The sequence below is a fragment of the Pseudochaenichthys georgianus genome, chromosome 24 (genome assembly GCF_902827115.2).
Source record: "Pseudochaenichthys georgianus chromosome 24, fPseGeo1.2, whole genome shotgun sequence".
Taxonomy (NCBI): Eukaryota; Metazoa; Chordata; class Actinopteri; order Perciformes; family Channichthyidae; genus Pseudochaenichthys; species Pseudochaenichthys georgianus.
In genome coordinates, this window is record NC_047526.1 from 1,989,962 (window position 1) to 2,062,050 (window position 72,089).

Here is a 72,089-nt window from a genome sequence, read left to right on the forward strand (position 1 = left end):
CCGCCAATATGTCATATTTGTCTAACATGTTGGGGAGGGTAGGTCCTTAATCAGAATCAGAAACAGGTTTATTGCCAAGTAGGTTTGCACATAGGCTACAAGGAAATTGCCTTGGTGTATATTGTGCATACATAAACACAGGTCAAAGAAGATAAAAAGTAAGAAAAACAACAACATTTTTTATATATGTTAAGATATAGAACATTATTAACATGAAATCTGGATATACCAAAAAACGTAGAGTTTACTATGACAAATTACTCAAAATAATCAAATAAAAATATTTGCGGTATTGTTATGGAGGGGGAAACTGTGTAGATACAAATGTGCAAACATATCCAGAGGGTTGTGCAGAACTGACAATACTTAAATAAAACAAATACAAAATAGATATTATTTGCAATGGACTAACTGTGTAAGATTGTAGGTGGTGTTCCTTTAGAAGAAACTCTAATGTGTTGTGTATTTCTCACAGACTTTTGGATGAATGGAAGATTGGATTGAGTTATATTGTAAATCTGTGTCCTTCTATTTAGGATTAAGTGACAGTAGTATCCGTCATACCACAGGAATCATTGTAGATATATGACAGAATTCCACGAAGGATCTGCAGTAAAATGAATGATGGATATTTATATTAGACGTACTACAGAACTGAAACATTGATGAGATGTGGGATGTATGTCTTTGCCTCTGTGTGTCTGATACAAACTGAGAGACTTGTGATTTTATGATTTGCATGCACTTTTGTTTCCCTGTCCAGCAGGTGGCAGCATCTCCTGCAGTGGTGTCATCTTAAAACTCACTGAGGGCCGGGTTGCGTTCCGATAATCCAAAAATCAGCTCCTAAATTCTAACCCTATCTCCTATTCTTTGACCTCTTAGTGAAACGGCACGGGGTTAAGGGATAGTGCATAGGAGAATTCAAAAGGACTTAGTAGAACAGACTGCGGTACTTTAGAGAATCCGAATGCACTTTCACTATCCGACGTGTTTATGATGCGACAGAGAACGTCATGAATGTGCGTCTGCTGCTGTGGGGAAACTACAGTTTTCTATACAGCGGACTACAACATGGATGTTTAATAAGAACGAGGGACTACTGTGAACTCATCTAGAGACTCTGCCCCGTGCTCTGATGCTGCTGCTTTGCTTTATGAACGTGGACAACAGAGAAACATATTCTTCAGGACCAAAGTTGGAATTGAAATAAAAAAGGAAAGTTAAACTTATGCTCATCGTCACCCTCTCCCTCCGGTCCACATTAATACAAATGATCCCAATACGTATGATTGTATGAACTATGAAAATATCTTAAAATCAATACAAATGTATTCATTATAAACGTTAGTCCTTAACACCTATCACTGTGTATATCACCATTCAAACATCTTTTAAAAGTTGAACACACTCCACACAGCTCAGTGAAGACCGTGAAATGTTGACTTTATTTGATCATTTCAGTAAAAACTAACGTTCATATTTCTCTTTTTGATTATAATACTGATGAACGTTCAAAACAAAACACTTTCGCAACTTACCACATACGTTTTAAAATGCTTAATAAGCACCGTAACTTTCATGATATAATTTCTCGGTCATAATCGGTTGTTTCCGTGAACGGCCGACTGTTGAGTGACGGCAAATGCTGCGGCTGCAATGCATTGTGGGGCAGCATTTTCTCCTCTCCTTTCGGGAAGGGAGGTCCAGTGGTTCCTAAGCTAAAGGAGGTGATAAAGGAAGTTTGAAACCTCCTTTCCTTTCATTTAGAGAATTGGAACGGCACTTATCATGGCTGCCACTGAGGGACTTCCGGGTCATTTCACTCCGTTAGGAAGGTTCCTAAGCTAAATGGACTATTGGAACGCAACCCCAGTGTTGTTAAGATGGGGTGAGGGCAGAAGCACAGCGGTTTGACCCCACCTGAAGATGACCTCACGGAACCGTTGGTCGGCCATTGCTTCACTTTGTTTTGATGGTTACTGTGCCTGTGGCAGCTCAGCCGGCTGGAGCCAGCTGCACATGCTGGTGAATGTCGTCCGCCTGTTCCGCGGCCGTCTTCATGGACTCCACCATGGCGTGGAACTGGGGTCCGAGCAGCCCGTCCGGGCTGATTGGAGCGTCCAGTAGCACTTTTCTGGCCGTCTCCGTAATAGACGCCTACTTCAGCCCGAGGTGGAGCTGGATCTGTTGATTGCTGATTTCCTCTGCCTCGGTGGTGGACCGCTCTACCAGTGTCCCCACCGAGTTTGAGAGCCGCGCGATGTTATTCGCCGCCGCGCTGTGGTGACGGAGAGGGGGAAAGCGTGTTCGGCCACCAAGCTGGCACCCTGCTCCGACTCTGTCTCCCCCGTCCGGGGGAGAGGAGGGAGGGGAGAACCGAACGGTGAACTGTGGAGGGAGGTGGAGCAGGAGTTGCCTTTTTCCTCGGACTCCTGCCCGGCACTCGGCCCCAGGGACACGTGGCCCCGTCCAAGGGCTCGTAAGCCTGGACGGGCCAATCGTCCTCGTCGGTCACAGCAGCAAGAGCGTCCGCTCTCCGCTTCCCGTCGCCCGAGGGGAGACGAGCGCAGTGTGTGCATACCTGCTGGTTTAGAGCCGCGTACGCGTGCTCTGACCCCAGGCAGGATTCGTATACTGCTTTTATCTCTGCTGCTCATAACTCATTATGAACCCAGAGCCACATGAGGGACAATCACGGACGCAGTTGTCCTGATGATTCTCAATTGCTGTGCTTCAGTAACTGTGCTGGTTTGCTGAAGAAAAGAGGGAGCAGATTGCCGGGCCCCCTTCCTACTTATACCGGAAGGAGGCCCGAGGGTGGGACTGACCTAGCGGGTGGGCGTGGACTCAGGGTCGGCTCTAGAACAAATCGAATGGGGGGGAAATCATTTACCAAGGGGGGGCACACACTGCTATCAACAACCAACACACAAACACCAACGCAACTTCAATTTAAAAAAACATGCTGTAAAGTCTATTGTCTTTCACACACATTGCAGGGGTGTAGTGCTATTGTATAGCGCACCTATGACCATGCACAGTGTTAAAACGGGGTACAAAAATACTGGACTCAAATGCGACGGCTCAGATTTTAATGAAAAAATAAAACAAAGTTTTAACAAAAAATCACTCAAGCGAGGACAAAACAAAACTTCTCGATTTCAAACAAACAAAACTCTTCTCTCTGGTTTTAACGCTGGGTCTCTGGACATGGAAGCACACTGAAACAAGACGAACTGGCACAAGACAAAGGGAGACAAGGACTATTTATACATGAGGGAATAGGGACCAGGTTGAAACAATCAGGGGCGGGGCAGACGCTGACGATGACGGAAAATCACCCAAAGTGAGGAATTAACAGGACCTGAAAGGAAAGACAAGAGGTAAGTACAAAATAAGAGCTAACGGCTGTGTTGTTTTTCTGGGGCTCTCATTGAAGATGATGTCACGGCTCCGCCTACACTGCGTTACTATAGTAACTACCCCAGTTCCTAAACTGTAATGGAAGCGCAGCATTAAAGTGAGCCGGGCCTAATAAGGCCTAATCAAACCGAGCGAGGCCGAGCGAGGCCTGCAGTGGAAACTTGCCATAAATGCGCTATTGCCACACACACACACAGAGCCGAGCTTGAATGACACAAGCACACGTGTATTTCCATGCAACTCTCTGATTGGTCTGGTGACTTGCCTCTGTTGCATTCACCGAACACGGGAAATTGCAGTCCTGCTGTCCTCTCTTGTGTCATGATGAGGTTCACGTAAAGCACGGTTAATGTATTATATTATTGAGGTGTCTCAAATATACGTCAATCAAGTGGCACCTGCTAACGGGGTGGTGGATGATAGGTTTACATCTAAAAACGTATTTTTCAAACATTATTATATTTATTGTATTTTTCTTTCTTTTGTTGCTTTTTTTTTTAACGGTCCGCGATCTTCAAAGAAGAGGAAAGTAAGTTATCAGCTGGTAGCAGTTAATCAGTTAACAGTGATGGCAGCGGCGTCTCACTTCTGGAGAGGAGTTTCGTCTTTATGTCATGATAGAGATACAAATACTGAATAGTTTAGATGAGAAAAGGCATCGAAATGCCAGGTTACTAGTATTTATCATGTAAACAGGGAACATGAATAACCCCATCTCTCTGTGCTCATGTAAACACCATATCCCAATATGATCATAACTGGGATAATACTATAAACGGCTTACTGATGTCCATGTAGAGCAGTGGCGCCAGCAGGGTGGGCCATGGCTACCCTGATATATTTGTTGGCCCCCCCACTATACACACCGCCTCGCCAGTCACGTATGCGTAGTAGTTTATCTGATATTTAACAACAAATACACAGCCATCAAGTCGCTTGATTTGAGCTTCCAACGCTCATACTGCAGCCCCTCCCTCTCCCACTGCTACCATGGTAACACTCTGATACTCAACGCACCACTCTGATACTCTCGTGCACCACTCTGATACTCGCACGCACCACTCTGAGATTCGCACAGACAGCAGCAGGTTGCAGCAAAACGTTTCTTTCTACTGACTTTTCTACTGACTTGACAAAAATCCACCAGACTTCTAGAAGGTAAGCTGTATACGTTCGTTGCCTGTTAAGCCCCACAACACTTTAGACTTTAGTGTGTTAGCTTTAGGTAGCAGAACACGGAGATATGCTTACCTTTAGCTGTTATTCTGATCAAAATGTGAGTTCAATGACATTAAAACGAGAAAACCGCTGGAAGACCTGGAAAACAGGCTCGGGGCTCAGTAAAGGCTTCAGGTATAATTCGTCTGTAAACACACTTTGGCGGCTATCCTAGTTAGCGTTAGTTAAGCTTGCTAAGCTAACGTTAGCTGATATCGGTATGCTGGGCTGGTGTAATGTGTAGGCTACTATTAATCACTGCTGTGTGTAATGTCAATCTGCAGAAAATGAAGAGAACGTCAACAGACATCTCTTCTTATTGTAAGAAGAAGATTAGTAAAGGAGAGACAGAGCTGGCAGGGGAGCAGCAGCATAGGGCTAGTGAGGAGATGGCCATACATGCTAGAAAGTACATGTGGAACTCTGTTTTGTAAAAGTGAAACTAAAACCTAAGTACAGTTTTATTAATGTGATTGTGACCTTTTTAATAATTTAAGTCTTCTACACACTTTAGGTCTGCAGATCCTTAAAAATGAAACGAGAATCTATGCAGTTTTTCCTCTTCTGTGTTCTGAGGTTATGAGCCGACCATTAGTCAAGTTTGTTTTCATAATGTTCTGTATGCTAATCAAAAAAAGGGTAACCAGTTTGTTTATAAAGTATACATTTTCAAAACAAATGGAATACAAGCTATATGTATTACTCTCACCACAGTGGCCTCATCTAAAAAAATAGAAATATGTATCGTCACCTATTTTCTGTCTAATACTAAAAGGTGGTGTTTTGTATCATTTATAATGTTTTTAATTTGCTATAAAGGTCAATAATAGATGGTGTTTTTGTGTTCAATCACAGTATTTATTTACCATTTTATACCGCTTGTGTTTTCGGGTCAAATAGTCATGTTTTAAAACTTGATTTAATAAAGTCATGTCAATCATCTTTGATCCCAGTGGGACACAAACAGCTTTGTTCAGTCTAAAACTATTTATAACCTAGAGACAGAATGTAACTGAAGAACATGTTGTGTTGCTTTGTGTATTGTATGTGTTGAGAATGCTGAACATGTTGTGCCTTACAATAAAGGAACTTGTTTAAATTAAGCTGTATTTGTCTCTTTAAAAGGAAAGAACAACTAGCATATATAAAGAACAAAACAATAAATCACCAACACATGTATACATAACACAAAACAAGGTTCTTTTAAATGTTGTTTGAAGTCAAATGTTAACTATCCGTATTATATTCACTTCAGATGAATAGTATCAGAAAATGTAAAATAAGAAACCAAAGTATATCAGTAGGTGATTCTCTTTGCCATTGTTTTCATCTAGTCTATACTTTTACAACAATTACATTATTGGTTTTGGTGGGCCACCCCAAGATTTTCAGTGGCCCCATTTGGCCACCCCTATGAACAATTTCTGGAGGCGCCACTGATGTAGAGACGCAGTCAGTGTTTTTTACTGGAGCCTCAGTTCGATAAGAGTTATTTAAGAGTTATTTAACTTCGGTACTCTCTCTCAAAATGGTAATGTGCATTATGTTTTAATTATACTTCTTATCATTCAGAAGCTTTTGGTGTGTGTTTATGTTTTACTGAGTGCTTATAGGCCATTTCCATCCCAGTGTTCAGTTAACTGTTTATTTTCTGTGCACATTATATAGACTAGCGAATATTCTACCTACCTAATGTCACAGACTGGGACGTACTTTAGAGTCAGTTGTATTTACATTCAGTATGACCTGTTATGATTCAATGTGAAAGAGTATACTGCTCAATACATAATGATCACTTCACCACCTCTCTTGACATCTAGGCGCTTGAGAGTGAGTCAGAGGCAGAACACAGGGACAGTGGAGAGAGGTCCGGTGCTGAGGTGAGTGATGAAAGGGAAATGACAGTTGAGAGTCAATTGTGATCCCAGAATGTTAAGGAAATCAGTGGGGATATTGAACAGGAAGCATTTCAGTCAAGGGGCGTCATGTGACCAATATAGACAGAAGAGCAACATTTAAGTCAATGATACCATTTCTAGGTGAACTTAACATCTGTATGGAGTCAGATCAGTCTCAATATTAATAAATGCTCACAGAAGGATTCACAAATGTATTTTGCGATTTATATATAAATTAGGGCTGTCAGTCGATTAAAATAGTTAATCGCACATTTTTGATCTGTTCTAAATGTACCTTAGAGGAATATTTTTTTAATACTCTTATCAACATATGAGTGGACAATATGCTTTATGCTAATGTTTATTATCATTTGAACAATGACAAATATTCTCATGAATATTAAACACAACAACCTCTGAACATTACAAATATTCGCCTCAATTCAACCTGGATAATAATATAATACAAATGGTGTGTGTGTGTGTGTGTGTGTGTGTGTGTGTGTGTGTGTGTGTGTGTGTGTGTGTGTGTGTGTGTGTGTGTGCGTGCGTGCGCGTGCGTTGGAGCTATGTGCAACTCAAGGCATATGCTCGAACGGGAGCTGCCTGGACGCTGCAATCATGTTGCACACTATCCGTGCTGAGTGTGCTGACTTCTCCTACAATGTCCCGCTGTTTGCTTCTTGCATAAAGTCAAGTGCTCGGCGCAGTTGTGGCGAAATGTCGCTCCTCTGTTTTCATTTAAACAGCTCCTTATATCGGTTAGCGCAGCTAGCTAGCACCAGATGCTAACAACAACAATGCACGTAAGGTCTCTCTCGCTCGCTCGGGCCACACACACACACACACACCCTTCCGGTCCTCCCGATGGCCAGTCGGTGCCTGCCGGTGAGCGTGGAAGTGTGGTCTGCTGCAAGCAGGCGGCAGGAGCGGGGCTGTCAGCATCAGCTTGTAGATGGTATTTTAAACTCGATGCGCTCTGAAACTACGGGGCGGCCGAGGATAAAAAATACACATGCGTTAATCGCGTTAAAATAATTAGTGGCGTTAATTTTTTTTTGCGTTAACGCATTATTAACAACTTGACAGCCCTAATATAAATGACTCTCCACAACAATATCTCTCAATGCACTCACACATATTTATTGTTGTATATAAATGTACAAAAAATGGGCATCTCAACTGCTTTTATATTAATTCAAAGACGGCTCTGAATTAATAATCAAATATGTTTCCTTTCTTCACTACTGGATGAAATTACAAAATGTACCCATCATTTTCCTCATGCTAGTATAGCCACATGAAAGTATCAAACCACCTGTTAAAATGCACCAGAATACAGGAAATCTATTTTTTTTTCGTGGTGGGGAACCCCCACACCCCCCGTTAAAAATGTCCCCCCCACATTCAGGATGCTTCCTACGCCCATGCACCTAAGTATTTATATGAAAGCACCTGCTTAATTGTTTCAGTATAGATCACAACCGGGACTTTATGAGTCCGATGGTAAGCCAAACACTATTTCTGTATTTTCTTTGTGGTAATCTCAAGAGCATGATTAGCAATCCACTCAACCACTTGGTTAGCAGCCTCTTCCAACCACACAGCATGTCTGAACAGTTTCGGGGCACAAGTCCATGGAGTTATTTGAACTATGGTAATGTATTCAAAAATGAACTATAGGGCAATTGAGATGTGATGTGCAAGAGTTAAAGCATCTAAAATGTATAGGGAAAGACTGGAAATACTTTCAGTAGGTTCATGCTTCTAAACATTGCAGGACTAACTTGGGAGTGCATCCATTTGAGTTTGAATCAAAGGCCTGCCATGAGATGAATCCCAAATGTTAAATCAGAAACAGCACCAAGCTGCATGGATGCTTCTTTGGTTATCATGCTTTTTGCATGTACAGGGATGCAAACTCATCAGGTAAGAAAAAGGTGACAAGGATCCGAGCCCCCCGACCCCACGGAATATCGGCTTTAAAATGAGGAATAACAGATGATTTTAGCAGTCAGAACAACTAAAGCAGCAGTGTTACTAAGAACAGAAATGCCAAAGAGTCACATCTAATAGAAATATAAATAAAAGCATTTATTTTAATTGTGTAGCAGTGAGTTTAACATTTTGGCAGCACTGTTGAGCATTTTGAAAATGTATTTGCATGCCTCTGTGCAAGGCTTAGTCTTTCTATCTTTATAGCCACTGGTGTAAAGTAACTAAATTCATAAACTCAAGTACTACTTGGGTACAATTTTCAGATACTTGTACTTTATTTATTTCAATGTTTCTTTTGCTACTTTGAACTTCTAATCCACGACAGTGCAGAGGTACATGGTGTACTTTTCCTCCACTACATGTATTAATCCCTTTAGTTACTTCACAGATCTGGATGAATGATGTGAAATCTAATCAAGTGTTGAATCAGACTTTAGTTCCACCTGGAGTAAATCCTCAAGCTACCCTGCAGTCTACAACGTCATTCAGACTAGCTGCACCTTCACCAGCTTTGAGAACACTTTCATGATCAATCATTATAAAACACATCATATATATTATTCTGAAATGGACCAATCTGCACAATCACTACTTTTACTTGAGGAACATTTTGAATGCAGTACTTTTACTGTAACAGAGTATTCCTACACTCTGGTGCTTCTAGTACAAGACCTGAGTACTTCTACTTTTACTGTCGCTACTTTAACTATATTTTGATGATAATACTTTTGTACTTTTATTTGAGGAACATTTTGATTGCAGGATTGTTCCTACATTTTGGTACTTCTACTTTTACTCAAGTAAAAGATATATACTTATACGGTTTGATATCATGGATTTAATTACACATATGCGCTAGGGCTGCACGATTTTGGGAAAAAATCTAATTGCGATTTTTCTGACAAATATTGCGATTGCGATTCGAATTGCGATATTTGTTTTTAAGCGACCCAATGGAAGTTTATTGTAAAATGCGGCCATAACTCCGGCTAGGAAGGTCGTATCAACATACTCCTGTCTCTAGCACCCCCGCAGCCCGAGCTACGAGTGAAATAACTAAACTTACATGAAACTTCCGTTGGGTTGCTTTAAAGTCAAGCTTCAGTTAAAGATTCACCCTTTTAGATGGAGAATATGTGATGGAGCATTACTAACCTGACTCAGATGGTTTGTTTCACCAAACTATCTAGGACAGCTCCATTGGAAGCCATTTGGAAAGGGCAGGCACTTTCAAAAGCACTTGGCAGGTGATTGGATCAATCTGTCTATCACCTTCTATCATGGGCCACTTCTGATTGATTAACAATGGCTGGTACATGTGGAGCACAGCACTTCTGATTGGTGTGGATGACTGACACACTAGAAGAAAAAAAAAAAATCGCAGGCTTTGCGATTTGATAATCGCATCATCTCGAATCGCGATTTCGATTTAAAATCGATTAATCGTTCAGCCCTAATATGCGCACAAAATGACTGCTATCGTGTCAGCAGCGGGACCTTAGCATATATATAGGATATATATACAATATATACAAATACACAATATTGGACATAGACTATAAAGGGCACAAAGTTTCATTCACCAATGAAAGTCAAACACATGTTTGTTTCCACTATTTTATTGTGTGCCTGACAAGCAATTAATTGACTTATCGTACGATAAATAAAAATGTACTCGATAAATTGCCATTTACATGAGGATGTGACTAGCAGTTTGAAATGATGTACTTGAATTATTATTATATATTATCATTATGTCAGGGGTCTAAAATGGTCATACAACGGTGCCGACAATATTATCCTTTATCGCAATAATTTCCGGGAAAATGTATCCAACAAAATTAATTATCGTGAGAGGCAGTGGCGGCGCTAAGGGGTGGCTACTTGGGCTCAAGCCCCGGATGTTTTCTGAAAAGCCCCGGATGTTTCACTTAAAAAAAAAAAATACATTTATTTTTTATTTTTAAAACGTCTCGGGAGTAATGTGCAGTACCGGAGTCCACCAGAGAGGCAGCCACTGTGGGACATTAGCCTGCGTACTGCGTAGCATGCCCTGAAGAAGAAGTGATCCTTCCTAGTGCCTGACGAGTTTTAAGCTAATAGACCAGTGGTTCCCAAACTTTTTGTGCCCAAGGCACACCAAAGGACAAGTAAAAATCTCAAGGCACACCTATAGTGCAAAATAGCCCTTATAACACGTGTTATCACTCATATCATGTAAAATATCTGTACATGTGCATAATTATTTACTAATGCCAAATAAAATGTGACAAAGACAACTATATTACTCATGAAATATTTATTAACGAAATATTTCAGAAATGAATTTGAAACGTTATCAAATTAGGCTTCATCAAAGCAGCAACACACTCATTTAAACCAGACAGGTCACAACATTAAAAATGAGACAAAGGAAATTCAGCACAGAGAACTGTCAATGCAAGGAAGCTGCATTGTCCATGGTCCTGAACTACAAATTATAAATGTAACATTTCAGCAGAGATGGGGTCGTTACTAAAAAAAAGTAATATATTACATATTACTTTAAAAAAAAAAAAAGTAATATATTACACTACTTCGTTACTCTCTACAACTACATAAAGTAACTCGTTACTTTACTCGCAGGGCCGGCCCGCCCCTCCCTGCAGGCAGATCACGCAGACTGCTAAAGTTTCAAATGTTCTCTTTAGTTCAGTTTCCATTGTCGCATAAGACGACTGATCCAGATCCTGAATGTTTTCCTATCTGACCATGGCTGTCCTCTGTCTCCTGCTATCTGACCGTGGCTGTCCTCTGTCTCCTGCTATCTGTATCTTTTGCGCAGTCTATCTCTGCTCACTCTGTTGCGTCGGCGTGTTCTCCTGCGTGTGGGCCATGTGTTGCACTGGAACCAGACACCGCAAAGACTTCAGCCGAGCACGTACGAACTGCGCATGCGTGAGTGGCAATAACTCTCCTTACCAGCAGGCGGCGGTAGTGTGTATTCGTCATTCAAAACAGGCAAAAACCGGAAGACAGAGAAGAAGAACAGACTGTGATATAAACAAACAACAAATAGCGTGTGCGGTAGCTCCACCTTAGCATGTGTTCTTTGCAGGTGCTTGTTGAGGTTTGACGTGGTGTTCACAGCAGTGGATAACAGCTTCTGGCCTGGACACAGTTTGCACCTCACCGTCACATTCCTGTCTATTCTTCGGATGAACTCAAAATAATGGGCATACCTCCACCCCTCGAGAGTTATCGCTGACTCAGCCATGTTTATGCAGCACTGCACGTGGAGATGTGGACGCGCAAATCGCGCAGATTACGTACATATAAACCTACAAAGTACTGATATAGTAAATTAAAAAATAATTATTTTTGTGTAGTTGTATATTGCAATAATAACGTATGGTTGTCACAAAATCCCACGGCACACTCGGACACCGTTTGGGAACCACTGTAATAGCCTATACAGTTATGGATATTAGAAAGTTATTGTCATGAAGCAGGCGCCACAAGCTGCAGCAGCAGCAGCAGTATCAGCAGCTGACAACAATGTCATCACCAGCAGTGAAGAAATGGATGATGTTTCAGGTTTGTTAATCTAATGGTGATATCTGCGCTCTGGCTGACTAAGAAGTGAAAAAGAGTGATGTAACGTTTATGTTATAGCTAGTAAACATGGAGTAACTACACTAAGTCAATACCCTTATGTTAGTATGTATACAGAACATGACTAAAAATTATCCTAAGATGTAACGTTAACCCTTCATACCTCAATCTACTTTTAAGACACTAAAATAACGTATTCCAATTTGTATTTTGTTTTCGCGCGTGGAATTATACCGGCTCTCGTTTCAGTACACATAACGGAACTGACAGGCAACCCTCTGAATCAGACTCCGATTGGCTGTGACTGCATCCACTCAGAGTCCGATACAGAAACGTGACTCTTACACTCTTTACGTCACAAACAAAGATGGTGGATGAGAATAGATCTATAAAACGATAAGCAATGCGCCAGAATCAAGGTGAGACTATCCGCATCCTTTAAAACTCTACGCACATTCGTTTCACCTTAATAAGTAAACGACTATTTGAGTGAGTTAAGGCATTAGTTTGCTTCATTAAACGGTGTTAATGAGTGTTCTCCAGTGCCTTTTGTCCGCTTTAAGGTGTTATTAAGGTAGGGTTAATGTTTCTCTCAAAGTGCACCAGATTGATGCTTTCAACTTCAATATTTAAAAAAAAAAAAATCTTCCCGGGGGAGCATGCCCCCGGACCCACCGAGAGGAGGCGACGACCCCCCTAAAGGATGTTAGGTCCAGATTACTCCGGGTCCCAGACCCCAAAAATATTTTTATTGCAGATCTACATGAATCACACAAACGACCTATTTTGGATTCAAAACTGCGAATTTCGCCGAAAGGTGACAAGTTTGCATCCCTGATGTATATTTAAACAATGAAGCTCCAACCCACTCCACTTTATGGAAGTGCAAAACTGAATCTGTGGAAACATTTCTGAACTGACCCTGATGCAGGACGTTAAAGTAGAAAAGTTTGTATTATATACATTTCATAATACAAGTAGTTTGTATCAACATGCTATTTGGCATATTTCAGTGTGTCTATTGTTTGTGACTATGCACTGCAAAATGAGATGGTGCAGACATCTTTGATGCTGTATTGTTAGCTTCCTCTATCCTTTCTCTAATAATGCTTTAACAGCTCAGGATAAAAATGCTTCAAATAAGGAACACAGCAAGTGCACAGATAGGTTTCTTTTTTATTGAAGCATCAAGCTCATAGCACAGATATATTTAGCACATCTTGACCATCCAAAGAAAAGCAAAAGAAAGAATTAGAACAGCCAAGTTTCTCCTTCAGTACATCCTGCAACTGCACCCTCTCTGACCCTGTGGAGGACCCCCCCCTCCCCTCTACAGAGAGATTCAGAGGAAGGGGGAAATTACAGATCATGGTTTATTCCTCCATAACTTCAGAAAAAACTGCTTTCACGACAAAAACAAACATTTGGACAAAAGGGGAAGAGAAAAAAAAAAGATTGGTCCGCATCAAAAATACAAAATATTTTTTGTAGAAAATTCTATAACCATTCAACTGCAAAAATGCATTTTGAGTTCACTGTATAAAAAAATAAAACAATAGCATACTGATCCACACCAACAAGGCTAAAATGTACTTAATCCAAGAACAGTTAGCATTAAACCGCTTCAGTACTTATGAACAGTCTAAATCCCTAAATATGTGACTTCATAAAAGGACCCGGAACATCATAGCAGATCACCTCAGTCATTAGACAGCAGAGATTGGTCCTCATCAAAACAATGAAACCAATTCAAAAGCCATGATGGACAACTCCGAGGGAAACTATTCCAGGAGACGACCCCTCTGCTCGCCCTCACATTAACTGGTCCAACTGGCAGAGGGTCCACGAGATGACTGCTGTTGTCTGCTGATGCAATCACCAGACAACCCCCAAAGATCAGATGGATTGCAGCTGAAAGCAGGTTAGGATCTGGGCTCGTCTTCTCCAGCTCAAATTGCATTCTCTGGCAGGAGAAGCATTGTGAACACCACTGAAGAGAACGGCAGGGGGAGAAGACCAGTCATAATTAAGAACACTAACCTAACCTGCATTCAGCACTTAACATAAGAACAATACAAGTTGACCTGACACCACCTATCCTAACACACGAGGAAATGCTTTCAGCTGGTAAAATAAGAAAAGGTGAAGCCCACACCTACTGACAAAGAGGAGGAAGAGGTGGCGCTGTGCTACACTGTCAAGCAACACGCCACTATAGTCACATGCACCATAGTATCACAGGATTTCCCCCCTCAACAAACAAAGGGCATTGATCAAAAACAAAAAAAAAAAACTGCTGGGGAGACACGTTTTCGACCAATTCACTGCAAAAAATGTCTGGGCACAATTAATAAAAAGGCAGTTTATGCAGCGGTTAAATGTGGAATGATCCGGGAACACCCTGGCATGCTCAGACTGGTGGGCCTCTATTGTGCGCTTACAGATTTCTGTATGGGGCGGAAAGAGACAGAGAGGGTGGATATTATGTGGGAAAAAGAAAAATGCTTTGCTGGGCAACTAAGCAAAAAGTATCCAATTCATTATTTCCCTTTGAGAGCTGTCAGGGCTCCGGGGCCAGCTGACCTAACCTGCAGCACGGCATTATGATCCGTGTGTGTGTGTGTGTGTGTGTGTACTTTCACTCAAACCCGGTCCGGGCTTTTCTCTAGATGTGTACATTCAAAAAGACCTGTCAAACCTGTTTTACACAGCTGTGCTACATTCAGTTTCAACATGTCATGTGAATGTGCTGAATATGAGGAGGGGGGGAGGGGCAGGTTTAAGACCCAAAGGCTACCTCTAGATACAGTATTCTGTAAATAAAGAACCCTGGATGAAACAAAGTGTGTATGTGATGTCTAAATTATTCATAACGTTCCCAGTCTTCTTTGGGAAACACTGACTACGTGATTGTCAGGGTGGGGGAAGCACAATTTACTGAATGCTTCAAATTCCAGCAAAGCAGGAAGTCTTTAGCTTCGGTGAAGTACGTTGACCAATCGCAAACCCTTGGACGTATATTGCAACATTAAAACAGCAAATATGGCATTTGTTTTGAAAGACTTCTTATATGTCCTGACTATCAGACAGCCATTAAATGGCCAAAAGCTCACTATGACTTATACATTCAGACTAAAGGTTGGCCTTCTTTTTTGTACCACAAGCAAACGGCTTTTTAAAGTGCACTCAAAGTTAAAAAATACCTATAGGTGAAGTGGAGAGCTATGGTCGTGTTGGAGGGACAGGCGGAGGGTGCTTAGAGGCAGACAGGTCTGAGCATGTCAGGGCTCCGGCCTAGTGTGGGCGGAAGCCTTGTCTGTGGGGTATGAGGGGGGAGACCTTCAGGAAGGGTCTGTTGGACAGGGCACAGGTGGACGGCCCCAAACAGAGCGTGTTTAATTCCTCTACATGCACTTCAAGATCACAGCAAGAGTGAGCTAGAATATCGAAACAGAGAAAAGAGCTTTCATGCAAGAGATCTAAGTCACAGGTACAACAATGCAAACAACTCAAATTGGAGGTTAAATTGGAGGTTAAACTAGGGCCTGCCACCGCGTCAGCACCCAGAGATCCTGAACCACGACAGCAGCAGAAGGGGGGGGAGCGGAAAAGGGGGGAGGAGGAGGACAAGCTCTCTACTGGGGGATGAAGACAGCCGCAGGGGGGGCGCCCCACGCAACCGCCTTTTTTTTTACGCTTCTTCATCCTCAACCCTCAGCTCTGCTGGCTCTGCCCGCGGCTCTTGGCGTAGCTGGTGAAAACAAAATTGTAATCGTTGAATTGAGCCAGCTGGCGGTCGAGGCGCTTGTAGCCCTCCACCTTCTGCGCCGGAGAAAAGACACTGCGACATTTGGAGCTCTGCGGGGAAACCAGGAGAAACAAACTCAGTGACAAGTCCATTTCAGATGCCTCTGAATGAAGCGCGCTCTTATTTATACCTACCTGATTGACAAAAAGCGTGGTCACGAACTTCCCTGGCTTGAACACATCCAGCACCTTACTGATTAGATCATCGTACGATGTCTGGGAGAGATTGGTTTCAAAGCTGACGTAGGAGAACTCTGGCTCCGGGGTGATGTGGATGGTCCAGTATGCTCCCTAGAGAGGACAAGAATAGAGCCATATTACTCCCATGTTGAGCACCAGAGAGTAGGCCAATCAGAAAGAGACACTCACATCAGTCTTCATTCCATTCATTGAGTATCCACAAGGGTTGAACATTGTGGCGTCAATCACAGAACCTGGTATCAGGTCACGAATTCCACTCATCTGCAACAAAGCACAGAACTACGTCAACACCAGGTAAAGCATCACTGACCCAGCTCAGCTCAGCCGCTCTGAACCACCCAGACACTGGTGGCTCAAATCAACACGTGGGATATCAAGAGGGCACTTACACGAGTGACATCACTTGCAGAAACATCATCTTTCATATAGAACTGGTCCATAATGGCTGGATCGAGGTCACTCATCAGAACTTCCAGCGTCTGATCAGCAAGCTTGTTCTCCCAGTACTCTGGTAAGTCCAGGGTAAACAGGTACCTGTGTCACGGGCAGGGAGAGCTCATTACATGTGTCAACGAAGCAGCCATTTTATACTTCTACGAGATGCCACCATCATCCGTGCTAACATCCAATTGTCATCAAGTAATACCTTGCTGTGGCTGAAACACCATTTTAATCTCTAGTAGTTCCTATAAGATCTTTCAGGGATCGTCAGTGGAGCGCACATTCAGTACCAATCTCAAGCTAAACAGGCACCGATGTGCAACAATGGACAATAGATGAGTTCCAAGCAGAAATGCTCACCAGCAGTCAGAGTTCAAACGTCCCATGCAGTAGGCTGCACCGTCTGGAAGAGGCAGAGAGCACAAGGCAACTTCTTCACATTTCCTTTGCACAGATCAAGGTGTCGTATCATTTGGTTTCAGAGGATATTTAAAAGGGGAAAATGGGACACAAAAAAAGAGGCCAGTGCTAAGATCCTTAAATGTTACCTACTTGGGAAAATCTGGCTAAGAAAGTCCACTTCCTCCTGGAAGTTCCGATGAGGGAACTCTTGATGGGTTGGCTTCATAAAGTTCTTACGGGAGTAGAAGAAGTTCTGCAAAAAGTATAGAACAATATGAAAATACAAAAAGGCTCCAGGCATTAGGGAAGAGCTTCAGGAGTTACATCCTTTGTTGTGTCTGAGAAAGCTGCGCGTCCTACCTCGATGGCATCAAACCCGCAGTACTCCCTGGCGAGTTCCAGCAGAGGCACCAGTGCTTGCAGTAAGAGGGTGGTTCCGCACGTTTTCAAAATGAAACGTCTCTTGGAGACAAACATGCTACTCTCACTGTGGAGGAAAAGCAGAGCATTGTTTTGTTTATTACACAAGTGATCCGTGGGGTTCTGGTTTCACTCACACTGTGGTGGACCAGCGTACTGGTCCACCAGCCTGCAGAACAGTCTAATCCAAGACTGCTAAATCTGCAACTTAAATTATCAGACACAGTGCTTACTTCACAAGATTACATTCGCTTTCATTTTTTTATCGACATTACAATATCAACTACATGATAAACACATGTCACTAATACAATACTTTACTCTGACTATATTGGGTCAGTTGACAGAGTAAACTAGTTCAACTCCCCCAGACATGGCAGCAGTAATTATAGGGCAGGTACACAGGAGCAACTTCTCAAACCGTTTGGAGATATCAAAGTAGGTTAAAAGAAATGATAAAATAATTTATATTTGCAAATACTTGGTTATGCGCCATCTGCCTGCAGTCTGTATTAGAATGTCATACTGCAGTTATTAAATCACTTCCTGGGTGCCATGACAATTGCTTTTACCTGCCAGATTAATTGGGTATTTTAGAAAGTATAGTCCATTTTATTCTGTATAATTTATAAAGTTTAGATACACCTCCGAAAATAGGATTTGTTGTTACTGAGAATATGTATATTTTTTTAAATGTACATTTATCTTTATTTCATTCTATGTTTTATGTAAATCTTGTAGATTGACTGTAAAATGCTGCTGTGACAAAATCATGTACCAACTTGGGATACATAACATATCAGATTTGTTTGATTCTTGGAAAGTCTGCAGAACCCTGCGGTGCCGCTGATAACTGAGGGCAGCATCTTTACACGGGCTACAGCAGGGTTTCCTTCATGATCTACACCGCTCACACCTCTAGGACTCGAAGCCGCGTGTGAAGCTCGGACTGCAGCGTCAGTGGAAAGCGCTTTACAGATGACCGCTGTCTAATCCGGCCTGCCTCCTGACGGGAGCAGGACCGGGTCAAGAGCTGCACTCACCTGAGTATATAAGCTTCCTGCTTGTCAGACTTTGTCACACTTATGATCAAACAATGCACAGTCTCCAAAAGTTTGTCCCACTCAAACCTAGAAAACAGAAAGCAGAAAAGCAACAGTTAGCAGTTATTGCCATACATTTATCAGATTGTATCAACTGGAGTCCAATGTAGAAGTGAACCCCACTACGGTCCCCCTCACTCAACAGTTACCAGGCTAGTGCTGACCCTATGTTTTAATAAGGAAAGCACCCCCTCCTCTACAGCCATGGCCTGCTACAGGAAGAGGGAGGAGGGAGGGTCTGTTCCTGGTATTATGTATAAGACAACACAGCCAAAGGCACCAGAATGTACCAACCTAGCATAGCCCCCCCCCCCCCCCCCGAGACAGACAGCCTCTCTGGGAACCTGTTAGACGGGTGTGCTTCAAGAACAGGCAGACTCATGTCATCGCTTACTGGGTAACTCTTCATCTACCCGGGGAAGAGAAGACGCGCAGGGAGGCCTTAGGGTTCGTTCAAGGGCTGCTCGCTCCATCGCGTTATAACGATATAGGAAAACCAATGACTGAGAGGAAATTGCAAAAATCTCGGGTGAGGGAGCTAAATATCACATATTTGTTTTACACTTGGCTACTAGAGGACATCTTTGCATGTAGCTAAATCAATTATTATTGCCAGATCTGACCACCTCCAACCCAGTATTGGAGTATTCACTCCATCAGATATCAAAATACAATAAATAAAACAAATTAACTTTGGCAGGTAACCAGGTGATCTAGGACCTGACACAACTAACATATCTTATTAACATCCTCACTTCAAGTCCTGCTTCATTGCCATAACTCGTATAGCCTCTTAAAAGATGGGAAGCACCAGTGAAATTATCGAAGTAACAATAATTGATTTTCACTTCAACTTATGTTTATATAAATATTTATTTATTTGTATTCTATATGTTGAAACGGTCACAAAACCTAATTCCCCCCTGGGATTTATAAAGTATTTTGAGTCATTCAATTTGAAAACTCTTGAGACATTATTTGAATACATTTGCATAAGACTCAATGACAGCGTGCCGTGCTCCAGCAGGTAGGGCTGTGCGATTATGGCAAAAATCATAATCACGATTATTTGGGTCAATAATTGATATAACGATTATTTTGACGATTATTCATTGACCATTTATTTAACTTTAAAACAAATAATATTTTACCAATAAACAAGATCAACAAATATGTTGGAGCGCACTTCCAAAACCATACTAAACATATATTATTAATATGATAAATACAAATAAATTAGACCAAAATAAATTAAATCAAATATGTTGCAGTGCACTGTCACAACATACTGAACACTCCTTAACATATAGCCAACATGCTGGTAAAACATATTCAACATATTCCACTCAGTTAAACGTTGAAGGCTGGCCAACCGTCATGGTCCAGAAGTAACAGGAAATACATGTTGAACTACAATTTAAGACCAAATAAAAATGTTTAGGCCACCATGGCAAATGCTGCTCATGCCATCTCTTAAAGATGTTTTGCAAGAAACACCAGCCTGTTGACATGGTCTGGTTTCACAAAGCTGTGATGCGTTCAAGTGCATTATTCTGGCACAGGAAGATTATGTTTCAGGACATTAACCATAAAACAGAATATTGTTATTCTATTTTTAGACACATCTCGCGATCGACTGGTTGGGCACCCCTGGGCTAGACCATAGGTCTGTTGTGGTCGCAAAGTAGTCAGCTGAAGCCACATCTCTCTCAACTTCCCCACGGCATGTGTCACATAGTGCAGGCAGCGCAGACCTGCTGAAATAATACCGAGACGGCATCGCGTAACGCTTGTCCAACGTGTTGACACGTTATTAAAGCCCTGGTTGCTAACAGTGCTAACTGGGCACATATCTTTAGCGATGTGAAATGTAATGGCAAAGTACTTGCAAATAGTGGAAATAGTTGTACCTTTCTTTTTAACGAGTTGCTGCTCTTGTTCTGACGTCTTCGCTCGCGCTGAACACTCACAACACATGTCACTCGTGGCCGAGTGGGCTTTTAGGGCGGGGCGAAAGCGCACCCAGCAAAATAATCGTATTTTGTCAATTATGCTGTTTTCATAATCTTCGCAAGCCATAATCGTAATTAAAATACGATTAATTGCACAGCCCTACCAGCAGGTTCATACTCGTTTAGCCTCAGCCTGGAACCTCATGATGAGGTAAAGCACACAATTAGCAACCATTTACCTAAATATCAGAATGTGGCATTAGCATGATATTAGGGCTGCAACAAACGACTCATTTGATAATCGATTAATCGACTATTCGGACTATTCTGCCTTGAACCATTTTTTCAAACGCTCTTATTTAGCAACTTTTAGATTTAGCTTGAGGTTGTTTTAGGCATGTGGAAACTAACAATGAAGACAATAAAGATGAATACTTGATTCAAAAATACATATATTATTGAATTAACTTAACAAATTGTTTACAAAATTAACATTGCTTTTTATTTAAATTAAATAAATAATATTTCACATCAAAAGAAACAACAATGTTTTAACAAATCGTATTAAATAATCTGATGACATAATTGTAAACAGAATAGCTGAAACTTTAACAAAATAAATAACTCCGTTACATCCAATCATTAATAGCCCATGTTTGTATCATTTTGTTATCTCTGTGTTGCTGCTAGCATACACAATACCCATAGACGATAACACCTGACGTGTGACGCAAATAAAACATTACAGAACCATGGGGGTATCTGGTAACATGTTTACCAGCCACTCACAAAGTTACACCAACTTCAGTACAATGAAACCGAGTCGGAATGATCAAAATTCAAACCAATCAAGCATTTGACCTCTACTAGTCAGAACGTGTTTACAAGCCTAAACCCTAGGGTCGTGAGTTCTTTGTAAATGACTTTGTTTAGCCCTGATCATCCATGGCAACTGGTGAGAATAACAAAACACGAGGCCTTTTATTCAGTGCAAAACCAGCGCTGTTGCAACATGTCATCTTCCCGGGTTCATACCAGAGGGACAGCGTTACTGGAGATCTGGGTCAGCTCCCGTTTTAGTGTGAAATGTACACCACGTGCTATTTCTGGTCTCTCAGCACCAACACAGTTCCTCCAGGAAAGGACTACATTAAAACACTGGAAGAGTTTCTGCAAACCAAAGATCGTGACACAATAGAGGCTTCTCAATACTCAAATTTCCCCTCCTCAACTCCTCGGTCCTCCAGTAGTGACCCGGAAATGAATTTCAGCGCGCCATTTTGAAGGACGTCTCATTTCTCTAAATGCACACCGAGGACCGAGGATCGAGCGTCGAGGAGGCTCTCTGGAGGAGCTATAACCGAGGATACACTGATGGTTCCTCCACGGCTCCTCCGCGGATGCATTTCCGGGAACGGTGGAGGAGTGACGCACGGCCGGACTTATCTCAGCCAATGACAGCTCTGCATGCATCCCCTGGATATTATTTTAGAAACTGCTCTCATCGCAACGCGATGTTTACAGTGAGAACAGCTGTGAGGCCCTGCAGAAAGCAGAGCAGTGTGTAAAATATATATCACTCAGTATAACAGACCTACTCTCTTTATTTGATTTAGTTTAGTAGATATCTACAAAGAGTCGATATTTTTCTAAGACCATTTAGTGCTTCACAATAAAATACACAACGGCTGTAGCCTGATTATGCGTTAGGAGCTGTAGGTGTGTGTGGTACAGTGTCGGTGCGTGTTGTACAGTGTGTAGGTGTGTGTTGTACAGTGCGCAGATGCGGTGGACAGACAGGTCTCAGTTGGTTTGGTGTCCTCTGCTTACTTTTAATGCTTGCAAATACAACTTTTGGCCCGTAATTTCAATTCCCCATTTCAGCGACAAGAGAGAGGGGGGGGGGGATATATCCAGTCTCTGATTGTGTTACGTTATTATGAGAGTGCTCTCATACTTTAAATTGCATATATTTATATAAATATATTTGTGTGTGTGTCCGCATCTGTAGCCTGGTATTGTCTCATTATACCGCACTCAATGAATTAAAAGTACATATGTGGGGGAACAATGTTCAGCTGATCTAACAGAGATTATAAAATATGACAAAACACTCGACAGCTGATGCAGCTGTTGCCACGTAATAATGAACGGACGTCGCTTTAATATGACCGCTCAGAGGAGAGGAGTTCTCATTTCTTTAAACGTCTGCTGCTTCCCCTCCTCTCTCCTCGGTTCCCCTCCTCGGTCCTCCGCTCGCATCTCCTGTGGGCGGGTCTAAGTATGGAGGAGGGGAGTCGAGGAGGGGAGTCGAGGAGGGGAAATTTGAGTATTGAGAAGCCTCTAATGTTACCAAGTGGACAGATTCATGAAAGCTACTTTAGTTGAAAAATCCCCAAAAATTCAAAAAACTGAGACAGTAACATCGAAAATGCTCTATCACTAAAAACGCATTACAGGCGTGACAAGAGTATAAAATAGAATTCACCTCTAAGTTGGAGAAGTATTATTATCTTATTTAGGCACATTTAGTGCTGCGTACCTGGACTCACATTCAGGTTCAGGTCCGGACTTATAAGTCCGGACCTGAACCCATGGCTTGTGTCAAGTTGTGTGAGTAACTAAAGTGAACTTATTGTGAGCTAATTATAAATTGAAAATTAACTCATAATCAACTCAAATTCAAACTCGTCAGGTTTGTTGTGCTCCCATCTAACTTGTGTCTACATTTCTCTACAAAGTACAAATGTGCCACTTAGTCTACAAATTAGTAATTACTTATGACAGCAACTACAGTGAACTACTACAAAGTTAAAACATTCATTTCATTGCCCAAACTAAAGTAACCAAACAGTCCCTGAGCTGACTGAGCCTAAATCCCTAAAACGTTGCTGAAAGGTAGAGTGTAGAGTAGACTATACGCATTACACTGTTACACACCTACTATACAGTATAGGCTACACTGTAGTGACTGAACAGTCAGAGTGTACTGTACTGTCTGTACACCATGTCTTTTCTACAACTCTACATGTGTACATTATACAGTACATACATAGTGATGTACATACTGTTAGAAATTAAAATCAATGTTGATATGGCATAATTTTGAATTAAATACAGTTTTATTCTGAAAAAACCAGAAGTTCACACTATTAACTTAATACTTTTATTCTGAAAATTCGTCACTTCCAGTTAGCATGTGGTGAAATGCTACGTTTTCAAACCGTGAATCGAAGGTGAAAGGACATGTGATGTTGTACACTGAGCACACTGGGATGAGCACTCATTTATTGACGCTGAATAACGTTTATCAGGGAATGTTTAAATAACCACAGACACCAGAATATAGTGCTAGTTTTTTTGCGAGTCCAAGTACCGGTTCCCGACGTTCCGGTTTTAACCGGACTTGAACCGAAACTTTTTACAAGTCCAGTACCGGTTCGGCGTACCGGTACGCAGCACTAGGCACATTACATATTTACACAGCTAAACATATTAAGCAAAATGAATATCAGTTAGTTGAGATGGACAAATAAATGTATTTTCTCAAATGCATTTTAGTGTCGGAAATGTGGCTCGTGAGGAATGGGCCCGATGTTTACTTTAGTGAATATAGTGTGAAGAATCATAATCCGTGTTCACTCTTCTCCCGTGATGGATTTAACCTGCCACTACCCCAGGGCTGCCAACCCTCATGCATTGAGCGTGAGTGTCACGCAACTAACACATATCTTACGCACTCACATGCCTTTCCTCACGCCAAGTTTTCGTCCAAAATAAATGTATATGAATATAAAAATAAAGTGAAGGAACAGCAAACCGAGCGGGCTACGAAATGAAACTTCCAGTTTGCGTCACCTGACACCCGCGGTCTGTAGCACTGGACAGCGACACCCTGTTGTTCATGTTTTACAGGTGACAGGTGTGGGCCGGTTTGATCGACTCTCCACCAGGGTTCGAGACGTTATGACAATATGCCTGCACTGCGCCGGATTGCACCTTAACGCCGCTCCGAGCGAGAGAGCGCAGCGGTACCTGGCATTGTTGTTGTTAGCATCTGGTTAGCTAGCTGCGCTAACGGATATAAGAAGCTGTTTCAGTGCATGACATTATGGATTTTGGGAGATGGCCCTGTGGGCCGTCTAAGCTAATCTACAGATGGCCCTGAGCCCAATGGAGATTGCCCTGAAAAATGCACGCTGACGAAATGACGCACGAAGGGTTTGGGGAGCTCCCCCTAGAACATTTAGATTTGTGACATTGTGCAGGTCTTAGATGCTGTCTGGTGCATTCTCTAGACTGAATTATAAGATGAACCACCACAATATTATATTGTACAATTTCAAGTTTATTCTTCATTTCACTTGTTTGTTTGTTCTTGTTTGTGTTTGCTCGCTTGCATAGCTATAAGAAACAATTAAGATGTTGGTCAAGACTAGGGATGCACGATATTGGTTTTTTGAAACCGATACCGATAACTTCCTGCTTCTCAAGACTGATACCAATATAATATATATATATATTAAAAAAAAAAGACTAGTAGTGAGCAAATGACATGAGCATTACTACTATGAACAAAACAAAGCCAAGAACAGTTTTGACTCTTCAAAGTGATCATATTTATTTTCCCAAACAAATCTGGCAAACTTCTTGCCTTTTTCAAAAGCCTAGTCGATAGGTAAAAGCCCCGGTGCCTTTGCAGCTGGCTTTGGATTAGCTGCTAGTTTAGCCGCGCAGGCGTCTTCGTACGCTTTTAACACACCATCGTAGCCATGGCGATGTTTCAGGTGACTGATCAGGTTGGAAGTATTATAGCTCGTTGCCTTTTTCCCTCCTCGTGGAACTTCTGCATTGCATTTGTTAATACAAATAGCAAGCGAACTATCTAACTTTGAAACTTTGAAATAGTCCCATACCACCGACGACATGTTTGTTTACTGTCCTGGCTTCACGGATTTGGATTTGTGAAAAACTCCCCTCTTCCTAAACCACTAATACCACAGTACTGGCAAAACGGGAGGAGCCGAGGGAAAAACAAGCGCCCCTCATCCCAATCCACCCAACCCGCAGGATTTTTTTTGACCCAAAAAATATATTTTATATTATCGGGGCTATTAATACTCTTATCGGGTTTATCGGGATGATGTCATAATTCCTAATATCGGACCGATAATAAATCGGGCCGATAATTATCGTGCACCACTAGTCAAGACACTTTCCATCTGATGAAGGCAAATGCCTTCCCAGATGGAAACAGTAGAAAACATTACATTCAGTTATAACTGCCAAAACAAACATTTACACTATTATGGCCCCTGTTAAAAATGTTTGTAATGTTATCTACTGTAAGTTGGTCGAACGAATGCCTCCTCATCTGGAAGCTGACCGAGCAGCAGTCGAGACGAGCCGCGCGCATCCGCGAAGCACACAAAATGGCGACGTCAGAGTTCCCGTTAGCCGGAAAATCTAAATGTCCGTCAAAAATAATACCGCTTCAGTTGCGCCACTTATGTGACAGACAAGAAGAGTGTGTGACAGACAAGAATAGTCAATTCTAATGTCTAACACTTCATGTGGAGAAAGAGATGTCCTGTGTGGGTTGATTGTGCGTTGATCTGTTGGTAATGCCTCGGGGTTCCGGTGGGCATGTAAACAAATGCATAATGCTGCGCTATACTTTGTGGCCTCATCCAGTTGCATAGCGACAGATTGTTTAGGTGTCTTTTAATAAGCAGGTAGTCCTATCATTAGCTAGAACTAGCTGGATCTGATCGATATGGACAAACGCGAGTAAAGTCTAATCTGACGAGAGAGAGATCAGCTGCTGCTGACGAGTCGAGACTCGACACGCAGCTCTGCATCACATGCAGCGGTGAGCGGAACAAAAACACACACTTCAGGTTAGAATATCACACGTAGCTATTTTAATTACCTCTCAAACTACCTAAACTAGTTATAGATATGTTTAGTTTCACTGTCGGGTCACTCATTACTGGATCCGCGAGCTGCATGATACTGGCATAATAGATTGCCCGATCGGGCAACCAGCAGGTGAGGTTTCATTGCCCGAGCTAAATACTAGATGGCCCCGGGCCATCGTTAATGTCGAGCCCTGTGTTTCTACAACAAGGTGAAGGGAAAGTCCTCTCCTGTCAGACTGAGAGGCTCAGGTGAGCTAAAGGACTCTTGAGTGTTTAGATAGTTAACTGTAGTCTAAGTTATCTCATTGGGTTTCAAACGGTTTGGACACGATTTATGTAAACAATTATTTCCGAGGCACACCTTCATATGATCATTATGGTTATAAAACAATAAGAGAATAAAGGAAAAACAGTTATGAAATACTATAAGACAGTAAAACAAGAATACAGTTTAGAAGGAGAGTGATTTGTAAAATATCCATAAAGAAAAAGAAAATCAGTTTACAGTTCTGTTTCAAATGGGTGCTGAGAGATGTATCCATTAGGGGTGTAACTGTTCACAAACATTTCGGTTCGTTACGTACTTCGGTTTTTAGGTCACGGTTCGGCAGAAAAACATAAAAAATATATATGTTTTTTAATTATTATTAAACTGTGAATAATGTATTCACTCAAATAAATACAAAATAAACATTAAGGTGCAGCTTTTCAATGAACTGAAATAATCTGTATTTGAACTGTACTGTACTAGCACCTAAACAGCCAGTTAGACATAATGACTTGCTTGTCATTGTATTTTCATGTTTTTTTAAAGAAAGATGAACTTGTCCACATTGCTTGCTGAAAGGGCAGATCTGCTGGCACTAGCAATGTCTCCTGCTGTGGAGAACACCCTCTCTCTAGGGACAGAGGTAGCAGATACAGCCAGGTAGCGCTTTGCTACCATGGCAACATAAGGATATTTGGCGTTTGTTATAGCTTTGGCTCGGTCTGAACTTTCTGCGAGTGGTGGAGGCTTACATGCTAGCGGGAGTTGGGTTTTCACTTCAGTCTTTTGGTACCGGTGATATTCACGTTCGGGTGATGCCTTTTCAAATGAGTGTGCAAGTTTGATGTATTGCCAGCCACGTAACCAATGTTAGTTGAAAATTGACAGCTTTGGTTCTGTCCACCTGTCTTTGTACGTAACTGCGAAACCAAAATGTTCCCAAACCGGAGACTTCAATGATGCTGGAGGATTTTCGAGCTCAACTTTATCTGCGTTCGCCATTTCCTCAAATTACTGACTACATTTGAACGCATCCCTGTGACCAGGGGCCTCATTTATAACGGGATATACGCTCAAACAATGTTTGCGATTTATAAAATACTAACTTGACGGGAAAACGTGCGGTCCTCCACGCAAACTCTAACCCATGCGTACGCACTAAGCACAACAACGGGAGAGACGAGAAACTGCGACACCGTTGGCAGAAGGAAGAATGGAGAGAAATATGTGGAAATAATACCATAAATAAAATGTTACCTCTCATTTATCATATGAAGAATTCATTTTCAAACATTGATTAAAGCCAATCTTAAAATGATTAAACAAACGCCTGTTTGAGACTCCTCAGTGCACACAAAAACATAACTTGGAGAAATAAATAAATACGGATGTTTTTTAAAACCACCTCGAATATGTTATGAAATGTTTTCTCATAAATGATGCGGTTTGCATTTCTATAGGTTGTACGAGCATGGTTTTATATACTACCATGTTTAATCGTGTTTTATGTCGTTTGCCAAGACTTGATAAGTCGCTCGTAAAACACAGGAGGTATGGAAGCTAAAAACACCATATGTGGTCAATTGTACAGCTAATATAACACAACACATAGGCTAGTTGTATTTCCTTTAACTGGTGGAGTTGCTGCGGGGGGGGGGGGTGTTGAGATGCACAGGCTGCAGCGGAGACGCTGCGCCCAGCTGATCGACAGCTGGGACACAAACCACCAAAAACATAATTCAGATCCAGTCGTCATGACTCCACTCCGGAGGGATTCCCAGATCATTTCTTACAGTCTCTCATCAAGGGGGGTCTCCTGTCCCCGGCACAAACACACTGCCTGAGGAAGGCCATGTGTATTGTTTTTGTCATTAACCTTTTTCGGACCACTTATTTATTTATTTTGGTGACGATCCGACCTCCATGCTGCTACTCTGGTTCAAACGGCATCCACCAAACAATATGATTTATCTCGACCTCCCCAAAATAACCAGAATCTGACACGGTGTGAGATGTCTTTTTTAGCTGTTCTGTCGTCATTTCCTGCGATCTTCTTCATGCAGTCAGTCAGAATGAATGAATGGGCGTTTCTTTGACTATTTATAGGCACATCTGGGCGTTACGTGAAGCCTGCAAAAGCTGCACCGCATTTGAGTCGATTGTGATTTATAAAAGGGAAACGGGCCTAGGAAGTGCCGTACGCACTTTCCTCGCCGGTATGCAATGTTTGGTGAATCGGAACATTTCTGTACCTATTTTTTGGATTTCTACTACGTTAGCAACCTTCCCACGTGAATCCTACGCAAGGCGTTATAAATGAGGCCCCTGCTCTCTTAGTATGCCTCTCGTCCAATGAAATGACTTGGTCGCTCTATGACCCGTTGAACCCAATGTGAGCAAATTACACTGAACGCTGCGACGCAGCACCTGAGATTACTTCCAAAAAGTTGTTCACGTTCTCAATTTTTACGTTATATTCGTTCGGTACGGTTCGGGGCCCGTACCAAATAATTTTTTTAATGTTCAATACATTTGCAACACTGTACACCCCCCCCCCCCCCACCAAAAAAAAAATCTCGCTCCTAGCTGAACTCAAAGGTTGGCAGCCCTGCACTACCCTCCTAAACCATCTCTGGTGAAGTAAAATCAAATCAGTAGATCAAGGTGTACTGACAAACACTTGGCTGCAGACTAGGGCTGCTCAATTAATCATATTTTAATCGCCATTACGATTTTGGCTTGCAGCGATTACGAAAACAACGTAATGTTTTGGTTTTTCAGTTGAATTATACTAAAAGGTGGGGTCGGCCATTTTGGAGAAACCAGCTCGAGTGCGCTAGAATTTGAAAATACACAGCCGGAAAAAATCTGCCACTTCCTCACAGAGCCCCTCCTCCAACACACAGGAACGCGCACATGACCAATGAGGGCACGAGGTAAGGTTGTGCACAGATGGAAGGCTGACCGGCAGGTAGGCCGTCCAGTTACTTTAGCCGGCTCAGGTGATTGGTCGTGCTTTTTACAGAACTACAGCTTCCACAGATGATATTTTAATGGATTTTTTGTCAAAGCACTAACATCCCGATAGCAATGAATATCTTAAGAGCATTCCATGGAATATAACAAAAAGTGTATCTCAAACTTACCTACCCCACCTTTAAAGTTCAGGGTAATCAACTGTTAAAAACATACTGTTCAATTTTTTTTCAATAAATGGATGTTTTCAAAGTAAATGGATAATCGATTTTAATATCGTGATATCAATTATTGACCCAAATAATCGAGATTATGATTGTTGCCATAATCGAGCAGCCCTACTGCAGACTGTAAAGGAGTGTGATGACATTAAATATCCTCAGGGGTAGTTGTTTGTCAATCACTAGCAGCAGACTACGGTGCTGTAGAGCCTGAGGAAGGGCAGCGCGGTAATGTGAGCGAGCTCCACATTTGTGAATCAGATGCCCTTGTGGACTTATTTGGACATTGGCTGACTTCCAGTGAGCCTGATCCACTGACAGTGTCCCACTGAGCCGTTAATCTGCCCCCTGGCTGTAAATAAATGCCAGTCCTCATTCACCCGACGGCCACACACTTGTCTTAAACTGACCTCTGTGATCTGGTTAATGACTACAAAACACTCATAATTTGCAGACTGAGTAAAATAATAAACAGGCTGTTCACTTAGTATTACTGTACTGCAAGAACGGAGTTTGAGGACGATGAATTCTACTTCAGATTAATATATAATTTAGAGGAGATGTTTTGTAAACCAGGAAAAGAGGATGTGCTCAAGGTGATCATTTCTTACCAGCTGTCATCATAAATGATTGTGTGTACACTGAATTCCCCTGCTGCTGCTCTGCTCTCACACCGAACTACAACAGGCGTCCTGGACAAACTTAATTTACTTTAGCTTCTCAGTGTTCGAGACATAGTAACAAATGGAGGTCAAGATTTCACATTCTTTTCTCTTTCCATTGAATGCAAAGAGCCTCTAAGCAAATCACAGACGGGATACCCAGTAACCAGAGGTGGGGACTCGAGTCATATGACTTAATATTAATCTAATATGATTGTCATCGGTCTAAATTAGATTTCAAATGATTAACTGTGTATGTAATGAAGATCATAGTGTAGGTTGAATCCATTTTCATAACCACTGTCTAAAAGACAAATGCGGAAACTGGGCTAATTCATCAGAATGTTGTATGACTTGACTTGCTTGATCTGAGCAATGACTTGATTTGCTTGACTCTCACCACAGTGACTTGGGACTTGCTTGATACTTGTAGGTCAAGACTTGAGACTTGCTCATGACTTGCACATGGAGGACTTACTCCCCTCTGCCAGTAACCAATCAGAGGAACAGGGAGGAGAGTGCCTACATGTCTGGAAACGTGACCGGAGCAGGGACAGCATGCAGTAGGTCTAAAAGCTGCCAAGCAGTGAGTGTTCTAAACCCTATCATACAAGCCCCAGTCCTGGGATCCAGACAGACGAGACCCTCTGCTGACTCAGGGTCCCGGGCAGCATAGTGTTGTACTTTGTGATGGGAGCAGTTTGGGATCCAGCTCACATTTAAATGATCTGTGGCTAAGTGCCCTGTCGTGGGCCAGTATCGCTGCACCGAGGACGCAGCACGCATTGAAGACAGCGACTACATGCTTGACATAGCCTACTCAAAGAGGGGGGGGGGGGCTTAGTCATTGTTCAATGACGCAGAAAAAATAACCTCGCCATTTACAGAAAAACAAACTCAAATGAAATCCGATGTGCTATATAAAACAAGTATCTAGTATATGGTAGCACTCTCGTAATCAAACGATGTCCCAACAACACTGAGGGGGCAATAATACACGTGCGTAATGACAGGGGGTAAAAAGCATCCAGCCCGCCTAATGTTGTTTAGCAAGGTAAACTGTTAAATAAAGCGTGTGAAAGCAGGGCCTCGTGACAAGAAGCAGTCTCAGGAGTGAGCAGCACATCGAGGCTGAGAACTAGCTAGAGAGAGCTAGCTGTTAGCTCTAAACGAGGTGCCAACTCTGCCAAGACGAACCTTAAAATATATACCAGTTAATCCGTCGCTCGCTCACTATAACAGGCTCATCATCATGATATCGATTAATTGCAAATAACTGTCAATAATTCCTCGGTGAAGAATGAATGACTCAGCTTAGAAATCGCTATTAAAGGGGGAGGTGGCCATTTTCCAGTGACGGTGTTAGCTGTTCCCTGGTGCTATGCTCTGGTGTCTCAATATGGTCCCGTTATTGTAAATTCAGCGAATTGAGGATTAACTAATGAGTACAGTTAAGTAATCACCTCGGGGAAACTAAATCTTATCAGGTTAAATTGGTTACATGTCAACAACGGACTGTAGGAGTGAAGCCAAGCATGTGGCCGGTGTCTCAGCCTACGCTTCAGCTGTATGCTGCCTCTGCTACGGACTGACACAAACCTTGGGATGGTACGGAGGTCGCCGGTTCCTTTGCTCTCATCCTGCCGAGAGAACCACACTTCCAACAGCTTCTCAGTCCCCTCGAAGAAATGTGCACCGTTATCCTCCATCATGAGACAACCGACACCCAACAACAAATATTAAACTTCGGTTGTAACGTTTACAACTTGGTTAATCCTTCCTCGGTCCGTTATAATTTATTGAGGTACAGTCCTTTAAACAATCCAGGTGTTGATTTTCTTGAGTTACCGTCTTCCCTTTTTCAGAGAATACCGTTAGCGAGTGCTAGCTAATATCGCCGGCCATACTGTGTAAAGCACTGAATGGAGACGGCGCGGTGAATTTATCTGCCTGACACTCTGACGTCATTTTTGCAGTACTCCAATCAGATTTCCGTGCTCTGGTTTGTGTTAATATGATAGGTTTAGGTTCCAATCACTCATCGAAAAGAACAGGGGTTTCCTCACGTGACGTTATATTGTGTTTATAGCCTCCTCCGAGTGGCCATAGCCCTTCACAAATATAAGTAGAGTACAAATAAATAATAGTAATCCATGATGAAGTAAATACATATATAATGTAGTGGTTTAATACATGAAATATGTCTACACATTGAACATGAATATGTGTTGTAAAAATGTGTATGTAAAGCCGATTGCAGTTTGAAGAAAATAGGTCAATGTGCCTTTTATCAGAAAGATATAAAACCATTGCATACGTTTTTAAGCAACCAAAAATAAATTATGTTAGACCCTGCTTTGATAATGACCATGCATGACAATGAGGACAACACATACAATTATTAAATGAGGTGCCAATAGGGTGTTAGCAATTTAGTGTCCATTTTTACAAAACAACATTTCAGATAATTTGATTATATTTTTTAATGTATTTGTTGTATTATCTTGATACAAGTTGGTATATGTATTATTAAATGATGCCGTTAACATTCAGGGATCCTAAACGTATTTTGTACTAAGTATTAAGACTATAAAGTATAGTACTTTAAATGAGCAGCCCTGTTTGTCCACCATGAAATCCGAACAGCATTTCATGAGTGAGTGGGCTCTGCAAAGAGCAACACACCGCAGCGAGAAACGCGATTTGTAGTTTCCTTTCCCCCCGTTTACGAGCTGGTAAACCACGGTGCCTGCTCTAAAGAACTACCGTTCCCAGGGATCCCTGTGCGACAATTAGAAACGTCAACAAACCAGTGAACATTAGGCGGAGCAGACCAAAATCCCAAACAAGGAAATAATGGGGGAATTATATAAAACCAGATTATATAATTAATGCATGTAATAATTAATATTTATTTTATTGTAAATGAAGACGTATTTATGGGTTAAAATGGATTACGACTTCAAAACAAAGCTGGCGGCCGAGCGAGAGAGAGTTGAAGATCTGTTCGAATATGAAGGTTGCAAAGTGGGTCGAGGCACCTACGGGCACGTTTATAAAGCTAAGCGCAAAGACGGGTAAAATAAGATAAGATAAGATGGTACTTTATTGATCCCAATTTGGGAAATTGTTTTTGTTGCAGCAGCATAAAAGACAAGGCATTTTACAATAAAACAAAACTAGAAATAAACAAGAATATAAATAAAATAGAAAATATACATGTTGATATTATATACAAAGATAAATATATGACATATGGAATATTAAATATTGAACAGATTATATATGTGTAAAATGTACAGCGAGGTTGTATTCCAAGAGAAACTATGGAGCAGAGAGTTCTCTTCCAGCCAGAGGTGATTTATTGTACAGAGTTATTGCAGTGGGCAGGAATGTGTTCCTGTATCGGTCCTTGTGACAGCGGAGCTGCAGCAGTCTGTTGGAGAAGAGAGCACTGGCCACAACAGACTAGAAGATCTCCAGCATCTTGCTGCACACATGGAAGGATCTCAGCTTCCTCAGAAAATAGAGTCTGCTCATCCCCTTCTTGTACACAGCGTCAGTGTTGATCCTCCAGTTCAGCCCATAAGTGCACTCCCAGGTACTTGTCTTCTTCGCGGTGTTGATGGAGTTGACGGAGACAGCAGCCTGCTTCATGCACAATATTTAAATGCCCTGCTATCGTCGTTCATCGCGATAGTGACATTCAGCTTTCTGTCGTGCTTCCCACACACACAGCCAAACTTTATCTCACTCCCACAGTCGAATGTCGTCTGTTCCGTATTCTATTTTATTTCTTACAATGTTACTGTCAAGCATGTGACAGTGCCCTTGTGATTGTGTACATGTACAACAACAGGAAGCTGACAAACATGCTCTCACATGTCTGCAGAGTCTCTATTTGTTGCTTCTGGACAGAGGTCGGACAAGTACTCAGATCTTGTACTTGAGTAAAAGTAGAAGTACTCAGATCTTAATAAGATCTGAGTACTTCTACTTTTACTCAAGTATAAGATCATCTTATACTTGAGTAAAAGTAGATGTACTCAGATCTTGTACTTGAGTAAAAGTAGATGTACTCAGATCTTGTACTTGAGTAAAAGTATATGTACTCAGATCTTGTACGTATGACATGAATAAAGTAAAAGTACCAGAGTGTAGGAATACTCTGTTAAAAGTCAGAAGTCCTGCATTTACTATGTTACTCAATTAAAAGTACAAAAGTAATACCATTATAATATCCTTAAAGTAGCGACAGTAAAGTAGTGATTGTGCAGATTGGTCCATTTCAGAATAATATATATGATATGTTTATAATGATTGATCATGAAAGTGTTCTCAAAGCTGGTGAAGGTGCAGCTAGTCTGAAGTACTTTGTAGACTGCAGGGTAGCTGGTGGATTTACTCCAGGTGGAACTACATTCCTGTAAATGTATTGTATTTGGAGTACAAGTGCATGATTAACCTCTGAATTATGGAGTATAAGTAAAAAGTAGGAACAAAATAGTTTTCTTTCTTTTTTTGCGGAATGACAGCGTATAATGTTATTGACAGCGCGCCTGCAGCAGATACACTTCTACTGCAGGAGTAGTCCATAACAGGACTTCAGAAGGATTATGGCAGGGGTGTCCAAACTCTTTCACCAGCGACGTGCAGTCAGGGGAGGCAGAGCCTCACCCGTCATACTCCAATGTAACGGAAAAACAACTAAAGAAAAAACTAAATAGTAATAATAATAAAATGTCTCCACTGATCTGTGTTGTAAGTGTGATTTCTGTTTGATTCCAATCGCTTTTTATAGTCAAAATCAGCAAATTTGCCGAGCTCCGCTACAACTACGGGGAGCGATGAGAAGTGAGGCAGGGACGAGCTCTGCCTCTCGTAAGCCCACAGTAACGGCGCGTCAACACTACAGCGTCGGAAGTGTCGACAACTCCAATCTGCCAATAGAGAGGCGAAGTCACGCCCATCTACTTCCGGCCCATGGGACCCCGGAAGCGAAAAATTAACATTGAATTCAATGGAGAGAGAACACGTATCTTTTGATCCCGTTTGAATTGTGCCACGAACTACACATATGATGTTTCTCAATCTTAAACAATAAGTTCCATGTCAAAAAAGTCACATTTTGTCGTAAAACTGTTGAAATATAAGACTATGAAAAATACGCGACTACAAAGACTACAAATTCCAAATCCCATTCTGGGTCGCGTAAGGGATGTCACAGGCGATAATGCTCCAAGTGGTTGCGACTCGTAATTAAAGCGAAGAAGAAGAAGATCTCATAACCGATTTATTCCCTCCAATAAATAAGAGATTGCTAAAAATAAATGCACTTTTACAAGATGCCTGTGTGCTTTGTACCAGGTTGTAATCACATAAGTGATCAAACCACTTGCTCGTTCTCTCGATTCCCGTCTGATGAAAGGACCAGGAGTCGCTGGATCAGACATATCAGGTAATATCATAGGTAATATACATGTTGTGCATGGAACATATATAGTCAAGTTAGCTACCTAGCTAGTAGCGACGAGTAGCGAGCACGTTAGTTAGCATTACATTACTTAGCCTTGTCATTTTTAGTAGCCTTACCATGAAGTTATTATTTTATTACATGAAGTAAGAGTAAGAGTAGATGGTAAGTATTTCGTGAAACATTTGAAGAGTAGCCTACTGCGCCATCCACCGGGTGCTATGGAAGCAGTCAGGGAGAGTCGAAGGCAGGCAGGGAGCTTTGCATGACATTCTTCTGGACGTGTTTCATTGTGATGACAGTAAGGGTGAGTCAATCTGTTTGTTGGAAAGACAGTAGTTGAGTGATTACTGAGAGAAAATTATTAGAAGAGATAATTATTCAAAGTGTTGTTACTTTAAAGTGTTGTTACTGACCTTTTTCTCTTTTATTTCCTTTCCCTCACCTGTAACTGCTGAGACCCTGAGGAACATGCACACTGACCTGCTCTGGCAACCTGACTTCCACTGTACGTAATAGTATTTGGTTATGGTATATTATTTATATACATCAAAGGCACAATGCACCCCCCAGAGACACACATGTATTGAGTGTGATATTGTGCATAAGTCAAGTGAAATCATCTTTACACACTAGAAAACTGTAGGAGCGGCAACTTGTTTTGAAATTGAATTTTTAATATCCGATAATAAAGTGGATCTGTTTTCTTTATTCTTCTCTCTTCCCAGCTCCATCCATCACCGTGCTCTGTTCCTGCAGGTCCTGCTTGCTAATCAATGCTCATATGTTTTCACACAATTACAAATAAAGTCAATGTATTGTATGACATGAAGTTGTGCTTCATTCGGAGTCAATAATACATTCATTCTGCCTTCAACTGCACAATGACTGTGGACTGCACCGACATCCATGTAGCTGCCCCCCCCAGTAAGATGAACCAAGCAAAGAGGGTCACTATCATGCCCAAGGACATCCAGCTGGCCCGCTGCATCCGCGAGAGAGGGCTTAGACTGACCTGAGACCAGCACACCCAAACACAACGGCTCTTTTAAGAGCCACCTACAGTTTCAAAGAGTTGCAATCCTAGTTATTATAATTATTAAACTGGTTCATGTGTCACTTAGTTTACTGAACCGTGATGAGTGAAAGAAATGAGTGAGGTAGTGGTTTAAAGAAGTTACAAAGACATTAATATATGAGTGACAGGTCAGTGTAAACACAAGCTTCTGTCAATTATGGATCATTCAAACTATATACAAATAATATGTAATAAAGTTCTAAAACAAGTATTAGGTATATTCCTTGATAGCTTTTGGAGAAGGTTGTTTTTAAGTTTACTAAAATCTATCGTTTCAACTGTTTCACTTTATAAAAAGGAACAGGTGAGTAGAGCATCATTGAGTTTCTTATTCTGTCAGTAAATTATCCAGATGAAATGTTTATCATTATTTTAGTCAACCCTAAACAAATTGATTGTACCTTTTTAATAATGACCTTACATGGTCGGCAAAGTTAAATTAACTTCAATCAAATCTGTTCTGAGAAAAAACTAATAAATGTTTAAAGATAGGAACTTGCCATCCCACTGAAAAACAGTCCGTAGAGATTTAAAGGCGTAGTTGTAGTTCAGTCCAACGTTTCATTTGGATTCATTTCGCCAACAGTCAACTATTTTCATAAAGAATATATATATTTTTCAAAGTCAACTTTATTGTCAATCTTACTCAGTTTGTGTTTATAGACAGAGATCAAAAAGACGTTTCCAACAATCCCAAATACGAAAAATTAAATTATACAATTTACAGATATGTAATGTATACAAATATATATATATCCTATATACACCATCATGTATAATGATGGTGTATGATGTAGAAGGAAGTGTGGTAGATAACAAGTAAATATAGAGTTACATACAGATCCATGTTACAGCAAAAGATGGAATAACTAAGAAACACGCAGTATAATAATAATTACATGCAACAATGAAATAACTGCTCAGCGTCTCCACCACAATCCCAATCTGCTGTGTCCTGTTTTCCTCCCCTCTGCATAACACCCATCGCACATACGGAACACAACGCAGAGTCTGAGGGTGTTAAGAGTATGTTTATTTAAATGTCCTCCTCTCTACTGGCCAACACAGGGAGCATATGCTGGGTGTAGAATTGTTCCAGGAGGAGGAGATTTCCATGCCATGCAGGGTCTTTGGGGATGGGGATGATGATCGCCTCCTTCGTGGTCCACACAACAAAGTAGCAGACTCCGGTCTGTGATGTGCAGCTGCCCTTGGACCTGGTGCCAGTATGGGTGATATATGACCCACCCTCCTCACGGAGACAGAAGGATGGTAACTGGGCTGCCTCCGCGATGGTCATGTTCATGTCACCAAAATCCTTGAATCTACACACAGCAAATAAACTCAAATGACACAACGAGATGTAAAAGGAGATCACACATACAGTATAGACTATATAAAACTGTCCGCTTCAATCTGAAGAGCAACTAAAACAAAACACGGGAGTGTACCTTGTTAGCTAATGTTAGCTAGCTGACATTAACGTTACACAATTCACTCATATTACTCACCGAAACCTTGTAAAGCCGGTCCCGCTGCTCTTACAGAACCGACTAACTCCCCTTTCGTGTATGTACAGCTCTCAACGTGTCCAGACTTGTAGTCACCTCGTTTTATACTTTTATTCTCATTCTGAAAGAAACAGGTGAAACGTGCTAACGTGACGGCCGTCTTTGTGATGGTGACGCGTATTGTGCGAGACGAGAGACCTGTAGTTCACTCAGCGGTTTCACACAAAAAAATGTGTAACTTCACAGTTTTACGACACATTTTTATTTTTTTGACTTGCAAAATATTCTTTTAAATTGACAAACATCATATGTGTCATTCGTGGCACAATTCAAACGGGATCAAAAGATAACCTTTCTCTCTCCATTGACTTCAATGTATAATTTTACGCTTCCGGGGTCCCATGGAGGCTCCCGGAAAGGGAGGGACTTCGCCTCTCTATTCACTTTGAATGGGGTGACGTCACGTTGCCTCGCTTTTTCGCCGAACTGAATTGTGGGTAGCAGAGCGGTCCGTCTCCGCCGGAGACGCCGGAGTAGCCAGCGCCAGCCAATCAAATCCCGTTTCGGAAAATCTGACAGCTGAAGCCGTAGCCAATCAAACCGCGTCTAAGCTGGGAGAGATATCCCGCCGTTCATTTCTATATTTCAAAACAAGATGGAGGAGAAACTAACTATCTCCGTAGCAAATCACCCGGTTTTGTATGACCAGACCCTCTTCACCTACCGGGATACAAACCGGAGGAACCAGGCATGGAGGGAGGTGGCAGAGACAGTGGGGGAAACTGGTAGGTTTTCGCCTGTTTGGGGAGTTTATATATATATATATATATATATATATATATTGCTCCCATAAAATCCCCGGGGGTTTTTGCTTTGTATGTCGGGGGGCGGGAGATTCATGTGATTGGTTGTTGGTCGCGTTGCTTGAATAAAATCCCCAAGCTCCAGACACGCCCAGCTCCAAGCTTTTTTTGAAGCTGTAGTGTGGACGCTCCGTAACTGGCTGGAGTGCGGGCATTAATTTAACGCGGGCACTTATTTTGTGAGTGCGCTCCAGCCAGTTGCTGTGGGGTGAGGTGAGGCACAGATGAGCTCTGCCTCACCTCAGATGCGTCACCCCACAGAAACTGGCTGGAAAGCGGCCCCTAAGCGCATGCCTGCACCATCTCACTGTATGTCACCAATGTAATGTTGGTAGATCCCTTTATTACATTTATTCTCGCCATCCATAGTCTCTAAATAACTTATTTAACGTATGATATTTGGGCTCGCTTGTCTCATCGTACAACGGCAATGAAAAAAGCACCAGGGGAGGCAGCCATAATCTCTGCCGCACTGCAGGGGGCGCACGTGAGCCCACAGGTTCTTGTTGCTACTGTTATTCTACGCAGAGACGGTACACAAACAACAAGCTAGACTTTTGAAACTAGAGGAAGATAAGGAGGACTTTTACAAAACAGAAATAGAGATTGTTGTCCAGAAGGAGAGCATGGACTTCATCTTCAAGTCAAGGTAAGACCACCATTGTAATGAACATGGGATCTTACTAAGAGAGAACAATCCAATATTTAGATGTTGGGTATCCTTTTGTTGAACAGTCTGTTTAAAATGAATCGAAGCATCAGACTAAAAAAGCTTTTGAAAATAACCGAATATTTCGATTAAGGTCAAAATATAATATTTGTAAATCTGACTCTGAAAGAGTCCGCGCCTCACTAGCCATGAACCTCACCGCACGTCACTGTCTTTCACTGAGGGCCACTTACGGAAACACATACGAAGGGCTGGGCCCCTCACTACAGGTGAGGTATATTGCCTCATAAGTTCAGTTATAAGTTATCAAAATCAATCAAATGTAAGTAAAGTATTCCTGATACTTAAATATGCTCCCCTCCTGTTGTGTTCGGGTCAAATCTGACCGATTCACTACTTTCATCAATCATCACTTTTCAGTTTTACATTCGATCGCATCAAGGCTTTATGATATCCTTCACAGCAGACATTTGAGCATGTCAAATTGCTGATCACCACTTCCATTGCATTTTGGATGATTTAGTGAACTTTGTAACACCATGGTGTTCCCGGTCAAAAATGACCGCCATAAAGAAATGGAATTAGTAACCATCTGGATCAGATAAAACACACACACAACAATTTGATACATTTCCCGCTCTTATGTGCCCATCCCCCACATGGATCACACCTGACACACGCAATATATGTTCAGTGTCTATTCTTTGTATATTTATGTACTGCAGTTCTTCGTGTATACCAGTAGTCTGATACAATATGTACAGGTTGAAAGGGTGTTAAATGAAATGTGGTGATGATGAATGGTTTTAGTGTTAATCTAATAGCAGTTAAAGCAGGACAGGAGGGTTAAGTACAAACCGCCTCCATCACAGCTCTCCAGAGGGTTTACTTTATTTGGTCACAGAAAGAGTTGCAGCTCATTCCTTGAAACAGAAGCCTCAGATTGCTTATAATAAGGGGAAATAGGAAGGTCTATTTCAAGCTGGTTATGCAAATAACTTATTAGCTTTTTTTAACTAATATTTGTTTGAAAAAGTTTTCAACTTTAATTGGCTGAATTTATTAGAAAATTGTGCTTATTAACACATGTATACTACTGTGTAATATATGTTTACATATATAGTTAAGATGTACAATAAAAGAAAAGCACAAGTTTCAGGAGTATTCTATTATACTTTTAGAATTTGGGGCCACAGTTGGCCCCCGAGCCGTAGTTTGGACACCGCTGGATTATGGGGACAGACTGAAAAACGCTCAATGTTCAGAATTATTATTATTATTATTATTATTATTATTATTATTATTATTATTATTATTCATGTCAAAATGAATATTAAAGTCACCCAAAAATAATTACTTAAACTGTTTTAGGAACAAAAGTTGATAAATACTTTGAGGATTGATAACAATTCAGAATAAGGACCCGGAGCGGGGTCCACTGTGAGAATTGAAGGGTGCTGCAGTGTTTCCAGGCTGCGTGCCACAGACTGAGAGCAAGGCTTTGAACAAGTTATGATGTTAAGGCTGATGACACATTTCATTCATTTACTCCACTTTATGCACATATGACTCTCTTGGGCAAATGCAGAGAGGGGGTCCAGGCCACTGAGCCCTCTACTAACATGACTTCCCTTTTCTCTGATGACAGAAAGTATGCACTGAAACAAATAGAAGGCACTGGAATATTAATGTCTGCCTGCAGAGAAATCGCTGTAAGTTACAACTTTTGATGAGTCTGTTTTTTTCCATGACCTTCGGTCCCGGTTTATTTTGAAAGGAAAAGTTGTGTCGTAAACTTTGTGTGGAATATTCTACTTTACTTCTACTGCTTTTTTATTTAAATTGATTTGAGCTGATAGAAATGTATTTCATGCCTGCTAATGTTAGCTTAGCTTAAGGACTGTAGTCATGTCCTTTCTTATTCTATACTAACTCACACGGAGGCAGACATACCACAAACAAACGGTGTAGTATCTTTCATGTCTGCTGAACCTGCTGTTTCTTCATTATAATTCTTACATTTCAAGTACTGTGTAAAGGAATGTTAATAGTTTGACTCGTCATGAACTGCCTGCACATAGAGGTCGTGTAGATCTAGATGCTTTGTGCTGTAATGAAATAAAGACTGCTATAGCTTTACACGAAATGATCTCTACGTCCTGCTTTAGGGATAAGGAGATGTCTTACAAGAAGGCGAAAAAGAGAAGAGGGAACTCTTTCTTTTTGAAATGCTTTATCTGTTGAAAGAAAACAAATACTTTATTCTGGAAACCATTCAGTTCTGAACAGAGCCATTATACAGACGTGCACCTGGTGACGTCATAGTGAGGGTCTGTGACCTAGCACCTGAGTCACCTTACCTCAAAGGGCCAAGTGCATCAACAGCTGTCAGTGTGCAGAAGTAAGAGTAGTGGCCCAATGTAACTGAGTACATTTACTCAAGTGCTTTACTTAAGTAAAACATTAAGTCATTTACTTGAGTATTTTCACATTATGCTACTTTTATGCAACTACATTTTGTAGGCAAATGTTGTACTTTTACTCCACTACATTTACTTTGCGTATTTAGCTACTAGCTACTTTGCAGATTTTGATTATTAAAGGTGGGGTAGGTAAGTTTCAGAAACCGGCTCGAGATACACTTTTTGTTATATTCCATGGAATGCTCTTAACATCCCGATGGCAATGAATATCTGAAGTGCTTTGACAAAAAATCCATAAAAAAAGGTCATCTGTAGAAGCCGTAGTACTGTAGAAAGTACAACCAATCGGATTGGATGGCCTACCTGCCTGTCAGCCTTCCATCGGGGCACAAACTTATCTCGTGCCCTCATTGGTCATGTGCGCGTGCGTGTGTGTTGGAGGAGGGGCTCTGTGAGGAAGTGGCAGATTTTCTCCGGTTGTGTATTTTCAAATTCTAGCGATCTCAAGCCGGTTTCTCAAACTTACCTACCCCACCTTTAATACAGAATATAAATCAACTAATACATTATCATACATTATTAAAGGTTAAGCCACTGAACACATTAATGCATAATATTTATAATACAATAATGTCAAATATAAGCTGCTTGAATTCTGCATAAGGAGTACTTAGTTTTGGTACTGAGAGTATATTTAGATTTGAGTACTTTTTTTGTTTGACTGTTTCTCATACTCCATACAGGGCACATTACTCTGACAATGTTTCACAATACTACACAACAAATATGTATATTTCTTGTAAACATATACTTTTTATAATCGCTCTATATTTGCTCTTATTTTACAACTGAATTCCTCTTACTGTGCTTATTGACAGCTCATTGTATTTCTTTGTTCCAACATGAAGCATCTGCACACTGCTCCCGTGACATCCTCTGCACTACTCTGTTTCTTCTTGCACCATTTCTATTCTTTTTCAAATGTTTTTTATTGCTCAATGTCTTATATGTTGCATTGTTGGAGGAGCTTCGGATGGTCAGTGCCACGTGTACGCTGCTGTGTGTGACAGGCAGAAAGCCTTTGAACATAAGCACCGCTAGAGAACTTCCTGTATGTGTGAACCTGCTCTGTGTAAACCTCATTCTGTTTTTGAGTCTGATGGTTCAAAGAACAATTCAAGGTCAACTTTTATCATGAACATGTTCAAGACGTCCATAATGAGGTTGGGACTATGTCGCTTGTGTTTCTGTGATGGTCTCTGGTTCCGGGTGCAGGAGGCGGAGCCTGCTCTGAGCAACAGTGTGCAAACACTGTGAGTGACACTGAGCAAACAGTCACACATTCAACGGTTCAGCAACATGTTACATATTTACATCTTCTCTTTTTGCCACCATCATTCCTGGAAACACAATGGTATGCCGAGCAATAAGTAAAGCCATTTTCAAAAGCAGAGGTGGAGAAGTACTTGGATCTACTTGAGTAAAAGTAGAAGTACCAGAGTGTAGGATTACTCAGTTATTGTCCCCACAGTGTTGTGTTTTGTTTTGTCTTTTTCTGTCTTTGGTTTCATGTTTTATTTAAAAGTCTTCACCCCCTGTCCTGCCTGTCGCTGTCTGCCTGTGTTCCCTCCTCCCTGGTTACCCGATTGTGTGCACCTGGTGCCCCTGTGTGTTCTCCCCCCTCCTCACCTGTGTCTTGTTTGTGTGATTAGTCTTGTGTGTATTTAACTTCTGGTTTTTCTGTCTGTCATTGTTGGTTCATTGTCTGTCTTTGACTGTGTCACGGGGTGGCGTTCTGTTTCTTACGCTTTGGCCTTGGCCTTGAAAGAAAGGTCTTTTTTCGTTCCTTGGAATAAAGGTTTTCGTTGAAATCTGCACTTGGGTCCTGCCTGCTTCACTCAACGCTGACAGTTATAGTAAAAGTCCTGCATTTAAAAGGTTATTCAAGTAAAAGTATTCTCATCAACATATAGTTAAAGTACCAAAAGTAAAATGAGTCATTGTGCAGATTGGTCCATTTCAGAATAATATATCTGATATGTTTTATAATGATTGATCATGAAAGTGTTCTCAGAGCTGGTGAAGGTGCAGCTAGTCTGAAGTACTTTGGAGACTGCAGGGCAGCTGGTGGATTTACTCCAGGTGGAACTAACGTCATGTAAATGCATTGTATTTGGGGTAAAAGTACACCATGTACCTCTGAATTGTAGAGGAGTATGTAGTAGCATAAAAGGGAAATACTCAAGTTAAGTACAAGTATCTCAAAATTGTACTTCAGTACAGTACTTAAGTAAATGTACTTAGTTTCTTCCCAGCTCTGTTCTGAAGTATACACACCTGTCAGTGGATGTGCTCAGGCTTGTAGAGAGCAGCAGGACAAATACACTGATCCCAGAATAAATAAATAGTTAATGAGCAGTTAAGATACCTTTGTTAATTTGTTTTAACTAACTAAGCACTCACAAACTTTTCATATATCAGATGCTCTCATGATTTCTCCCTCTGTAAAACAGATGTCTGACAGGCTTTGGTTCTGTATCATTCTGTCTCTCTTGCTTTGTGGTGACGGTGAGACTTGGTATGTCACACGGTGCCTCCTCAGTGTGCTGCTGGTGTGTTAGCTTCCTGTTAGCCTACATACAGAAACATGCTGGCTCATTTCCTCGCCTCAGAGGAACCTTCTGGCCAGCTCAAAAATGCATACAGGAAACACGAGGCCTTCATTTTGTTTTCAACTCGTTCTTTTTCCGTGAGCAATCGAATTGTTTTCACTGCCACATTATGAATGTGATTTCCATTATAAGAAATGATTTGCAAAGCATACATAAACACAGATAGATATAAGGCAGGGGTACTCAAATACAAATCTTAAAGGTCCAACATCTTTTTTTCAATAAGACAAAGGTCCGTTTATTACGGTCATTCAAACTTTTAAACAATTGCAACAAGGTTCTTAACACGAGGTTGCAAAAACAAAGATAATCTGTATGCAGCTGTTTTCATTGTTATTGTGTCTGTGCTTGATCCCTCAGAGTCGCAGTGTAAGAGCTGCAGTTATGAATAAAGGCAGCTGCACCCTCTTTCATTCAGCATTCCCATTAGTGCTTTATAAATGTCTCGCCCCCTTGTGTGTCCACTGAGGTTCGTCAGGCCCAACACATCTTCAACAAACTCCCCCTTTGCCTCGTCATAAAAACTCACAAACACCAGCAACTGAGCATTGTCAGTGGTGTCAGTGGACTCACCCACAGCTAAGGAAATGCACTGTGCATTTTCTATTCCATCACAAAGCTGATGAATCAAATCACCAGCCAGTATTTATGTTCTTCTGGTTGCTGTGGAATCTGAGAGGGGGTTTGCTTGATCTGACCTGTTATTTCCTCTTTGTGTTTGCCTTCAACATGGCCTCCATCACTTCAGACATGCATTCTTTATACTTCAGTTATTATCCAGTGGAAAGTCCTTACCTGCTGGCCTAGTTCAATCAAAGTGGTTACTTTTTTTTGGCTGGGCAGTGTAGTTTTACACACCGTCTTATTTGACTTTCTCAGGACTTAAAACTGTTTTTTGGGGGCAGACCCCCTCAAAGAAAAAAATATATTTACAAACGTAATGTCATCATCTTAATAGTTTTGTATGCTCATCCGTGAGCAGAGCATCAAGTTGACGTCTATTACAGCTGAATTCGGCGATTACCATCTTGTTCAGCAAAACGACTCACAAACGTATTAAGATCTAAAGCTTCAGTGCGTTTTGATTCAATGCTGAGTACAGCCACACTGACAGTCTCTTCTTTGTCAGACCGCAAATACCTCATTCCTTCAGTGCTTGGGTCCGAATGCTTCTCGTTTTACGCCGTTCAAATGAAATCTCCGCCAATCATATTTCCACGCTCAGGCCGGGGGAGGGGTTACAAGACGTGCGTCTTGTGCTGCATTCACTTGCACTCGGACATTAGAGACTTTCTCTCATAAATGTCCGATGAGCCACAACTTTCTTTCAAAACAAAGCCTGCCAACTGGGGTGGCAAGGCCTATTTTTTCACACCCATGCTACCCCCCGGTAGGTGAAACTAGGCTACTAGTAGCTACTAGCTACAGTACAGATGCAACTAGATGAGCTGTTAACTCTCGCTCTGACTTTTTTTTTTTTTTAATAAACACACACGCATTCCGCAAAGACCAGCCCTACTGTGCCTCTGATTCGCAGGACTGTTACGTCATGTTGGACGACGCTGAAGTTGGCTTCGATTCAGAGCATCCGATTCGGCAGTTAAGGGGAAAGTTAAGGGACATTTAATTTACAACAGCGCTGAGCGAACAATCCTCCGTGTTTGAACCTCTTAAATCGCTGCATAGCCGATTTATCTGGACTGGATTATCCCAGAGAGGCTAAAGATTCTTATAACACAGTTTCAGATTTGTGAAACCTTTATTCTATTTGTGAAAATTAAAAAAAGTGAGATTTCAGTGCTTTTTTTACATGTAGACCTAGATGGGCGGGCACAAACAGGACGACACTCCCAGTACCTGCCAGAGGACAGCAAGGCAGGGAGCACAGACAGGCAGAAGGGGGGAGGGGTCGTCACAACATGTTCTTTTGTTTGGTTTTATTGTTCTGTCTTTTTATTTATTTAAGTATTCCAGTAATGTATGTTGCATGTTTTAATATGATTGTATTTACTTGTTTAAATGAAATTTCAATCAATCAATCAATGTTTATTTATATAGCCCAATATCACAAATGTTACATTTGTCTCAGTGGTCTTCACAGTGTGTACAGAATATCAGTATGACAATACGACACCCTCTGTCCGTAGACCCTCACATCGTACAAGGAAAAACTTCCGAAGAAAACCCAGTTTAAAGGGAACATGGGAGAAACCTCAGGGAGAGCAACAGAGGAGGGATCCCTCTCCCAGGACGGACAGACGTGCAATAGATGCCGTGTGTAACCTAAAACCTACATTTGTTTTAGGTTCACTTATAAAATCTGTCCAGGGACAACAGATGAAAAATAGCTTCTTGGCTAACTCTGGCACATTTACAGGAATGTTAATTAATGTGCACGTCCCTGTTAAACAAATGAATAAATAAATAACAATAAGTGTATGCTCCTCATTTAGGTGATAATTCTTTATCTACAAAGTTTTCGTATCTTAAATACTTAAATAGATGTTAAAGGAATTCAGGTTCATGAGATAAAGGAAAAGGCTAACCTTCAGTCTTTCATCCACTTTGAACAGCTTCTGCTGTTTTGTCCTAAAGCTAAATATGAATAGAAATTATTTTTCTGAGAGAGAAGACAGGATTACAATGAACCAACTTTCTCACTCCATTGTTACCAAAGTGTTATTTTCTAATCTTGTAATGTCTTTCACATTCCAAGCAATCCTAGTACTCAAGATGACATACTGTAATTAGGCAAACAAAGCCTGTTGCTTAAAGTAAACTTGAACAATGCTAGTTATAGACTATATTTAATTTCCTGTTGAAATGTTTTGCCTGTAACTGTAAATACATTACTGTAAGTTTATATAAGTATACCTACTTAGCTGTTGAATTTTTATTTGCAACAAAAAATTATAATACATTTGAGAAGTAAAGACTTTATTCTTCCTTAATTAGCTGTCCATACTTACCAGATTTGATAAGTCTAGGTCTAGTGGTTTCAGATCAGGACTTGGTCTAATGTGGTCTACATGTAAAAAAAGCACTGAAATCTCCCTTGTTTGTATTTTCACAAATAGAATAAAGATTTTACAAATCTGAAACTCGGTTATAAAGAATCTTTAGACCCTCTGGGATAATCCAGTCCAGATTTGACGAGTCTAGGAAAAGTGGTTTTAGATCAGGACCTGGTCTAATGTGGTCTAGATTTAAAAAAAAAAAAAGCAGCAAAATCTCCCTTGTTCTTATTCTCACAAATAGAATAAAGGTTTCACAAATCTCAAACTGGGTTATAAAGAATCTTTAGATTCTCTGGGATAATCCAGTCCAGATAAATCGGCTATGCAGCGATTTAAGAGGTTCAAACACGGAGCATTGTTCGCTCAGCGCTGTAAATTAAATGTCCCTTAACTTTCCCCTTAACTGCCGAATCGGATGCTCTGAATCGGAAGCCAACTTCAGCGTCGTGACTGACGGTGGGGCGAAAAAATGCTGACGGGATACTGAATGTGATTGGACCAAAGCGTTGACAGACACACACAGACAGTGGAACAGTCGTACATGCAGAGCGCTGTTTGCAGTGGACATAGCGGAGACTTTTTACTCGTTACGTTGTGGCGATGTCTCGCAGATAACACAGATAACACAGATAACACAGATAATACATATGAAAAGTATAATTTGCTCAGAGTCCAGAGACAGTTGTGGTTCGGTCCGGAGTCCGGACTTTGAGGATGCCTGATATAAGGTAGGCTATAGCTTACACATAATGGATACAATAATAATACTCAGGTGTACATCCATTGTCAGATCTTACCTCCTGTTCATTCTAAATGGTTCCATGAATTTCATTCACTAGATTCTTCCATTGTGAGTTGATTAAAGGGGACCTATCATGCAAAATGCACCTTTGTACGTCTTTTATACATGAATATGTGTCCCCGGTGTTCCAGGGAACTCACCAAGTGTCAGAAAACACAACCCTCTCTATTTTCCTCCTTCGCCAAATCTCTAAAAAAGTGGCTGCAACGGATCTGAAAAAAACGGATCCAGATTTCAACACTTTTCTACGTCACAAAGACGTGCTCCGCTTATTGGTCAACTCTCCACCTATCAGGGGAATGAGCCACGGCCACGTGCATTGCCAAACCTCTCATTCATTGATTCATTGATTTAGCCTGCCGATATAGGCTATCGGCAGGCTAAATCAACCCCAGTCACATCTGTGTTTTTGCCTGCTCTTGCCAGGATGTCTAAGATAGTTAAACGTTGTGCTGTTGTTGGCTGCAAGACTCGAGAAAGGGGACTGCATGCAGTGCCATCGGTGGAAAAAGAAAATAATCTGTGGCTAGACTTCATTTTCAAGGGACATGTGCCAGAAGACCCCGGCAGATTTCTGTTGGTGTGTTCCAAACTTTATGACTTTTCCCCACACTCGAACACAACTCGTCTCGTACTCCCTACACACACACCGGAAAACACACACACACACACACACACACACACACACACACACACACACACACACACACACACACACACACACACACACACACACACACACAGCAGTGGTGAGGATCTCAGCCTGCCACTGACGTTCAACCAGAAAACATCAGCCGTTAGCTGTTAGCAGTTAGCACACAGAGATCACAGCTCCTCATATCTGTTCAGAAACTGGACACAAGTTAAACAAGTACAAACCACAGACTGTCTGTGTCATGGCGAATACAGTCGCTGGTTTATTTATGTCTGTAGGCCGTTGTTATGAGTGTGGAGTGAGCATATACAACGTTAGCTTAGCCTGGTCGACCCAATCTCCATTCAGAAAACAAGCATTTTAAAAGTGTTTTCGCCTGCCGTCTGTCTGCAGACTTGTCAAGCATTAATTCATGGTTTTTACTAACCGGTATCAGTATGTTGTTACTTCGGCATCCTTTAGAAACATGTATTACAATTTAATCACGGTAAAATATGTTCATTTTGTTGTAGTTCCCGAGCCAGCGCGTCTTGTTTGAATGATGCGAGTAAACCATAGACTGTAAACACACTGGCAGCCGTGGTGAAACCATGGGTGAAACTCGAGCGTTTAGAGCGAACAACGACCCCTGATAGATCTCTTGAGAATGTGTATAAATATAGATACATTTTCATAACAAAACAATGGGGTTGCTAAGCCGTTGCTAGGCCAATTGTTGGAGTTGCTATAGCAACTCCAAGCTACCCCCTGGCGCTGCCCCTGGTGAGGACACATCCAATTTTGAAGCTGTAAGTTTTTATTTAGCGGTGTTTTTCCTGATAAAGCTATCTCTAGCTTGTAGTATGTAGCATGTAGCTTCGCCGAATCAATGTCGCCTCAAACCCAAATAGTAATCGGTTAGGTGTTTATATGTTTTTGTAACATTTTATTTTGTACGCTCCGCTGTCTTTGCTTTGTCTTTTATTTTAATTATCAGGCATTTGCTAACATGTTCAGACATGGCGTAATGGCAATCTGTGTGAAGGCTGTAAAGCCACGCCCTAGCCGATAACACAAGTATTTATTCTCCTATTCATTAGTATTTTGTATCCTCTAAAATCATATTGAGTAAGTTATAATAACAAACGTAATCTTCTGTAGGTAAGTGCAGTTTTTTGCAGCGTTATATGTAAAAGCTTTTGTGTGTTTACTTGTTTGCGCACATGAATATAAATGGGTGTGTTAGGATACAACACTGTGTATGTATGCGAGGGGACACACACACCACGAGTAAAACGGAGCTAAAGCCCTGTTGGTCTATTGTTGTTGACGAGGCCTTACCTCTAGCAACAGGCTAATTAGTGGCTAGCACTCATTACAGTCAGTCTACTGAGCTCAGCCCCTCTCCAACACATCATCTGTATTGAGTCAGAAACACAGCATGCACGTTACGGTTCAAACCTAACTCAGATTGGAAAAGGCTAAGCAAAGAGCTTTGCTAAATAGAGAGTTTTGCTAAATAGAGAGTTTTAGCCCCATCTTTTGGGATTTCTGACTATATTTATCCAAATAGTATTTTCTCATCCTGAATACTAAGTTGAGATGATTTTGTTCTAACTATGTTTTCTTCTTTACAGACCAGCACCTCACATACTTACTAATTAGTGACAATTTGTACATCCTCATGGCGGAAATGAAAGACTGTACCTGGCAGCCCTGCACTACAATGAAAACGCTGAGCGTGCACAAGCCACTACATCCACTGGAAACCCTCTGTATAAACTGCAGTTCCCAAAGGCCAGGAAGGGAGAATGCAGAGCAAAACCAGTAAAGACTGACCCCACATTCCGTAAGTGTTTAAAATATTTATTGTACAACTATTTACAAATATAAAATAAAAAAATTAGAAAGAACTTTCAGTTTTTTACATGCATATACTAATCTAAACCACATTTTTTGTTGTGCTTTTTTTAACATTGCACAGGCTACGTGGCCAACTTGATGGACCTCATCTTCGACCAAGTCTTTGTGGACCCTGCACCATTATGAGCGACCTGACAGGGACAGGGAGGAGGTCATCGCCGGGTATGCTACACGGTTCAATTTGGCTGCTGTCTGAACCTAACATAGACATTTTGCGGATCAGGAAACTCCCTGCGAATCCTGAGGACAACACAGGCCTGAATCACCACTCTGATCCTGCGTCCAAGGAAGCCCCAGCACCAGCTCACAAAGCTTCTGTAGGCTAGATACCTGTGACGCCTGAAATCCTTAAAAAAAATATTTAGTGTCATTTATACATAATACAAGTACATTTAGTTTTTTTTTATGGGTTCAAAGAACCGTTGATTTTGACAATAAAGTTCCGAGTTGATATCAAATGTGTCGTGATTATTCATGTTTGGATGGGTAAAGAATATTCTGATTTCAAAAGCATAAGGTTGTGTGTGGACTTTTGTTGTCGTACACATGGGTGTGTTATGCCATTACTGTGTAGTATATAATATAATAGTACATGTACAATGACAGAATGAAAGATTGCATAAAGCCATATACACCAGTATTTATTTCCATGAACAATATTAGCATTCGTTTTACAATTTCAGTCAAAACAAACAAACCACTCACTGCTCTATTTGCCTCAACTGTAGTCCACCATGTTCAGCTCTGTAAATATGCAACGCATTCTGCAGGGAGAACACATTCAGGCACACAGGCTCCAATCCAGTATGGTCCACCATACAGGTTACAGAGTCCTCAAGTTCCTGCATCCGTCTTGACACATTGTGATAAACATATATTGAATGACATGTGAAAAATGTATTCTCTAAACAGACAACTTAGTGAAGCTATCAAAAATGTTACCTGTGGTATCTCCATGCAGCACACATTCTCCGTTCAGAAGGCATCTGGCGCAATTTGCACAAAGAAGTCAATAACTGAGCTTTTAAAAACACATGAAACTACACACATTGCTGACAACTGAGGTGTTGTTGGAGTTATACTTTTTATCACCCTAAATTATTGAACTTTCCAACAGTTGTTGCACGATGTTGGAAGAAAAGGACTGTAAACTATTAATAAACGCAATGAGGCCATTGTATATATGCTGAAAATATGAATGTCTCCCTTTATCTGCTGGGTCCAGGCTCAAGGGCGTATGGTACTCTCAACTCTTTCCAGGACATGCCGGGGCCCTGCCTACCAGTAGCTTTGCCGATATCTGTGTTGATAGGTAATAGATTAAGAGCGGTGAATCATCTTAGATACAGGAAGCGCTCAAACGTTTGTGTGAGTTTATCAAATTTAGAAGTGATTCCATGTCAGCCACAGCTTGTTACAAAAAACCTGACTGATAGTGTGTTTAACAAACTTAAACTAGCTTTATTAAATGTCAGGTCTTTTGCAGGGAAAACATTTTTAAACAATGATTTTATCACCGAGCACAATCTCGATTTTATGTTTTTAACAGAAACTTGGATTGAACAAAATAACAGTGCAGCTGTTCTTATCGAATCAACCCCTCCCAACTTTAGTTTTATGAGTCAGGAAATAATGCATAAGAAAGGGGGTGGAGTTGCTATTCTGTTCAATGATTCCCTTCAATGCAGGAAGACATCTTATGGGAACGTTGCTTCTTTTGAATATGTGGCCCTTCAGCTGAAACGCTCCTCTCGAGCTCTGTTCCTAAATATCTACAGACCACCCAAATACTGTGCAAGCTTTTTTGATGACTTTACTGAACTGCTGTCTATAGTGTGTATTGACTTTGACCGTCTAGTCATTGTTGGTGATTTTAACATCCATGTTGACAACCCTCAGGACAGAGGGGCTAAAGAACTGTTTTGTGTTCTTGATAGCTATGGACTGACTCAGCATGTGACGGAGCCCACGCACAATAAGGGGCACACTCTGGACTTAATTATCTCAAAGGGTCTGAATATCTCTAAGGTTGTGGTGACTGATGTTGCACTGTCTGACCATTCCTGTGTTTTCTTTGAGAGCTCTATTTCTGTTCACAAAAATGTTCAAAAAGAGGTAACCACAAAGCGATGTTTAACTGAAAATACTAGGGAAATGTTTACTCAGAATTTTTCTTCCACACTTGCCCCTGCTAACACCTCAGTAAATGAGCTAGTAGATCATTTTAATTCAAAAATTAAAAATGTTATAGATGCCATTGCTCCAATTAAGGTAAAGGAAGTGTCTGGCAAGAACATATCTCCATGGAGAAAGGCCATGACCGTGAGAAGACACTGTGCCACAGGGCATCTTAATATCTAAAAACCTATTCATGTCTTATACCAGATTAACGAGAAGAATCTCAGCTAACTGACTATATGAACCATTTTTACAGAAACAAAACACAAGTCTCACAAGAAGAATAAAAACGCTGTTTAAGGTTAATCCAATGTCTCTTAGTCACTTTAGAATTGTTCCTGATAATCTATCATTACATTCATGGCAGGAGAGTAGTTATAAAGTTTCGCAGTCCGGAGGTAATGCTGTCTCACATGCTGTTTACGCAAACCTCTCTTTACTTGACGTAAGTGTTTAGCGGGACGTACTAACTGTCACTTGATTCTATTGGCTCGAACGGTTCAGAAAAGGTGTCAATCACCCAAATCGACCAATGGGTTCCAAAGATATGATCCTGCGTAGTATAAACTATGCCTGCTCCGGCTCCATTACGCATTACGCAGCCAGAAGGGAGAGCTTCACCACAGAGCAGCTGCAAGAGATGCTAGCTGACGATAGCTATGATCATACCAGATGACTCTTCGTCGGATGATCTCCTCCAGCCAGACCTGGATCCGGACAGTAGTGACTCGGATGTTGAACTTCCACCACGGGAAAGGTATGTAATCTCTCTGTTTTTATATATTATGTGGTCGGTGGAACTGCCTCACAGTGCTAGCTTAGCCAAGAAGCTACAGGAATGATTAGGCAAAATGCTAAATAGTGTTACTTGCCTTTTTGGAGTTACATTTTCTAAATGAATGGCCAGTGAATGAATATATATATATATGTTTACTTATTTATTTGTTGTAGTATTATTCATTTATTGTCCAATATTATCCTTTTTATGTATTGCTTTTGTGTTTGGTGGACCTGCATCACAGTGTTAGCTTAGCCAACAGGAATGATTAGCCAAAATGCTAAATAGTGTTACTTGCCTTTTTGGAGTTACATTTTCTAAATGAATGGCCAGTGAATACATGTATACATGTATACAATTATTCATTTATAGTCCAATATTATCCTATAAGTATAAGCCAGTGAATTAATCGAATCTCTTTGTTTTTCCACATTTGTTAGATGGGGTGTGACCCCAGCAGGACAACGCCACACACCCAGAAGACTTTTAGGGAGCAGCTTGCTGCAGAATTGTTGGAGTTTGCTGAAGGCCCTGCTGAAGGCTCTGCACCTCCACCACCCCCTCATCCACCACCACCCCCCCCCCCCTCCACCACCACCTCCTCCACCATCACCACCCCCCACCCCCCACCCCCTCCCCCTCCTCCACCACCCCCTCCTCCACCACTCACATGCATGCCCGAGTATTATGGGGAAGATGCCACCAAGGTCAGGAAGAACTGCGGGAGGTGCCTAGATGCTGGACTCAAAAGGGTGAAGACACCTGTGTACTGCAGGAAGTGCCAGGTCCCTCTGTGCTTCACTGTCAAAATGAACTGTTTCAGGGAGTGGCACGACCTAAATACTGGAACATTCAGGTAGGTATAAAGTTCAGGTAGGTATAACATTTTGCGAGTGTTTATTTAAAAAAAAAAAACTTGTTTTTATATACCTAGTGTGATTTTATTGTATAGTACGTTGGTAAAATGTTTGTTTTTACATGCCTATTGTGTGTTGGTAAAATGTTTGAAATAAATCTGCCCCAGTTGGAGTCAAATGTTACATGTTTCCGTTTTTTTTTATTGTGCAAGTACACTTACACACAATGTAGAGTGCGTTGGTACAGTTACATACACACAGCTACACTTACACATACACACCTACACGTACCCACACAGCTACACTTACCCACACAGCTACACTTACACATACAGCTACACTTACATACCCACACAGCTACACTTACCCACACAGCTACACTTACATACACACACAGCTACACTTACCCACACAGCTACACTTACATACACACACAGCTACACTTACACATACAGCTACACTTACACATACCCACACAGCTACACTTACCCACACAGCTACACTTACATACCCACACAGCTACACTTACACATACACACCTACACACACACCTACACTTACACAAATATTTGTAAGATTTTTTTAAGATTTTTTTTTTTTTTAAGATTTTTAAGATTTTTTTTTTGAGTGGAATGAATACCTATAGTGATTCAATGTAATACAATGATTTTTATAGTCTGGTACCTGAAAAAGGTCAAATGGCACTGATGGAACCAAATGTGCCCAAAGCTTATTCCGCCTGGACTTTATTTTCATAAACCTCTCTATAAAGGTCAAATGTCACTTGTTTTGCCTCAATCCTGATACAGGGTACTTATTATATGTTATACTTTGGATTCCTAAAGCTTTTAGGCTAGTAACCCATCATTCAAGGTTGGTCTTCACTATAAGTAATGGGTTTTCTTTAGGCGGAGACAGGAATTTACATTTTTTTGCCATGTTCCATCTGAATTTACTCTGACACAGAAACATCTGTATTGATTCTGACACTTCTACATCCAACTCACAGATGTAACCTTGCTTTGATAACAAAAAATATTCATATAAACCTTTTAGAAGTGAAGTTATAGTCATTTGTTCTGGGAATGTCATTTTCGAGCCTGAAACCTGAAAAACAGGCTCGGGGCTTAACAGGTTAATGACATCCACTTAAACACAGACAGTGGCAGAACTTCAGTGTTAGTATTAGATCTCAGTGCTGCGTTTGACACTGTTGACCACAGCATATTACTAGACCGACTGGAAAACTGGGTGGGACTTTCGGAAACAGTTCTAAATTGGTTTGAATCCTACTTAAAGGACAGAAACAACTATATATATATATATATAACTTCTATAGGTAAATACACATCTGAGTTGACAAATATGACATGTGGGGTACCTCAAGGCTCCATCTTGGGGCCTCTTCTTTTTAACGTCTACATGCTACCACTGGCTCAGATAATGAAAAACAACACAATAAGTTACCATAGCTATGCGGATGACACACACATTTACGTAACAATTTCACCAGGAGACTATGCTCCAATTCAAACACTGAGTAAGTGCATTGAACAAATCAATGACTGGATGTGTCAGAACTTTCTCCAATTAAACAAAGATAAGACTGAGGTAATGGTTTTTGGAGCCAAGGCAGAACGTATCAAAGTTAGCGCTGAGCTTCAGTCTGCAATGTTCAAAACAACAGATAAAGACAGAAATCTAGGTGTAGTCATGGACTCTGACCTGAGTTTCAACAGTCACATTAAAACAGTTACTAAATCAGCCTACTATCACCTAAAGAACAAAATGCTATCACCTAAAGAACAAAAATGATCTGTTTGGTATTTTGAAAAATAAAATGTATAATATACCTTATAGGTATGGTCATACACTATATCATTTAAATATAGCATGATAAGTCTCCTATCTTTTAACAAATTCCTTGAAATATCTTAAGTAATTGCTATTCTTATCACTAGAAGTAGGACGGAATCTTTTTTAAATTGTTTCCCCAAGTAATAGGGTTAATGGGTTCTTGTTTAGAGAGATGCCAAACATATTTGACATTTCTCTTACAGCTGTTTCCCAGAAGCCACACAAAACATTACAGGACCTAAATATAAGACCTCCAGCATATTGAAGTGAGGTTTTGTTTATTTTGACTTTGAATTTAGGGTGTCTTGAAGTAACAAATTAAAATGTGTATTCTTACCAGTAGTTTGAGTTGGTTGTGTTATGAATGTTTTTGCACTAATCTTAGTCATTTAGAATACATCATGCTTTGATCACATCTTATAGACATCCCATCTCTTTTCACATGCTGACCTTGGCCCTTTCTCATTTCATCAAATCCCCCTCCTCGACTCCTCGGTCCTCCGGTATTGACCCGGAAATGAATTTCAGCACGCCATGTTGAAGGACATCTAATTTCTCTAAATGCACTTCGAGGACCGAGGATCGAGCGCCGAGGAGCTCTAACCGAGGAGACACTGATGGGTCCTCCACGGTCCTCCACGGCTCCTTCATGGATGCATTTCCGGGAACAGAGATGTTTCAAAGAGGCGTGACGCACGGCCGGACTTATCTCAGCCAATGACAGCTCTGCATGCATCCTCTGGATATTATTTTATTAACTGCTCTCATCTCATCGCGATGTTTACAGAGAGAACAGCTGTGAGGTCCGTACAGAAAGCAGAGCAGTGTGTAAAATATATATCACTCAGTATAACAGGCCTACTCTCTTTATTTGCTTTAGTTTAGTAGATATCTACAAACAAAGAGTCGACATGTTTCTAAAACCATTTAGTGCTTCACATAATAAAATACACAACGGCTGTAGCCTGATTATATGCTTTAGGAGCTGTAGGTGCGTGTGGTACAGTGTGTGCGTAGATGCAGCGGACAGACGGCTCTCAGTTGGTTTGGTGTCCTCTGCTTACTTTTAATACTTGTAAATAAAACTTTTGGCCCGTAATTTATTTTACTCATTGTAGCGACCAGAGAGAGGGGGGGGGGCTATATCCAGTCTCTGATAGTGTTACGTTATTATGAGAGTGCTCTGTTTGATTCTGAAATTGTATATATCTATATATGTGTGTGTGTGTGTGTGTGTGTGTGTGTGTGACCGTATCTGTAGCCTGTTATTGTCTCATTATACCGCACTGTGAATGAATCAAAGTAAATATATAAGTGGTCATGAACCCATCTGTCCATCAGACAGAGGGCTGTTGTGCCTCCTGTCATCAGTAATGGACGTATCTTTAAAATGACCGCTCAGAGGAGAGGAGTTCTCATTTCTCTAACCGCCTGCTGCTTCCCCTCCTCTCTCCTCGGCTCCCCTCCTCGACTCCTCCGTTCGCATCTCCTATGGGCGGGACTAAGTCTCGAGAATAGGAGTCGAGGAGGGGAGTCGAGGAGAGGAGTTAGAGAAATGAGAAAGGGCCCTTGTCCTAGCAGCAGTGTTGTTGAGAGAGGATTTTTTTTTGCTCTGCCTCACTCTGTCAATTAGGGCTTGTTAGGAATGTGAGTGCAGTCATGGGCTTAACATATGCCCGTACAGCTCCACGAGGACCATGGAGCTGAGGAATGCAGCAGCCATTATTTCCCAGCAGAGCAAGCCTCACGTTGTTTGTCCTCTGAACATTACAACCACAAGAAATTGGTTTTGCTTAAAAATCTTAGATTTAGACTTGCCCAGCAGAACAAAGGGTTCTCTGTGCCTCCTACCACCTCGCTCCGTTTAGCAGACTGTGCAGTTCAGTAACTGGCATGCCGCATGCAGCGGAGAGAGGCAGCTCTGCAATGTGCTTTTGATTTTTCAGCATACAGTAACATGGACAGGGTTCTTTTCTGATTTGTCCATGCCTTATTTTTATTTCCCCCCTTAAAGAAACATAAAGCATGAACAATAATAAGGTCACCTTTACGGCCCGTCCACACAGCGGCGTGCGCTGAAGCTTCAACGCTTCTGCCCATTCACTTTGAATGGGGTGACGTCATGCTTCACCGAACTGCATTGTGGGAGTGAAGCTCGCTGCAAAAGTTCGCTGCAAAAGTTCGCTGCAAAAGTTGAGCAATGTTCAACTTTTGAAGCTTCGACGGAAGCGTCAGCCAATCGAATCATATGCCAGTACAAGCTCTAGCCAATCAAACCGCGTGCTTGTGTGTCCGGGGCGGGAGATTCATGTGATTGGTTGTTGGTCGAGTTTCAGCCCCCCCCCCCCCGCCGGCAAGCTTCAACGCACGCCGCTGTGTGGACGGGCCGTCATAGATACATTAAAAATACATCACAGATCTTATTATATAGGCCAGCAAGCTTTCATTCAATTTGAGGTGCAGTGTGATGCAGATTGAGGAAGAGCTCCATCAAATAATAGAATAACAATTATAATTGATGACATCTATTTTAAAAGGTTGCAATGTTTCCTCTGCCCCAGGGTCATTTTGTATCCAGTTATAGATAGAATTGGGAGGGATGAAACCCTCTTTAATGGTCACACATGCAGAGCACACAGCACACAGTGAAATGTGTTCTCTGCTTTTAACCCATCCTAGTACCAGGAGTCTAGTACCAGGAGTCTAGCACCAGGAGTCTAGCACCATGAGTCTAGTACCAGGAGCCTAGTACCAGGAGTCTAGTACCAGGAGTCTAGAACCAGGAGTCTAGTACCAGGAGTCTAGAACCAGGAGTCTAGTACCAGGAGTCTAGTACCAGGAGTCTAGTACCAGGAGTCTAGAACCAGGAGTCTAGTACCAGGAGTCTAGTACCAGGAGTCTAGAACCAGGAGTCGAGTACCAGGAGTCTAGTACCAGGAGTCTAGAACCAGGAGTCGAGTACCAGGAGTCTAGTACCAGGAGTCTAGTACCAGGAGTCTAGAACCAGGAGTCGAGTACCAGGAGTCTAGTAGCAGGAGTCTAGAACCAGGAGTCTAGCACCATGAGTCTAGTACCAGGAGTCTAGTACCAGGAGTCTAGTACCAGGAGTCTAGAACCAGGAGTCGAGTACCAGGAGTCTAGAACCAGGAGTCTAGTACCAGGAGTCTAGTACCAGGAGTCTAGAACCAGGAGTCGAGTACCAGGAGTCTAGTAGCAGGAGTCTAGAACCAGGAGTCTAGCACCATGAGTCTAGTACCAGGAGTCTAGTACCAGGAGTCTAGAACCAGGAGTCGAGTACCAGGAGTCTAGTACCAGGAGTCTAGTACCAGGAGTCTAGAACCAGGAGTCGAGTACCAGGAGTCTAGTACCAGGAGTCTAGTACCAGGAGTCTAGCACCATGAGTCTAGTACCAGGAGTCTAGTACCAGGAGTCTAGAACCAGGAGTCGTGTACCATGAGTCTAGTACCAGGAGTCTAGTACCAGGAGTCTAGTACCAGGAGTCTAGAACCAGGAGTCGAGTACCAGGAGTCTAGAACCAGGAGTCGAGTACCAGGAGTCTAGTACCAGGAGTCTAGAACCAGGAGTCGAGTACCAGGAGTCTAGTACCAGGAGTCTAGTACCAGGAGTCTAGAACCAGGAGTCGAGTACCAGGAGTCTAGTACCAGGAGTCTAGTACCAGGAGTCGAGTACCAGGAGTCTAGTACCAGAAGTCTAGAACCAGGAGTCTAGTACCAGGAGTCTAGTACCAGGAGTCGAGTACCAGGAGTCGAGTACCATGAGTCTAGTACCATGAGGCTAGTACCAGGAGTCTAGAACCAGGAGTCGAGTACCAGGAGTCGAGTACCAGGAGTCTAGTACCAGGAGTCTAGAACCAGGAGTCTAGAACCAGGAGTCTAGTACCAGGAGTCTAGTACCAGGAGTCTAGAAACAGGAGTCGAGTACCAGGAGTCTAGTACCAGGAGTCTAGAACTAGGAGTCGAGTACCATGAGTCTAGTACCAGGAGTCTAGAACAAGGAGTCTAGTACCAGGAGTCTAGAACCAGGAGTCGAGTACCAGGAGTCTAGTACCAGGAGGCTAGAACCAGGAGTCTAGAACCAGGAGTCTAGTACCAGGAGTCTATAGTACCAGGAGTCTAGTACCAGGAGTCGAGTACCAGGAGTCTAGTACCAGGAGACTAGAACCAGGAGTCTAGAACCAGGAGGCTAGAACCAGGAGTCTAGTACCAGGAGTCGAGTACCAGGAGTCGAGTACCAGGAGTCTAGAACCAGGAGACTAGTACCAGGAGTCTATAGTACCAGGAGTCTAGTACCAGGAGTCGAGTTACCAGGAGTCTAGTACCAGGAGACTAGAACCAGGAGTCTAGAACCAGGAGTCTAGAACCAGGAGTCTAGTACCAGGAGTCGAGTACCAGGAGTCGAGTACCAGGAGTCTAGAACCAGGAGTCTAGAACCAGGAGTCTAGTACCAGGAGTCTAGAACCAGGAGTCGAGTACCAGGAGTCGAGTACCAGGAGTCTAGTACCAGGAGTCTAGAACCAGGAGTCTAGTACCAGGAGTCTAGTACCAGGAGTCTAGTAGCAGGAGTCTAGTACTAGGAGCAGTGGGCAGCTATTGTACAGCGCCCGGGGATTATTTGGACGAAGATAACCGTTTTGTTGTAACCAAACTTTCTAAATCTTCCATAGCTCCTAAATTGAGTGGATAGTTTTCTATTTATTTTGGGTGTTAATCCATAGGCTCAGAATAGGGAAGGCTAATATTTGACCATCTATCATACTTGTTTTAAACACCACCAACCGTTACTGGACAAACAGTCTATGGACTTATATACTGTATGTGCTGCTCATACTACCTGCTCATCCCGAGGCCCACAGCACGTGACAGAACTTCAGGAGTATACATTGAGCTGGCGGCGCTTACTGAGAGGTTAAATGCAGCTTGCGAGACAAAGATGAGGCAGCGTTTGGAGATGGTAACATGAGGTTAGTGCGCCACACACGATGTTTCTACCAGCCTCCCTCGGCTCATTCTGACAGAATAAAAAACAAAGTGCTCTGATAGGGCTACATTTAAGATATTAATCTCATTATTAACTGAATTTGTTGATTATAAAAATGGTAACCGTATACTGCAGGGCGTGCAGGCTGATAGTGCTGAATAAAATCTATTGTAGCAGGAGCCTATATGAGACCTTTGGAGAACTTAGAGACGATGACTCCCACCCTCTGCACTCAGAATTCAAGCTTCTTCCTTCGGGCCGGAGGTTACTCGTCCCAAGGAGTAGAGCGAAGCGGTATGAAAACAGTTTTATCCCAGCAGCTGTTGCACAAATTAACAGATCATAGGAGCGTCACACTGATGCCTATTTTTATTTATTTATTTAATTGTGTATTTTGAATGTCCATGTGTGTACTAGTGTTTTCCTTCTTAAAATGTTTTTTAAATATTTTGAGATTTGTTTGAGCAGGGTATACTTGTACTTTTACTAGTCCTTTATTAGAGATGTGTGTTATGATTCTGTTTAGTTGTATTTTTGTTGTGTGCTTCTGTGTGCTATTTCCTGTCTCACCCCTCTCTTCTCTGTTTTCCTCTGCAGGGCTGGTGTGTGACAGGGAGTTGGCTGGCTCCTCCCAGTAGCAGACGAGGCACACCTGTTTCCACTCACCTCTTCACCCGTAGAGATAAAAGCCCGGTCCTCATGCCACTTCCCTGCCGGATAATTCCTCTGTGTTTCGACCCTCCGGTGTGTCTCGCTGCTCTCCTCGTTGTTTGGATTATTGTTTGGATTTGCCGTATTTTTTGTTCTCTGCTTGAATAAAGCTTTTTGTGTATCGACCATCTCTCTCCAGTCTTTTGCTTTGGGTTCCAAAATCCTATAGGCCGTAACAGAATTATCTGGCCAAAGCATGGACCCCGCAGAGACTGAGAGATTGAAGCAAGCTATTTCGACACAGGGAGCTCGTGTGGGGCAGCACGAACAAGCCCTACAAAGTATCATGGAATCCCTCCACAACCTTAATACCGGTTTCACTCAACTCAGCGGCCGCTTGGACCAGTCTTTCACCCAGCTCAACACTCTGACGGCTCCAGCTCCTGCGCCACCGCCTCCAGCTCCTGAGATTCCAGTCATTCATCCCGGCCAACCCCGTGAACCATTCATCCCCACCCCTGTGAGGTATTCAGGTGATTCAGGGACATGCAGTCAGTTTCTTCACCAGTGCTCCATAGTTTTTGATCAGCAGCCTTTAACTTACTCCTCTGACAGAACTAGAGTAGCTTTCGTTATGAGTTTGTTATCGGGTAAAGCAGCTGCATGGGCGGTAGCCATAGCCAAGAGTAACCCAGCTGTCTATAACTCCTTTCCTGTGTTTGAGACCGAGATGTATCGAGTTTTTGACCACCCGCTTCAGGGTAAGGAGGCTGGTAATCGGCTCCTTTCTTTACGCCAGGGTTCTGAGTCAGTCTCCACTTACTCAATTAATTTCCGCTTTCTCGCAGCTGAGAGCGGGTGGGATGAGACGGCTCTACAGATAGTTTTTTCCCGTGGATTAAACGAGGAGTTAAACGACGAGCTAGCTGCTCGAGATGAGACTTCGTCCCTTGAGGAGTTAATTTCTTTCGCCATTCGCTTAGATAATCGCCTCCGTGAGAGGCGTAGGGAGAGAACAGACAGGCAGAGGTTCCCTCTCCCCTTTTCCCAACTCAAGTCACCACGTCCGCCTGGACAGTCTGCCCCTCCTAACCAACGTCTGGAGCCTTTCTCCTACCGGGACCCACCCACCGTCTCCTCATCCCTAAGCCCAGAGGAGCCTATGCAGCTGGGGAGAATGAGGCTTTCACCTGCTGAACGGGAACGCCGTTTCCTCCAGAGGCTCTGCATATACTGTGGTCAGGCTGGCCACATTCGAGCCAACTGTTCCGCTCGGCCAAAAGAGCAGGCTCAGCAGCCGGGGGAGGGGCGCTGGTGAGCCATACTTCTGTCTCCCCTTCCCACGCTAATCGTCTCCAGTTAAAGGGTACGGTTTCTAGTTCTCAAGTTTCCCTTCCTCTCCAAGTCTTAGTTGATTCAGGGGCTGATGAAAATGTTATTGACTCTGACGTGGTTTTCCAGTCTAATCTCCCCTCAGAACTCCTTCCCGAGCCCAAGAACATTTTTTCCCTTGATGGTAGGCTTCTTGCCCGTGTAACTCACCGTACTGCCCCAGTGTCATTGTTACTCTCAGGTAATCATCACGAGACCATTTCCCTGTATCTCATTCCCTCACCCCTTTCTCCGCTGGTGTTAGGTCTCCCCTGGCTTAAACTCCACAACCCACACATAGACTGGGCCACCTTATCCATTGTCAATTGGAGTTTGTTCTGCCACTCTCACTGTTTACACTCTGCCATACACCCCCCCCCCCCCCCCCCAGGTTTTCAGCAAGGATCGTGCCCTGTCTCTACCACCTCATCGACCTTATGACTGTGGCATTGACTTGCTCCCCGGTGCTCCCTTGCCTTCGAGCAGACTTTATAATATCTCCAAGCCGGAGAGGGAGGCCATGGAGACTTATATCACTGACTCTGTTGCTACTGGTCTCATTCGCCCTTCTCGCTCTCCATTGGGGGCAGGGTTTTTTTTTTGTTGACAAGAAGGATAAGACTCTACGCCCCTGTATTGATATCAGGGGCTTGAATGACATTACTGTAAAGAATAAGTATCCTCTTCCGCTCATAGACTCAGCTTTTGGTTTCCTCCATCAAGCCACCATCTTCTCTAAGTTGGACCTCCGAAATGCCTACCACCTAGTTAGGATAAGGGAGGGAGACGAGTGGAAGACTGCGTTTAAGACGCCCCTGGGACATTTTGAATATTTAGTTATGCCTTTTGGGTTAACTAACGCCCCTGCTGTGTTTCAGACACTCATTAACGATGTCCTTCGTGATATGCTTAACAGATTTGTCTTTGTGTATCTTGATGATATCCTCATTTTCTCTCGTGACCCCCAAGAACATGTCCAACACATGAGGTTGGTGCTGCAGAGACTCCTGGAGAACAGACTTTATGTTAAGGCTGAGAAGTGTGCCTTTCATGTTTCCTCTGTTTCATTCCTGGGTTTTGTGGTGGAGAAGGGACAGGTCAGAGCCGACCCTGCCAAAGTCATGGCAGTGGCCGAATGGCCCACTCCTACAACGAGAAAGCAACTCCAAAGGTTTCTTGGTTTTGCCAACTTTTACCGCAGGTTTATTCGTGACTATAGTCGAGCAGCCGCCCCACTCACCAAGCTCACCTCAGTTAAAGTTCCCTTTGTGTGGTCATCTGAAGCTGAGGCTGCTTTTGCTATGTTGAAGTGTTTGTTTTCCTCTGCTCCTGTGTTATCTCACCCTGATTCTTCAGCCCCTTTCGTGGTCGAAGTGGATGCCTCCGACACTGGTGTAGGGGCAGTCCTCTCCCAGCGCTCAGCCTCCGACCAGAAGTTGCATCCCTGCGCCTTCTTTTCCCGCCGGCTCTCCCCGGCAGAAAGAAACTATGATGTGGGAAATCGGGAGCTTCTGGCAGTAGTCTTAGCCCTGCAGGAATGGAGGCACTGGCTTGAAGGCACAACTCATCCGTTTGTGGTATGGACGGACCACAGAAACTTAGCTTATCTCCGTTCTGCTCACAGGCTCAACTCTCGCCAGGCTCGATGGGCACTTTTTCTGGGCCGGTTCAGCTTCACCCTCACCTATCGGCCAGGCTCACGGAACATCAAGGCAGATGCCCTGTCACGTCAGTTCGCTCCTCCGGTTGAGGAGCCATCCGCAGGAACCATTCTTCCATCCTCCTGTGTGGTGGGAGTAGCCAGGTGGGAGGTTGAGAGGGTGGTCCTGGAGGCACAAGAGGACCATCCAGCTCCTGAGGGTTGTCCACCGGGTCGGCTGTTCGTTCCACCGCACGCCAGATCTTCAGTGCTCCAGTTGGGACATGATTCGAAGATAGCTTGCCATCCAGGAGCACTTCGGACTCTAGGCCTCATCCAACAACGCTTCTGGTGGCCCTCCATGTCCTCTGACGCCAAGAAGTATGTCGCCGCCTGCTCCATCTGCGCCCGCAGTAAGGCATCCCACCGCGCCCCTGCTGGTCTTCTCCGCCCTCTTCCCATTCCTCATCGGCTTTGGTCTCACATCGCCATGGACTTCGTGACGGGTCTTCCCCCATCGGAAGGAAATACAGTTATCCTGACGATTGTTGACCGCTTTTCCAAGGCCGTACACTTCGTTCCCCTACCTAAGTTACCTTCTGCTCTGGAGACTGCTACACTAATCACCCAGCATGTTTTTAGATTGCATGGCATTCCTCTGGACATTGTTTCTGACAGGGGTCCGCAATTTGCCTCTCGAGTCTGGAAGGCCTTTTGCCAGGCATTGGGGGCGTCGGCCAGTCTGTCATCAGGTTACCACCCGCAGACCAACGGCCAGACTGAGCGTGCGAATCAGGACCTGGAGGCAGCCCTTCGTTGTGTCTCTTCTCACCATCCAGTCTCCTGGGCCTCCCACCTGCCTTGGGTTGAATATGCCCACAACTCCCTGGTTTGCTCTGCCACAGGAATGTCTCCATTCATGGCTTCTGTTGGGTTCCAACCCCCTCTCTTCCCCGCCCAGGAGAGGGATGTGGCAGTCCCCTCAGTACAGGGGCATCTTCGGCGGGCCCGCAGAGTCTGGCATGAAGCTCGGGCAGCTCTCGTTCGCACTGCTGCTCGCAACCAGAGGCTTGCAGACCGCCATCGCACTCCAGCCCCGGACTACCAGCCCGGTCAGAAGGTCTGGCTGTCCTCCCGTGATCTGCCACTCCAGACTGACTCCCGCAAACTGGCACCCAGGTACATTGGCCCGTTTGTCATTGAACGGATTATTAACCCCGCTGTGGTTAGGCTCAAGCTGCCTGCTGCCTTGAATGTCCACCCATCATTTCATGTCTCACTTCTCAAACCAGTTTCCTCCAGTCCTCTGAGCCCTCCGGCCGAGCCCCCTCCTCCCCCCCGGAGTATTGACAATCATCCTGCTTTCACCGTCCAGCGGTTGTTGGATGTACGAAGGCGAGGCCGGGGGTTCCAGTACTTGGTGGATTGGGAGGGGTACGGACTAGAGGAGCGTCAATGGGTCTCCCGCTCCCTGATTTTGGACCCTGCTCTCCTTAGGGACTTTTATGAGAGGTACCCGGACAGGCCTGGTAGGACGCCAGGAGGCGTCCGTTGAGGGGGGGGTACTGTTATGATTCTGTTTAGTTGTATTTTTGTTGTGTGCTTCTGTGTGCTATTTCCTGTCTCACCCCTCTCTTCTCTGTTTTCCTCTGCAGGGCTGGTGTGTGACAGGGAGTTGGTTGGCTCCTCCCAGTAGCAGACGAGGCACACCTGTTTCCACTCACCTCTTCACCTGTAGAGATAAAAGCCCGGTCCTCATGCCACTTCCCTGCCACATAATTCCTCTGTGTTTCGACCCTCCGGTGTGTCTCGCTGCTCTCCTCGTTGTTTGGATTATTGTTTGGATTTTTGCCAGCCAACTTCCTGACTCCACTGCCGTATTTTTTGTTCTCTGCTTGAATAAAGCTTTTTGTTTATCGACCATCTCTCTCCAGTCTTTTGCTTTGAGGTCCAAAATCCTATAGGCCGTAACAATGTGTCTGTTGTTTGTTTTTAGTGTCAGGATGGAACCCGTGTCTTTTTCTCTGCAAACAGAATCTACCTACGGGTACAAATAAATAACCTGAACCTGGTGTACACAATACTAAAGGGACCAATATTTTAGGCAGGGCTTATCTTCTCTAGCCTTCATTACAGCTGCTCCTGTGTTAAGTTCAGAGAAGGAAAAACAGCAATAACTTGAAAGTAATAAAATAAGAATCTACTACTGAAGTAACAGTTGGACGGCAGGAGGAGCTGACGAAGCTTCACCCAAAAATTAAACTACATATCCAGTATGATATTTATTTTTTCCCCGCCCCCTGCTACCCTCCAGAACATGTCTCAGTTAACCCAACATGTACAGCAGGTTGCATAAGAAGTCCAACTGAGGTTTCACAGACCGTACAGCTCGGTGACGGAGCACTCTGTGTCTGGCTAATGCTCGTCATTCATCAATTTAAATCATTTTAAATCCAGTGTTATGAGCCAGTTCTGCTTTATTTCACCTTTCTTTATTGATTTTCACTTATATCAAAACAGAACAGGGCACATGAAAATGCAGATGTGTAATCATACAGCTGAATTGAATTACATTTGTACCACAAATAAAAATGTCATAGCAGTAGGCCTACATATACTGTGCAAGCACATACACATAATACATATATACATATATACATATATATACACATACACATATTCATACACACCCACAGATAATAAAATAATAAAATAAACAAAATAAATAATCCAATCAAATAAACAGTCAATTAAAAGGGAAGGTCGGGGGGGCGCTTCATGCAGTCAGGTTGGCGCAGGGGAGTTGGTTAACATAGTCAAGGAAAGGCTGCCAGAGCTTGTAGTATTTGTTAACACATCCCTGGGTACGATACCTCAGCTCCTCCAGCTGCAGATGTGCCATCACATCCCTCACCCAGTGGGCATGAGATGGTGGAGTCCGGTCTTTCCATTTGAGGAGGATTAGACGGCGGGCAAGAAGGGTTGCAAACGCAAGTAAGTGTGACTGGCAATTAGAGAGGGAGACCCCCTCAGGGGCTACTCCAAACACAGATATTATGGGATTTGGTTGTATGTTCTGGCCATACATCAATGACAACGTTTCAAATATAGAATACCAAAATGCATAGGCGGCGCGTGAGGCTCAGGTTTGGGAAGGCTAAAGAACTTGTTTTACCTAACGCTGCCCGGCTCTGGCGTCTATAGATAAGAGATCAACTCAGTGAAAGCACCGCCTGCTGACCAATCAGAGCTCAGTGTGCGGAGTTTAAATCTATTAAGTATAAAGGAAATACAGTTTAAACTGCCGTATGCAGAGAAGACGCCGACGTGTCGCACTTATCATTCATATTACATCATCAATCAGATCATCGATCATATAATATCATAATATATCTCCTTATCTGAGTCAGCTGAGCCGTATCTGGCCGTGCAACACTTACAGTGTCACATACTGGATGCAGAAGTATTATTTTAAGCAAGACATTATGTTGACGGAACACTCGAGTCAAATGTAATTAAAGTCAGATCCACTCATGTCTTAGACGGGCAGTGATATCATAAAACTGTTAATGTGCGCATTCAGACACTTTTTCTTTTACCAGCTGTATTCACCTTGCAGGTGCAGCTCTGTGGCTTTGATCCTGGATTATATGTTTAAGTCATGGATGTTTAAAGTTCATATTTGTCTAATATTAGTTTACTTTTCATTAATGAAAATTACGCTGCTAAATGTAGCTAACTACGCCCCTTTCACGTGAACGCGCTCTCAGCTGGAGAGAGAAACCCTGGCTTGATTTACCGAGTTGATAACCAGCGTCGTATGACCGCTTAGCGAGAGCACGTTTGCTTGGGTTAGTTCAGAGCCCGAGAGATACTAAGAGTTACGACACTCTTTGATGTCGCCGCCAGCCGTTCACGTGGTTTATGTATGCCGCTGTTGCAGTATAAATTGAGTCATGACAACTGGCGATTATTAATATTATTATTATTACTATTATTTTCATTATTATTATTATTATTATTTCATATTATTTTCGTCATAGGAATCCGGGGCGTGTACATTGAGGACCCATTGTTGACTTACCAGGAAAAAAATAAACATGTCGATCGACTCGTTTACGTTCATCTGTTGCTATATCTGCCTTCCTACGATCACTTTGATGCACATGCAGTACTCGTATGTGAGGTTGTGGGAGAGAGGTGGATATCGTGACGCTTACAGGGAGGTATCGAACATTACAAAGTAGGTGACTGTGGATGCCTGTTCAAAATATTGCAAACTTGAATAAATCATTTAAATTATATATTTGTGTCCGACTTTCGTTTGTACATCGTTCTTAATGTGATGTATAGTAGCTCTGATAGCCAGGGCTGGACTGGGACAGCAAATCGGCCCTGGCATTTAGACCCAGACCGGCCCAAATCCATAAAACAAACAAATAGTAGCGGTTATTGACAAGAAGAATAACTCAGTATAATTTAAAAAAACGCTATTATTATCCTTTTTACGTACCAGGGGCAAACTAAACTAATACATACAACAAGTATGTGTAACTATCAATCATTAGAAATTAGACCTTCAAACCCTCTCACAAAGCGAACAGTGACCGAGCACTAATAGGGGGGTCTGATGGTGGTGGAGGCGGGGAGGGAGCGGATCAACTCAACATTGTAAATAACCAACAAAAGACGATCACCGGTTCATCTTGTTTTTGGCTTGAGAATAGTTTGGGCAGCGTGAGAGCGTGAGATTGAGAGTGAAAGCGTGTGTCACACGCCAGATGCGTGAGAGTTGGCAACCCTGGATTACCTGCTGCAGGTGGGGCCGACCAGTTATACAAGAGGGAGACAATAGCTGTACTTATTTTTTAATGAGCCACATGCCATGATGCACCAACTTCAGACTTCCTCACAGAGCCACTCCTCCAACACACACGAACATGACCAATGAGGGCACAAGAAAATGGTGGAATGAGCTCCCCATTGAAATCAGGACAGCAGAAAGCTTACACATCTTCCAGACTGAAAACTCATCTCTTTCGACTCCACTTCGAGCGATAGAATTATTAACAAAGCACTTATATACTAATAAAGGGTTGGCTTATCTAAAGCCAGTTGAGTAGCACTTGACATGCTTGGCTCTATGAAACCTGATGTACTTATATGATTCTGTTTTCCTCAAGGTTGTGTCTTCTTGGTCGAACGCACTTATTGTAAGTCGCTTTGGATAAAAGCCTCAGCTAAATGCAATGTAATGTAATGTCTGTAAGAAAAGTTTTAAAAAATAACCCCTTAAATGATGACTTCTAGTTAATTTAAGGGGGGGGGCCCTATAGTGCCCTGCCTCCCCTTTCTATGACAACACGATAGAGATAGGACCAGATGAGTCTACAGGATGAGTCGACGGCATCTTTTCTTGGGCTCGTTTCTCCCACAGATCGACCCTCTGATATGACTCCCTGATAAACACTGCTATGTCATTGATTAGGTTGAAAAGTGCTCCACATTCGATGACATTTTGGGTAGTTTCAGCCAGGACAAGATTAAGAACATGAGCATAGCACCACACATGGACATGAGTGGGTGACTGGGAGGTCATCAGTGCAGAAAATCCTTTGTACCGGCCTTGCATATTGGATGCTCCATCTGTTGCATTACCTATACACACATGCCCTTGTCCAGTTTCAGATGCATGAAGTATTGTCCGGTGGATGCATGGCACTTCACTAAAGCCACAAGCCTCTCTTGCACAGTCTCATTGACATATTTTAAGATTACTGAACACTGATCCTGAGAAGTTATGTCTTGTGTTGTGTCCAGCTGAACAGAAGACATTCCGGCCTTCTGGACATCACTGGAGATACTTTCTTTGATGAGACTACTAACAGTTTCTATGATGGAGTTAACAGTAGTTTTGGAGAGTAGGGTGATGAGAGACCCTCTACCTTTTGTTCCACTGGATTGGTGCAATTTCTTGCTCTTCTCTACGCAATCATCCAGATGCTCTTTTAAGCAGATATCATACTTTCCTAATAAAAGGATGAGCTCCAAAATGTTACCGTGGTCCACGGTGTTGTCAGCTAGCATGCTCCCTCATTCTCTACCTGCTTGCACTTTCACCACACGCTCCAAAACCTGACGTCTCTTTCGGACTTGTTCCCTATGAGCAGACATCTGACTGCCAGC

General features: G+C 42.4%; 2 protein-coding genes and 3 long non-coding RNA genes across 5 annotated transcripts; 3 read left to right on the forward strand and 2 right to left on the reverse strand.

The window, feature by feature from the left end:
* Window positions 1-13,290: 13,290 nt before the first annotated feature.
* amd1 (adenosylmethionine decarboxylase 1) lies at window positions 13,291-32,422 on the reverse strand. The gene is made up of 9 exons (XM_034075838.1): window positions 32,108-32,422; window positions 18,449-18,535; window positions 17,346-17,472; window positions 17,136-17,238; window positions 16,944-16,986; window positions 16,532-16,676; window positions 16,311-16,403; window positions 16,077-16,232; window positions 13,291-15,992 (listed from the first exon to the last, which is right to left on the reverse strand). The coding sequence occupies exons 1-9, from the start codon at window positions 32,218-32,220 to the stop codon at window positions 15,849-15,851; spliced, it is 1,011 nt and encodes a 336-aa protein (XP_033931729.1). The 5' UTR covers window positions 32,221-32,422; the 3' UTR covers window positions 13,291-15,848.
* Window positions 32,423-33,457: 1,035 nt separating this feature from the next.
* On the forward strand, window positions 33,458-43,843 carry LOC117440231 (cyclin-dependent kinase 8-like). The gene is made up of 3 exons (XM_071202023.1): window positions 33,458-33,585; window positions 41,752-41,815; window positions 43,802-43,843. Exons 1-3 carry the CDS (start codon window positions 33,458-33,460, stop codon window positions 43,841-43,843), a joined length of 234 nt encoding a protein of 77 aa, XP_071058124.1.
* Window positions 36,426-36,809, forward strand: LOC139433065 (uncharacterized). The gene is made up of 2 exons (XR_011642622.1): window positions 36,426-36,489; window positions 36,710-36,809. It is a non-coding gene; the product is annotated as an uncharacterized lncRNA (long non-coding RNA).
* LOC139433064 (uncharacterized) lies at window positions 38,072-38,835 on the reverse strand. Its single transcript, XR_011642621.1, has 2 exons — window positions 38,571-38,835; window positions 38,072-38,384 (listed from the first exon to the last, which is right to left on the reverse strand). It is a non-coding gene; the product is annotated as an uncharacterized lncRNA (long non-coding RNA).
* Window positions 43,844-50,400: 6,557 nt separating the features above from the next.
* Window positions 50,401-52,015, forward strand: LOC139433063 (uncharacterized). The gene is made up of 3 exons (XR_011642620.1): window positions 50,401-50,460; window positions 51,289-51,500; window positions 51,636-52,015. It is a non-coding gene; the product is annotated as an uncharacterized lncRNA (long non-coding RNA).
* The last annotated feature ends 20,074 nt before the right edge of the window (window positions 52,016-72,089 follow it).

Bases quoted from the DNA above. Each gene is read 5' to 3' on its own strand.
- LOC117440231 (XM_071202023.1), top strand. From the start codon at position 33,458: ATGGATTACGACTTCAAAACAAAGCTGGCGGCCGAGCGAGAGAGAGTT. The intron at 33,586-41,751 runs GTAAAATAAGAT...CTCTGATGACAG, and splicing joins AAAGCTAAGCGCAAAGACGG to AAAGTATGCACTGAAACAAA. The intron at 41,816-43,801 runs GTAAGTTACAAC...TTCCGGGTGCAG, and splicing joins CTGCCTGCAGAGAAATCGCT to GAGGCGGAGCCTGCTCTGAG.
- amd1 (XM_034075838.1), bottom strand. From the start codon at position 32,220: ATGATGGAGGATAACGGTGCACATTTCTTCGAGGGGACTGAGAAGCTG. The intron at 17,473-18,448 runs GTGAGTGCAGCT...TTTCCTCCACAG, and splicing joins CAGGAAGCTTATATACTCAG to TGAGAGTAGCATGTTTGTCT. The intron at 17,239-17,345 runs GTAGGACGCGCA...TACTTTTTGCAG, and splicing joins GCGGGTTTGATGCCATCGAG to AACTTCTTCTACTCCCGTAA.